At 43.0% G+C, this 70,485-nt stretch overlaps 2 protein-coding genes and 1 long non-coding RNA gene across 5 annotated transcripts in view; 2 read left to right on the forward strand and 1 right to left on the reverse strand.

The window, feature by feature from the left end:
- The window catches only part of LOC128907365 (uncharacterized), a 9,873-nt gene extending 5,430 nt beyond the window's left edge, over nucleotides 1-4,443 (reverse strand). Inside the window, exon 1 of the long non-coding RNA XR_008465568.1 lies at nucleotides 3,545-4,443. This is a non-coding gene — a long non-coding RNA (uncharacterized LOC128907365). The remainder of the gene's footprint in view (nucleotides 1-3,544) is intronic.
- Nucleotides 4,444-18,000: 13,557 nt separating this feature from the next.
- IFNGR1 (interferon gamma receptor 1) lies at nucleotides 18,001-48,392 on the forward strand. 2 transcript variants are annotated; one of them, XR_008465348.1, is made up of 8 exons: nucleotides 18,001-18,222; nucleotides 29,435-29,549; nucleotides 30,734-30,906; nucleotides 32,312-32,472; nucleotides 33,199-33,376; nucleotides 34,244-34,362; nucleotides 40,721-42,111; nucleotides 44,108-44,183. XR_008465348.1 is itself a non-coding variant. In XM_054194897.1 (7 exons), exons 1-7 carry the CDS (start codon nucleotides 18,138-18,140, stop codon nucleotides 44,603-44,605), a joined length of 1,329 nt encoding a protein of 442 aa, XP_054050872.1. In that variant the 5' UTR covers nucleotides 18,009-18,137; the 3' UTR covers nucleotides 44,606-48,392. The 2 variants fall into 2 exon arrangements, 1 of the variants encoding a protein (XP_054050872.1); XM_054194897.1 differs by lacking the exon at nucleotides 40,721-42,111 and having other exon boundaries at nucleotides 18,009-18,222; nucleotides 44,108-48,392.
- Nucleotides 48,393-52,040: 3,648 nt separating this feature from the next.
- On the forward strand, nucleotides 52,041-60,284 carry IL22RA2 (interleukin 22 receptor subunit alpha 2). Of its 2 annotated transcripts, XM_054197375.1 has the most exons (7): nucleotides 52,041-54,127; nucleotides 54,430-54,636; nucleotides 55,581-55,731; nucleotides 56,546-56,724; nucleotides 57,959-58,128; nucleotides 58,570-58,748; nucleotides 59,826-60,284. In XM_054197375.1, the coding sequence occupies exons 2-6, from the start codon at nucleotides 54,540-54,542 to the stop codon at nucleotides 58,723-58,725; spliced, it is 753 nt and encodes a 250-aa protein (XP_054053350.1). In that variant the 5' UTR covers nucleotides 52,041-54,127; nucleotides 54,430-54,539; the 3' UTR covers nucleotides 58,726-58,748; nucleotides 59,826-60,284. The 2 variants fall into 2 exon arrangements, with proteins under 2 accessions (XP_054053350.1, XP_054053351.1); XM_054197376.1 differs by lacking the exon at nucleotides 52,041-54,127 and having other exon boundaries at nucleotides 54,179-54,636.
- The last annotated feature ends 10,201 nt before the right edge of the window (nucleotides 60,285-70,485 follow it).

Raw genomic sequence — 70,485 nt, forward strand, 5'->3', positions numbered from 1 at the left:
TGGCAGTTGAAACATTCTGTACCATGTAGCACTCTTGCACAACATGCACATTCTGCATTCTCTTACCAGCCACAGTTGGTAATTTTTGCAGATTTTTATGTACTCTTGTACCATTGAATATCCAAAGAGACCATCGTAATCACCTGGTCCACCTTTGTGCACAGTGTAAGCACTTACTAATTTCTGCGTTACACTTCTTTGTTTCTGCATTAATCTGAGAACTTCTGTTAAGCTACGGCATATTTTCTAGAAAGATGATTGCTCTTGATTTATATCAAGTGCCAAAGATCCTATCAGTTCCCTGCATAATTTGTTCTGATGAGACATATTGCTAAAAATATATAGAGATACCTTTTCTGCATTGCATCTGTTTACAACATTTCCCCTAGGCTGAAGTTCTATGTTGTATCAGAAATCTCTTCCACGCCTAGGGAGTCCCCAATTTGCCTTCTGTCAGGTAAACTGTACTAATTGACTTGGTTTAGTTTCTTTTTACCATGAGAATTTCCAGATCTCAAATTATTCTTTTCTGGACGCTCTGTCCAGAGCAATCCAGGCACCATAAATAGTCACGACATTGAAGTACCTACCCCAATTATTTTATCTATGGTTATAACATAGTATCCCTTCTACACTTGTCTGATTTTCTTCTGCTTATGCATTCCAGAGTTATATTAGCTTTCTGACATACAGCTTCCTATTGAGAGCTCCCAAGAAGTAGCACCCTAAGTAAAACCAAATGTCCATCCGGTCCTTATGCCCACAGTGGCACCTAGGTTAGGGTATATGGATGCTCAGAACAGGGCACGCGCACTCATTTAGATACAGGGCACATAGAGAGAGATCCTCTCCTTGATAACGTAACCTAGTATCTAGCGAAGAACCTCACCAGCAAACTCAACAAAGCTCTCCACATCAATCCATTTCTGGCACCATGTGATGCTAAACAGGTAGAAGGTGCGACATCAGTGCTTTTTTCCCCTCCACAAACAACCTGATATACACATTGCCAACTGTAGTTGATTTGAAGGAAAAGCAAGGAAATATTTAATATTGTTACTTTAAACAGCATGCTGGACATCTTCCTCACAAACGTGCTGCCCTTCTGAAGTCAGGGTTTGACAGAGGAAGTCTAGTTTCAATAATTTTTTTCTTAAATTTGAAAACTTTTTTTTTTGGGGGGGGGCTATAAAATAAAGGTAAAAAGGTATTTGGATACAATTTTGCTGGAAGTAGTAGAAAGACCTCAATTAAATAAAAATCATAGAATTACAGAATCTTCATGGTTCGAAAGGATCTTTGAGATCATCTAGTCAAACCATACACACACAAAAAAAAACCCAGACAAACCCCTACAATCTCTGCCACTAGAGCATGCCCTGAAGTGCCAAATCCAGACATTTCTTAAATACCTTCAGGGATGGTGACTCAACCACTTCCCCGGGCAGGCTGTTCCAGTGCCTGACCACTCTTTCAGTAAAGTAATTCTTCCTAATATCTAATCTAAACTTCCCCTGCCGCAGCTTCAGACCATTTCCTCTGGTCCTGTCATTATTCACCTGGGAGAAGAGGCCAACCCCCACCTCTCTCCAACCTCCTTTCAGGTAGTTGTAGAGGGCAATGAGGTCTCCCCTCAGCCTCCTCTTCTCCAAGCTAAACATGCCCAGCTCCCTCAGCCTCTCCTCATACGATCCTCACCACAAGCGTATGCCCCAAACAATAAGTTCAATGATAACACTTCTAGATCTTCCTAAGTGCATCCAGCTGATGGCCTCAGTCTGTTCCCATACGAAGTTTCATTTTGACTTTGGATGGAATAGATGTAACTAAATTTAAAGGGAAGCTAGCAAGGCAAAAAGTCAGACCCGCAAAGCTCATTTTGATCTGTGAGTGCTCACTGACGGGATGGAAGACCTATGAATTTACCCCCTGACTGTTTACTGCTCTCCTATAGAATTATCTTTCTGTATGTTAATAATATTCTGACTTACAAAAAACAGAAAGCAAGTGATATGAAATAAAAGTAAACTAGGCTTGCTGTAATCTCAGCAAAACAGACATTTACTTTCAGAAGACCATATAGATGGTATTCCAGTCTCTGTTTTGAGAATAGAAACTATTTCTTGAGAATGTTTATATGCCATTAAAGTAATGACACTATACTCGGTCAACTTAAATGTGATGTAAAGCCCTTTGTGTTAGATTTTGCAGCCCTTCAGTGCTTAAGTTGCAAATTTTAAAATGTTAAAAATGCACATTAGTGAAGTAGCTCATCCATTTCTCTCTGCATGTGTGCTTTTAATGCAAACTTCAAGGGCATCTAGCTGTAGACAGGAATGTAACTCAGTGTTTCTTCACTGCCTTTCTGTCGTGGTTTAACCCCAACCAGCAACTAAACACCACACAGCCGCTCGCTCACACCCCGCTCAGCAGGATGGAGGCGGGAGGGAGAAGAGAATTGGAAGGGTAAAAGTGAGAAAACTTCTAAGTTGAGATAAGAACAGTTTAATAATTGAAATATAACTCTAATTATACAAATCCAAACATAGCCCCATACTAGATACTATGAAGAAAATTATCTCTACCCCAGCCAAAACCAGCATATTTTCCACCCCTTATTCCATACTATTTATGTCATGCTGAGGTCCCACACTATCCAATACATCCTCATTAACTGCCACCCCTCTTCCCATCCTTTGATACAATACATAGATATCATTCCTCTAGTCTATGGACCAGCCCTGTGAAATGTCTGGGCAAGTGTCCACAAAATGTCCAATGAGTTCATTTAGTCCATGACTTTGAGCTTTATCTGTTATGATAGTCACTGAGGACAGGAGAGATGGTGTGTTGCGTGAAGTTATTGGGCACCAAAGCCAGCTCAGGTCAGGTCACTGCTGCACTTGCACTGCTTCTTGTAAAGCTTGTCCTCCATTGGTTCAGGTTGTTCCTGCTACAGTAATTCCTGTAACATGTAACTCAAATCATGGGCCACAACAATTTAAAGGTATATCCATTACAATCACCACCCTTGGTCCCTTTTTGCCAGGTTATAGGGTTTAACATCGCAATGAACTCCTCCCCTTGTCCCTGGTCTGACTAGCAGCAAGGGGTTCCTGCTATAGTACTTCCTATAACATGCAACTCAAATCCAGGGTTACAACAATTTAAAGGTATTTGCATTACAGTTACATTACAATTACATATTTCCATTACAGTCTCCACACTGGTCCCTTTGGACTGAACCATAGGGTTTAACATTGCAATGATCTTGCCCTTGCCCCTTGTCCCTGCTCCAGCTTGGACTTATCCACAGACTGCAGTACCAGCTCCAAATGGAGCCTTATCTATGAGCCGTAGTCTCTCCAGGGATATACCTTCTGTGACATGGACTTATCCACAGCCACGGTAGCTTTGAGGTGCACCTGTTCCAGTGTGGCCTTATCCATGGGCCACAATGCCTTCAGAGATATACCTGCTCCAGCATGGCCTTACCCACATCTGCAGCCCCTTCAGAAGTAAACCTGCTCCAATATGGCCTTACCCGTGGTTGCAGTTTTTCCAGGGATGTACCTGCTCTGTCACGGGCTTATCCATGGCCACACACTTCGAGGTGCTCCAGCATGACTTCATGCACAGCCACTGATGCTTTAAGGTGTACCTGTTGCAGCATGGAATTATCCACAGCCACAGATGCTGTGAGGTGTTCCTTCTCCAGCATGGACTTATCCTTGGATCACAATCCGTTCAGAGGTTAACCTGCTGTGTCACAGACATAAGCATGGCCACAGACACTTTGAGATGTACCTGCTCTGGTGTGGGCTTATCCATGACCACAGATGCTTCAGGGTGTCCTGCTCCTGAATGGACTCATCGACAGGTCACAGTCCCTTTGACTTGAGTTCACACTGGAGTTCCAGCCTGTTCAGGACGGAAACAGCAGCGATGCCCTGCCCATCTACCAGCCCAGGCACATTGCCATTGCTGTTATCAAAACGTTCCCAGGCACCACAGAGTAAAACGATAAGCAGTACAGCAGTACAGCAAGTGGCAAAAGCGAAAAGAAGCCACTAACAGGCACCAGACTCTAATACACAGTAAGGCAAGCAAGCCCCATGGCAAGCGCAGAAGCCTGCCCATTAATAGCTAAACCGCAGTAATAGCTATAAATTTGATCTAGCACATTCCAATCAAATCTGTCATTATCTCAAACCCTCTGAGCCCCAGGTTGGGCACACTTTCAAACACAGAAGTGTTTTCTTCCATAGTTACTGTATGACATATATGGTAACAATAGCACCTACTAGTTTCTCTCATTAGAAAGAGGGAAAACTGAGGAAGTGCTAGAAGGTGTCACTTGTAAAAAGTCCTTTGACGTCCAGCAGCAGGACCAGAAACAGATCCCTGGCTCCTAAGTCTTAGGCCAGTGCGTTTCTTTTTTCCCCTCTTTTTGCTACCTCCTTTACTCTCTAAATCAAGCTATTTGTTTTCCACTCAGACATAACTATCATTGCTTCAACTCTAGAACTCCAGCTTTTAATAGTCCCTCAATCCCACATGACGTATCGTTTCTAATAACAAATAGCTCTCCAGTTCAACCTGACAGATGCCTCTGGGGGCACAGGATGATAATGGAGAAAAACACGTAATGATGCACTCAGCCCACAGTCACTCTCAGCAGCAGCAGATTTCACAACAGGGCTTATGAGTTCTTCTTAGGAATAAAGGGAATAGACTGCTGTAACACTCATAGTCTTCCATGGTAATGCAGAAGGACGGGGGCTTAATTCGCAGGGTCAGAGCGCTGAGAAGGGAGACGGTTTCCATTTCCCTGTGCACTTGTATGTTCTCACACCTTGCAAGTGGCCGATTAGCAGAAGGATCTTGAAAAATGGTTGTGGCAGCAAAGCAGCCCCAGAGAAAGACTCACGGGTGGGGGAAAGATGCTTCAGATGTAGAGTTTCACACACCAGCTATGTCTCCCCAGCCCTGACATTCATCAGCACAGGTACATCTAAACAACTACAAGAGGAAATTAAAACCTAACATGCTCCAGATGTCAGCAGCTGAGTCCCTTGGATGTGAGGATATAAAAATGGGAGTACTGTGTTCATCATGATTGTTGAGTTAGCTGCTCCGGTCTCGCTCCTGAAGGCCTTCCCAAGTGTCCCTTCAGAGGAGTCAGGCCGCAGGCAACTTCCGCAGGCTTACTGTAGCCACTAATGAATTACAACAGAGAGGTTTAAATTCCCCTTTCCCTTCTCACAAGACACACCATGCTGAAGGAATGGGCTTTAGGAGCAGAAGGGGAAAAACCTGGGGACTGGATGTGGCAGAAGCTGCTGTGCAGGTGGTAGCTATGGAGGAGCTGGAGGGAAGCTGGAGGAGGGGTTGCAGAGCAGTGCTGTGCAGATGAGCTGCCTGTACCACAACGAGGAGGAGGAGATCAAGTCAGATGAAATAATAGTTAAGCAGCAAAAGCCCTTGTAATCTTTGATAAATCTGTGCCTGTCCTGGGACGTGATCCCAAAGCCTCTGACTTTGAAGGTCCCAGTCACCAGCCACCCCTTCACTTTGCAGTCAGACTCACCTAGGGATTTCCACACAAACCTTTGACACAGCTGTTCAGAGGGACCTGCTATCCATTTCTCCAGATTAAGGCACTATTTATTCTTTCATCTAAAGTTACAAAGCATGCAAGACTGAAGCATGAAACCAACAAACAGATCTACAGGTCTTTTCACTTAAATTTTCTTACCCCACTGACATTCCTCATCTCTGGGGGAAAAAACCAAAACACAAATAAACACAAAAAAACAACGCACGAATCAACCAACCAAAACCCCCTTTAATGCCTGCAACATTTTTTCTCTTTTCAAAGGTCATACCAGCAAGTTAGCTTTTTCACTGACACATTTGTGTAGCTCTTGAAATACCATAAAAATATGTATTCTGCATTCTTGCCACTAGAAGGGCGAAGTGTATTAGGCAATACACTACCAGCTGTTTTTTATCTTAATTCTTCTGAAACTGCGCACCTGAGGCTGGCTTGGGCATTATTGTGTTAGTACTCTTTGTTTGTTCTGAAGTGGCCTCTTTGCAGCTTCCTCTGATTTAATTCTATTCGTCCTGAAGATCGTACACAAGCCTGACAGACACCGATTTGAAAATTAGCAGGAAATCTGACTCATTTGTCAAGCTTGTAAGGAAAAAAAAGACCTTTTGCCCAGACATCACAACAGCCATGCAGAGACATACACAAAAATGCAGAGGCCCCTTCTTCCCAGCCGCCCAGTTCTGTTTATCCCACAAGATACAGTCATGTATCAAAGCCTTTTTTATGGTCAGGTTGTGAGGAGCATTTTCGTTGCAAACCAGCTCACTCAGTCATGTGTTCACACAGAAAAAGAAGAGCAGTTACTATGCTTATATTCATTTTCCTCTGCAAATACATGCTGGTCTGTATGCTGTTTTTAATCACTAAATTCTACCTGCTTGCATCCTTTTTCCAAAAACAGCAACTGTCAAGACCATGGCTCTTAGGCCATTAATCACAACCACTGATTTAAATACAGGAGCAATTTAATCATCTACTTGGTGATAGATGATTAAATCTAGTCATCTACTTTTTATGATCTGAAACATAAGAGTGGCTAACATTTGGTTTTCAGCAGAAAGCTTAATATCTTGACTCCATTTTGCCAGCCAAGTCACTGATCTTTCAGAATAGCAGCAAACTGCATAAGCAAGTGCTTGTCTATCGTTTCCATCTTCTGACGAAAACATACCCACTTCCTCTTTGGTCAAAATCAGTCAAAGACTTGGCAATGAACACAGTCCTCTGGGACTACATTCCTGCCTTTATAAACTAAGTCATTATTTCTGGCTCCCTTTCAGACCCACTCCACATTTCTGTAACCTACAGCTTTATTCATGTTTTATCAGGCAAAGGCAATCTCCTCCCAGCCACAGCAGGCACAACACAAATGCCTCATGTTCCCCTCTTCAAAACTCTGGTGTATATATAGCATTGGCAGTATATCGAGGCTGGGCTTGCAGCACATGGTGAAACATCTCAGCACACGGCAGGCTGCCAAAAACAAATATCAGAATAGACAGACGCATTTTTGGCCTTCACCCAGAAGCTAAAAAAGTTCACAGAAAAGTACAGGAGCCATTTTGTGGCCAAAAATTGCTGATAAACTTCAGCCTTGGCCCAACGTATCTGCACTGACAAAGAAAACTCTTTGAAAGGGAGTCTTTTCTGGGGCACTTGTATGTCATGGTTTAACATCTGAGTGGGTTTTCATCACATATCTTAACATTCATTAAATTTTGCATTAGGAGAAAAAGGAAGAAAATTTAAAAGAGCATTTTTTTTTCTTCTTGCTATATTATTGGTGTTTTGGCACCAATACAAAAATAAAGACTTAATCCTTGATCTATAAAGTAAAAGCACATTCACATTTATTTTATATTAACAAGGTCCACTGTGTATGAAGGGCTATGTCAGGTCTTCATTGTTTATCTCATCTCTGCTGTTATTTACTGAACATACCTTTATTCCTTTTGATTGTAACTTGTGGAAACTTACAATGCTTCTGGTTTCCTTTATGAGACCGAGTCATGGTTTCTTTTCTACCAGAACCTGAACATTGCAAGAATCAAACAAGAAGAAATATCTTTTCTAACATCTTCATGCTTTTGCCAAAGCAGTGTTCTTCTTAAAATGTTCCCGTTCTTGGTTTCATTCCTTAATAATTCTCTCTTCTGTTCATAGTTTGTTTTTTTTTTTTTCTACTTTTCCTTCCTGCTCTCCACGTGCTTCCGAGTAGTGTTTCTGTAGGGATACCTGCCCATAGCCACGTGTCCCTTGCTACCACATTCACAAATCTCAGCTTCTGACTTGCAGAATGGCCTGTGTTTGAGCAGTAGCTCCTGCTGTTTCAGCTATAAGTGCACACGCCCCCTGTGCAGGACTGCAGCCGTGTCCACCAGCTGCAGTGAAGTTTCGCAGTCTCGGTAATTGAAACACCTTCTCTCTCGGTTGGACCCATCTCCCACTGAAGCACAAAAGCGTGACATTCTGTACGGCCCAAAAAGGTGAAGGGAAAAGAAATAATGACAGATTGCAAATAGCACAAATAGCACAATGTAGAGAGGCTATAACCCCCCAAAAAAGCATTCAAGCGCAGAGATCCTGCCACACCTAGCCTTTCATTATACGTTTTCCTGAGAAACACTTCTGTCATTGACCAAAGGGCTCCAATCCAGACAGAAACAGAGCATCTATGCAGAAGGATTTGTGGGGTGGCACTTCCCATCCCCCGTTCCCCACGCTGAAGCTGCATCTGGGCAGGGGGAGAGGTAGCCTGGCTGTGAAGGCCAGTGATGAGGCTCCTTCAGGAAAAGAGGAGTCCTGGGCTCTGGTTCTTACTGGTAGCCGTGTTATGCTTATTATCCAGTTATTTGCAGAGCAGGTGGCAGTATGGCACCTGTTGTAGTTGTAGCAAGTCAGCCACCCCTTTTGGCCAGCAATGATCAATGTGTCTCTTAAATATCTGGAAACAGCATATCCCCAAGCGTGCCCTTCAAAGTTTCTTGTTCCCCACTCTGTTTGCTACAAATTGCAGAGCCTGCCCTAACATTGTCAACCTCCTTCGGCAGACCAAAATGCACCCGTGCAAAGGTAGCTGTGTGCCTATATACTCCGATTTATTGCCAGTCCCATCTGGGTACCTCCATTTGTATATGGTATCTCAGAAAAGCAAAATTCTCCACAGATCAGACACACTTATGCCTCTTCTTTTTCTTATTTCAGATTAATTTCTGGTTCCTATTAAAGCCTCGTCCCAGACTGGATAAGCCATATACTTTTCTGAGGTTAAATTCTCCTGGATCTTTCCAGCTGACAGCTTGAAACTTCCTCTTCGTTTTCACCACTATTTATCTGCACCACGGAGTTGAGCTGAACGAACCTCACAGAGGAATCAGAGGAATTCTCTCTGTGTTAACAAACTTGTGTATTAATTAAGCGTGGGGAAACTGGCCCACCTTTGCTGGGAAACAGGGTGTTCACAGGCAAGAGTTCATGAGAAACTGACCAAATTTTCTGTTGGACGGTCTTAACTACTGTCTTTGGCTGGCCCAATTTCCTGTAAATACAGGTGGCACCTGTGGTGGATTTTCATTCTCTGATCTTTTTCTCCACTCCCTCTCTAAGTCCTTGCTACAGCAAGCAGCCACCAACCCAAGCTGTTAAAAAGATGCAAGGACCTTGCCTTTCCTGTGTAAGCTCAGCACATGTGGAATTATCCTTAAGAACGGCTCAAAGTTATGACACAAAGAATACGTTTCTAGCACATATTTGGAATATAAGACAATCGATGGAGGGGGGGGAAAAAAAGCAAACTGGGACATTGTTCCCTTTCACCCAGCTGAACCTGAAGCTTTTCTATGACAGTACTTGATTCCTCAGGCCACACTGGTTTTCTTTCAGTTTGTACTCAAAAGATAGTAATTGTGAAGATCATTCCAAAATAAAAACAACAAAGTTTAGTTTGGAAATGGAAAGTATTACTTTCTGTCTCCTGGAGATCTGCCAATGTATACTCTGATCCTTGTGTAAGGGTAAGTGGGAGGAAAGTGTCTGCTCCTTTAAGGGCATCTGGTCAAGGACCTTCTTCAATGAAGGAAAGGGATAATATGAGAAGGATACAAAACATACAGGACACAAACCTGACCGACAAATGGTAAGGGAGGCAGTGACGAGGACCAAACCTGGTCAGTCACACTAATTGATGAGGGCGTGTTAGAGTGTGGGAAGGTTTATTCCAGCAAGGTTATCTAATCGGGGACCTTGTCGGTTGGGAAACTAAGAGGAAAAGGGGAGAACCAGAAATAAACAGACAGAGACACAGACCTGGCAAAACAATGACAAAAAACCCAACCACACTAATTGATGGGCTATCCAGAATCTACCGGCACCACTTCCAGGAAGATCAGCCCGGACTTTGCAACGGCTAGGACTGCAAGCCAGGGGAGACCTGGCCAGGGAGGGCTGTGGGAATGGTCAGAGCTGCACAAACCCCTGGGGGACGCCCAGGGGAAGGGGCGCAGGGAGGAAAAAAGAAGGTAGGCAAAAAATGGTATGAAGGGGGCTGGTTGGATGTAAAATGAGTCCGGTCAGTGCGTCTGTCTGTCTGAGCCCTGTGCATGGTCACAACAGTCTATCCTTTACAGGGGTGAGGGAGGCGAGGTAGGGGCTCTGCCACGATGGCTGCAGGAGGGATGTGGGTCACAGCCTGGGTGCCTGCTGCCGGCTGCTGGGGGAGAGGGTCTGTGTCTCCCCCACGCCCGGTGTGGGGGGTGTGCATCTGTGCTCACAGCAAACTTTAAGCTGGACCAGCCAGCGAGTAAGGGGGCATCAGGTGTGGGGTATTAGGCAGGCAGGGGGCCAGTGCTGCTATGCCTGGAGTGACTTGGGACCATGGGGTGTCTCAAGGATGAGCGTGTGGGCATGTGGGTGTTTGCAGTGAGCCTCAAGCTGGACCAGCCGGCGAGTCGGAGGGGACCTGTGGGGGAAATAATGGGATCTGGGATGCAGGCAGGGGTGCCAAGCGGGCAGAGGGGTCGTGCTGGCGCTCTGGGAATCCATGAATGCACATGTGCTTATGAACACAGAGTGTGTGATGTGTGTGCCTGCACTAGTCACCTTCCGCCTTTGTCAGCCCCAGAGGGGGACACTTTGCTGTCCGTATTTTATGTGAGCCCTAGCTGTGGGTGCTTTTGAAGCCAAGGTATCATCTGGAGGAGGCGATCACTCTCTTAACATCCCTTAACACCTTGCATCCCTTCCAGACAGCAGGAGGAACTAGCGATTTGTGCATCTGACTTGCAATTTTTCTGTGTTCATCTTCCCTTTTTATTCATCGGATGGTTATAGAGAGAGTAGAAAATAACTACCCTAATTAAGATCATCAGGCCAAGAATAATTGCTTTTCTACAATCATCTGTTCTGTATGCTTGTGGATCTGCAAGTGTTTTTACGGATGTACACACCCATATACTGAATACTCGTACTGAAACAAAGCTCAAAGGTCCACTTCTTATCTAAGATGTCTGAAGAACTTTTTTTTTATTCTTCCTGTTTGACTTCCATAAAAAATAAATGCTTTGGATGAGAACAGAGAGCTGCACGTGATTTTCTGATGTAATTGTAGGTAGTTTTGTCTCCAACACACGAACAATGTAGGTTCAAAGATTTGCCCAAACAACAGCATTCTCTTTTGCTTTGGGAACAGAATGGTTAGGGAACCAAATTGTGAAATAGTCCATGTGTGTGGTCAGCTGCTCTTCAACATGGTTTTCAAGATCATTCTATTTGCACTGAAATGCAGACATAGTGGTTTTGCCTATCACAGCCAGGTTTTCTTAAATATGCAGCACACACACGGCCCTCTGTGATCTCTATCTCCCACTGCCTTTCCTGCAAAACTGATTATTTACAATTAAACATCAGTAGTTCAGAGAAAAGGCACTAAAAAAACTATACCTGTATAATCTGGACAAACCGTACCTGTATGTTCCTGACAGTTTTACACTTTTAAGTGAAATGTTTTTATCTGATTTTATCTTTACACATCATTTCAGAGATCCTCCCTGTTTCCTGGTTTAGGGGTGATTTTGAACTCCTTGGCTGTATATGGCCCTCCTCCCAGTAAAAGAAAATCACCAATGTTTCATGCTGCTTTTCAGGGAAAACATAAAGAACTGTAGAAAAGTTCAGGAAAACAGAATCACACAAACTACTAATTGGTTGGTTAGCTGCCTGTTTGTTGCATATCATTATACTATACTTACGTTCTACAGTGTGCTATGTAAGTTCGTTACACACCAGTCTCATGTACTATGAAAGTGAATTAATTTAGTCTTACAAAATCTAAAACATTCTTGACATTTTTGTTTTCAACAACTGATTTCTTAGACTGAAGTTGATACAGTGGATGTATGCATTAATTTATTAATCTTATTATGGTCAGTATTGTGGCAGATCTTTGAACTGCCTAGTCTGTGTGTGGCTCTGCCGGGCATTTTGTTTCGATATGATTACAAATGAAACCCATGGCCAGCAGAAATCAGAAAGATTCCTTATGAAATCGAGTGGAGTTTTTTCTCCTTTCACCAGGTTTTATTCTGCTTTTGGCAGTACTATTTCAAAGTTCTGACACAAGGTTTTTTCTCTATGGGGGTATGGTTTGATTTTTGTCCTACAAAATCTTAAAAAAAAGGTTGAGAGGATATAAATAATATACTTCACAAGAAAAATACACTCTAAAATAAAATATTCTCAGTAGCTAATATTTTCATACATTCTTTAGTTCACTAGTAATCCAGATAGATTACCAGAGTACTGTTCACTGCTATAGCAGGTAGTCTTGTTAAGTAATTTCTTTCTTAAATGATCATATCCTTTATTAAAACTAACCACATTTTTATTCACATTAATCTCACCAGGAAACTGTTCCAAGCTCTAACCTTGTGAAAATTAGAAACCACCTTCTAGTTTTCAGCCTTAATTCAGACAGGAACTTTTTCTACTTTGTGATTTTGTGTAAATTTCACCTTTTGGTTTAGATACCTGAGACTGCTTGAATCGTGAATCGTGCTTGAACCCGTTTATAGAGAGAAGAAGTTGCCCTTTCAGCCTTTTCTTTTACCAGACTAGACAAGACAAGCATTTTTAGCCTCTTCTCAGAAGAGAGGATATGTGCTTTCAACTGTTGATCAGAGTAGCTCCTTTCAGCACCTGTTACTGGCTGTATTTGTCCCCTTGGGACAGTGGTGAGCAGCCCAGTGCAGTGCTGCAGAAGGCATCTATCTGTTTCCTCAAATGATGGAATTGATATTTCCCTGTCTCTGCTGAATTCAACATACTTCCAACTGATAACTGACCAAAAAAAAAAGTGATACCATTGCCCACAGTCTTCTTAATTAGCACACAGCTCAATAACAGCAAGTTTCCGAACACAATAAATTATTGTATAGAATAAAGACCAAGTGTTTGTTCTGGATTCAGGTCATGTGCCAGTTTCCTGACCCACCACTAATTTATCAAATGTGCTGTAGTTCTTTTTTAACAGCAGAAGCCTAAAACCAACAAATTATATCTAACAAAGGGTTAAGGTAAAAAAGCATTGTTGCTACATTTGGAAAGATGCTGCAAATGTTAAATATTCTTCCTTTTTTTCTCATAAAATATCTTATTTTGTATTACACGTATTGTTGAAAGTATCTGTGTCCATCCTCAGACCTCCTCATTATTTATAATTCCATTCTGCTTTTGAATAGTCCCCGCATAGAGTTACAAGAAACAACACTTAATTTGGATTGCATTGATTAATGCTTATCCTGACTATACATGATGGTTCTGCTATGAATTTTTAATCACTAGGCATCATGCAGAATTTCAGTATCTCCTATTGTGATACTTTGTTCATGCCATTAAAATGCTTTTTAGAAATTCATAACATTCAACAAAACAGGCAATTTCCATTCTTTAGTTTGTCCCCAGTAGTCTGTCAAACAAGTGTGGTCTGTGTAAGATTGATTTGCATAATAGAATAATTATATGTCTTTAAAGGCACTATATGCAGTATCTCTAAAACATAGCTAATGTTTGGCAATTATTTTACATGGCATGTTCCCCATCAGACAGAGACATTGGATTACTGAAGGCAGCCGAAGGACCCAACATTTTTTCTTCTGAGATTAATGTGCTGCTTCTGATTAATGTGCTAGCCTGTTTTATGAGGCGGAACTCTTTATCAGAAGACATTTTTGCACCCAGATTAATGGCACTGTTTTCCAGAAAGTTATAGAGGATACAATCTCTCTGGTCTACAATTGAACTTTTACGAGGTCTAAGCCAGATGTTAACATACAGAAGTTCACAAAGGCATTGCACAGAGCTTTTGTCTGCACCATGATTTTGTTTATCGTGCTTTTCTTTCCCGTGCTCAGGGAAGGAAACACTTAGATATCCCTTCCTTACCTCTTAACCAAAAGAGTAGACTAATCTCATTTCTGTAACAGTGCTATTTTTGCCAAGCAAAATGGTTAGCCTTTTACTCAGACCTGTATCTGGGGATGTGACCAGCAACTACACTAACACACAGTAAGGGGTTGCACTATAACTTCATGTATAATGCACAGAAGACTACAGTATTAGGAGAAAAAAACACACAAACCAAACAGAAAAAAAACCCCACAAAACAAACCACCCATGTCCCAAATGCAGTAATTGTCTCTAGCTTTTTCTTTTCTTAAGGGTTTCAGAATGTTCAAATATATTTAAGAAAGTAAGAAGCTCCTGGTTTTCCTTCTTTTACCTCATTCAAAGCTCCAACTAAACTTAGGCCCTCTCCTTTTACTGATGAAGGTTAATGACTCTCCGTCCCAAACCATCAGGGACCTCTCCGAGCCTGAAAGCGGACGAGCTGTCATGCAGAAGCTGGTCTGCATTACTGTCCATTACGCTAGCTTTATCTCAGGATGCATATCAAGTCACACATGCATTAGACAAACACAAGTAACAGAGCATGAGAGGTCATCTGCCAACATGGCAGCTACAGCAGGTGTCACACTGAAAACACTGCAGCTTTTTAGAGACTTGATCATAATCTCACAATCCCATCTTCTTCATCTATCCTTGCTACCACTCTGTTTTCTTTTACCTTACGATTCAGGCAGGTACCTTCCTCAGGCTCAAATAAACCTGTTGTCTTTGATTTGGTGGTCAGCTTCTAAGCAGTGTTTACTGCTGCTGCTGCTCTACTGGAGAGGTCACCACCCGAGTCAGCTGCTGCTAGACCAGTAACAGCATTTGGTGATACCATGATTTCCATGGGGCATTTTTATCTATTTCCTTCAGGTTTCAGTGCAAGAGTAATTACAGGATACACAGCATGCACATTCAAAAGAGTTTCAGTCCTAGGATATAGGTAATTTCCTGGGTAGTGGACCATTTACTTTCATTTTGGGAACAAGTGATAGAAGTCTCTGATAAGAGCACAGCTTAGACTGCTTCAGGTCTCCTTGCGTCAGTTCTCTGATACCTGGAACCGTGGATTTGGAAAGAATGGCTAACTGAGGAGAATCAAAATGGGCAAAAATTTGAAATGACTTCTAGAGAGTTAGGAGCGACACTCCTGAAAGACCAAAATGTATTTTTAACCTAAGTCTGTATGAGAAGATCACTGAACTTCCTGACAGATTCAAGGGAGGTATAGAAGCTAAATGATCACTAATGAGCACTGTTTTTAATTTTTGGGGGCAGTGGTGAACACAGCTGGTGCTTTTAATCGCTGGGGGAAAGCTCTGTTTAGAGATAACTTCTTTGTGTCTGTGATTTCTCTTTATAATAGCATTTGAAGAAAAGGTGGCACTACCTTTGAAACATGCCTTTCCTAAGAGTGTTCTTACACAGCCTCATACAGGCTCCAAACTCCTTCCCGCACTGATACTGTATCTACCTTAGTTTCTTGGTCAGTATTTCAAAGCCAAAACTCTGAAGGTCTGGAACATAGACTGGTTTGTGAGAAAGCATGTAGGAAACTGCAGTGACTGCCATGATGAATCAGAGGAGTAGGCATTTCAGCCAAGTTGAAGATCCTGTACCTATTTCTGCAAGGACAGCAAAACCCCAAGGAGTGCTACTGCACATGCACATGAACTCTGGCATAAGAACTCTGTGACACAAGGAACTGACAGCTAAAAAACAAACAAGCAAACAAACAAGCAAGCAAAAGGCTGCGGAAACTTGTCCCACAATGTGAGAAGTTGTTTATCTTGTCAAGAGCTTTCTCACAGAGAGGCATGTGACCACCACTTGGGCTGAGCATGAAAGTGAGTGCAAAGGAGGAAGTCACAAAATAGTTCACATGACAATGGCCAATTTTTTTGTTTTCTTTTACGACGTGTAACAATTCAAGACAAGGAAAAATTTTAGTAAGTTTTGGTAGGGAGGGACTCTGCTGGCTGCACAGTGAGAGCAGCCCCTGCCAGAAGCTGTCTACACGGGTTCTGGTGGCACACGCAGAAGGTGTGCCGGGGACAGCTCTCATAACTGAAATTACATTTCATTAATTTCTCTGTAGAGAGCTGACTTAACTTTTATTCTTTGTTTTCACCTTTCATAATCTTCCGTCAACTCTGTACAGTATTGTCATAAAAAACCTCTTACCTTCCTAAGCTCTGCTGATGTCACATCTACCTAAGGCACACTGTCAGCCCTTGATATGACTGTCAGAATATCTAACCTCTATCCAGGGCTGGTGATTCCTTGTTTTTGCTTACTTTTGTGTAAAATACCATTTCAACCTTAGAATCATAGAATCATGTAGGTTGGAAAAGACCCTTAAGATCATGAAATCCAAATGTTAACATAATACTGCCAAGTTCACCACTAAACTATGTCCCTCAGCACCACATCTGCACGTCTTTTAAATACCTGCAGGGATGGTCACTCAACCACTTCCCTGGGCAGCCTGTTCCAGTGCTTGACAACCCTTTTGGTGAAGAAATTTTCCCTAATATCCAATCTAAACCTCCCCTGGTGCAACTTGAGGCCGTTTCCTCTCATCCTACCATTATGTGCTAGAAAAAGCATTATATGTTAAAAAATATTATGAAAGCATGCCACCATTCAGGAAGTTAAAATCCACATGCCAGTGAGCAGCCAATATTTCAATCAAGACAGTTATGTACTTGTTGGTTGTGAGGCTCATGACTGCGCTCTCATGAAGCACAAAGGTCAGCCTCTGAATGTAGTGTTGCTACATAACGTAAGCATTGCTTCACGATCCATTTTCGTCAGCCTTAGTGCAGCTGGGAGGAGATGTTGGCTCTCTAACCCATGCTGACACTACACCCCACAGCACCACCTCATCATCTGTGGGGACACCATTTCTGAGACCATACCAGTGGGGTGTTTTCTTCAGCATCCAGCGCTGGCTTGCAATCTCCCCTCTCCTCGCTCACTCATTCCCTCCTGTGCAGCAGATCATGCTGTCTCCTCGGTTTTGCAAATGCAAATGGCAGGTAGCAAGAAAAGCAATTCCTCCACACCATTCTCCAGGAAGCGGGACCAAGTTTGGGACAGGAAATAAAGGCAAGGGAGCAGTTTAAATTACTTTTCCAAGCGAGGCAAGACAAAGGGGAAGCATAATGTCTCTGGCAAGTAGCTCTGTTTCTTCCTTTCTGTCTCTTTGAAAGCCTGGGAAGAAGCGTGGGTGTGCAGCATCCCTCAAGCTGCCTCCACTTTAGGTCTGGAAAAACAGTTATTTGCAGAATCTCTGACACGAGCTTAAAAGGCTGCTATATCCTCCTTACAGCTGGGGAGGTTTCTTCTGGATCTTTCTCATCTGGCGCATGGTGGCCTCAAGGTTGAATGGTTAAGGTGCAGAATTATCTGGCATTGGGACTCTGGGTGGGAGACGTTGGAGCAGGAGGGCAGAAAAAGCTGCCGTCTCCATTGTGCTTGGCAGCACTTCATGATATTTTTTTTTTTACAGTGCGTATACATTCAGGTTACCTGCAAGAAAGAATAAAATCAATCTCTCAGTATAAATTAGGAGCCCTCTACATGTGTGAATTCAAAGTACTGTTTCTGAAATACTCCACAAGATGAACGCTTTGCGTTTTTTAAGAAATGAGGGGAGAGCAGAAGGCCCAAAACGTCAAGGAGGAGGACGATGCTTTTTCAGCGGCTGGGGCTGGCAGGCTATCACTCCGTATCGGCACTTAAAACAAAAACAGAACACAAAATTAACAGAGCCAGGGGATCGCGCAGGCGAACATCCCCACGGCCACCGCCCGGCCCCTCAGGCCTCCGCTCCCCCCCCCGCCCCGGCCGCCCGGCAGTGACCCGCCGGGCTTCCTCCCGACCCGACACCGCCCGCCCGTCCGTCCTCCCTGCCGGGGGCGGGACCCGCCAGCTCCTTCCCGGCCGTGGCCGCCGAGAGCGCAGCGCGCAGGCGCCGGAGCTGAGGCGAGGCGAGGCGAGCGGAGCGGAGCGCGGTGGGGGAGTACGAGCCGGGGCGGTTCCACCTCCCCCCCCCCAACCGCCGCCGGGCGCCATGCAGGTGCTTCGGGCCCTCCTGACCTTTGCCGTGGTGGCAGCCGGCCGGAGCGAGGCCTCCCGCGGGGAGCAGCCGCCCGCAGGTAACGGGACGGGGGGATGGGACGGGACGGGACGGGCAGGGTGGGCGGGCGGGCAGGCTTGAGGGGGGGGCGGCGGGCCCGGAACTGTCGGAGGCTCCTGGAGCCGTTCGTGACCGGGAGCCGCCGTGGGGCCCCCGGCGCCGCGTCCTTGCCGCCGCCCTCCCCGCCGGGAGATGGAGGGGAAGCGGCGGGTCCCACTTTGCCGGCTGGGGAGCGAGAAGCGGCCGGCCGGCGGGCAGAGAACCGCGTCCCGCTTTGTTCAGCCTCCCCCCGTCCGCCGGGGGCTGTGCGGGGCTGCCCCGCCGGGGCGAGCCGGTGCCGGCAGAGCTGCCTCTCGGCTCTCGGAGTCAAGCCTTGCCCTGGAAGCGACTTACTGACATGCAAATCAGTTCTGGTGACACAGCGCCGTCGGCGCGTGTGGGAGCGTCTCTCTGCTGACGGGTGATTGTTACGGGTGTAACCCCTGATGTTACCGCACCTGTAATTAATGGTGACCGTCCTTTACGGTAAGGTGGCTATATCAGCCACAGAATCATGGAATCGTGTAGGTTGGAAGAGACCTTTAAGATCAAGTCTAACCGTTAACCCCGTGCTGCCAAGTTACCACTGAACCATGTCCCTCAGCATCACATCTACATGTCTTTTGAATATCTCCGGGGATGGCGACTCTGCCGCTTCACTGGGCAGCCTGTTCCAATGCTTGATAACCCTTTCAGTGAAGAAATTTTTCCTAATATCCAATCTAAACCTCGGGCGTTTGTGCATTTTGTCACGTAAAGCGAGATCAGGGGTGGGCCTAGAACAGGCCTGCCTCACTGTGCCTTATAAATGTGTTTGTCAGAAAAAGCAGAGAAACTGGGAATTTCACAGCAAAGAAGGAGAGCGCGCGACCAGGCAGTCCAAACAAGGCACCGGGATCATGACCTTGACCAAGGTGTGGGGGCACCTTTCAGCCGAGCGCTGGTGGGGAGGAGGGGTGGCCTGCCGGCAAAGAACAGAGTTTTGGCTCTGTTTGGGCAGAGTCATTGCAAGTAAATCATGAAAGAAGTACTCAAGTTTGGTTTACAAGTTTCACTTCAGACTGGAACAGCTTATTGAAACCTGAGGCTGCTGTCTAATTGCTCGGGTCAAAAGAGAATGTGTGTTTTGTTTTTAACAATATTGTGAGCTTGATGAAAGGGCTTGAAATAGGAAGTATGTCCACACATTACGTAAATGTAGCAGTACTCTCCTGGGCTTTGCCCACAAAGCAAGATCCATTTACCTAAAATGCTGCTTGCAGTTGGTGACAGAAACACTGTTTATGTCTCCAGGCTCCTTGGATTCTGCAGCTGCATAGTGCGGTTTCAGTGGGACTTCATGCAGTTTAGATCCATCCCCAGGTGGAATGACTGAACTCAGTTGCCCTTGGGGATGGGCCACACCACTTGGAAGTTTGGAAGACTGTTTAGGTTTACCTGGTGTGGACTAGGAACAGTAAAAATGGTAATCTGCGTGCTGACTTGTCCCTTGGTAGTTTACAACTGGAGTGTCCAGTTTGTTTGACTTGGTGGGTCAGGGAAGCTCCTTTTTTTTTACATTTTAGCTGTAAGGAGGATTGGTATGTTAAATACTGTCTTTCAAGGTTTGACTTCACCCCTTCTAAGGGCATGCTTTTATTGCTAATAAAATATGCTACTTTTACATTGTATTTAGCAATTTTAAGGTAAAAATACAATACCGGTAAATCACTTGTTGTAAAAAAAACCTGCTGTAATTCAGCCAAGACCAGCAGAACAGTTAGCTCCGTGTAAGACTACAGTGCAGTGGTGTAGCTGATGTGCCAAGCTGCCTAGAAGCAAAAAGCTCATTTCTCTGCATGTGAGTGCAGCAAACCCTCAGGTGAAAGGAGCGGAATATACTTCTGAGTTAGGTCTCTGGAGACATTCAGAACCTGCCTGGATGCGTTCCTGTGCAACCTGCTCTAGGTGACCCTGCTCTGACAGGGGGGTTGGACTAGATGATCCCCAGAGGTCCCTTCCAACCCTTACAAGTCTGTGATTCTGTGCTTTGAAAACAAAAGCAGAGCTTTCCTGGTGACTTGCACTCGGGTTGGCCGCAGCCTCTATAACCGTACCCTTCAGAGGCTTCATCATTTAAGCAAAACCCTAGATTTTTAGTGAACAAAAACATGATGAAGGGAATTCTAATAGATATTGATGTGTATTAGCTGAATGAAAATGCTGGTTGTATCTGTAGTGACAGACTAATACCATGTCCTTACTTCATTATTACATTGGTGGAAGCAGACGTGCTGGCTTACAGTGGAAGGATGAAAGTAGAAGGGGAATTCTGAAGCATGTTTATAATGCTTTCCTTTGCAATGATACATTGATTATTTTTTTTTCTTAAGTCTTAGTAGGGTTTTCAGCATGCCAGTGTACATACCTCAAGGCCCACTGTGTAATGAGGAAATACCTGATCATCTTCGCTAGTAGGACACAGTTTTCCTTAGAAGAGCCAGACAACCGAACAACAGTTGTCTGGATAGCTGAACACCCCCTATGTTTCCTGCAGCTGGGTGTGTATCGTGTCTGCATAGGTGGGCCTGTGACTCATCAAACGAACTGGGCACTTGCTGATGGGAACTCTCAGTCTGTGTTTAAGTATCCTGGAAGAGGAGCTCCCTAGTCAAGATTATCGTAGTAGAAGATTTGGAGGCACTGACAGTAGTTCATGTGCTTCTTGCACATTGAAAGCCAGATTTCCAAGGAGATGTGTGTACTTCATTTTTGCAGCTGACTTTCTGTTGTGTGTGATGATCTTGGTAGTCTTGATTTGTTCTTTTGTGGTTCAGATTATTGGCAGTCATAGCAGTTGTCTGTCCAGCTGCAAAGAAAAATGAATTGCTGATGATAGAAAGTGTTGTATTTAGATATCGTCTATTATAATGACTTCTCAGCTATAACAAAAGGGAAGAATGGTCATAAAATAGATAACACAATATTTAGTTTCTGTTGTTACAGCAGTTCTTAAAATGTCTATCTTGTCCAACTTACTGTATTTTTCTGAAGATGATGATCTAGGTCTGCCACTCCTTATTACAGCGTACCACCTTGTGGAGATTTTTATCATAAATGATTTTAAAAGCTCCATGGAACAATGTCAAAACTGTGAGCCCTAAGAAAGTAAAAACCTGTTGTAAATAGAAGCTGTAAAAATGCACTAAATACTGTGTATAGTGTTTATTCCTGATTCCTGTGAAATAATTTAAGTTCATTTCACTAAATATTTAAAAAATTAATGGTTTTAAATTTTACCCCTGGTTTATGTACTTCCTTCATTTGTAAATTGAGTGCAGTTTCCTTTTTGAATGTAGGATCTTTTGAGAACTTCTGGTAGAACATTCTGCATGGAGTTGCTGTTACATGCACTAATTTAAGCTTGTTTTTAATAACTTTGTTAAGGAAGTACCATCGAGCTATAGGAGCAGCATTACAAGAAACATGCATGTCCTGGGTTTCTTTTGGAGGGATGAATGAAAGCAGCTAAAGGCAAGCACATGCAAACCCTTCCACGTACGCTATGTGGCTGCTGTCACTTAGAAGAAGGCCGGGCGGTTAGCAGGAACAAACTTCTTAAGCACCTTGCTGCTTGGTGTTTGCCGGTTTGTCGAGCTCCCTGCTGAAGCCAGCCTCCCCTCCAGCAGTCTGGCAAGAGCAGGAACTGGGCTGTTTGTCTTTATTGCCTGGCCTGCCAGGAGCGCAGGGTAGAGACGGATGGATTCTAAGCTGGGTGTGCTGCCCCGAAGGGGAATGCGGCAGTGGACGGAGCCCTCTCTCTGGCAGTCACTTCCCATTTCTCCCCGTGGCACATGCTCGGTGCTCTTGAAGCCTGTGCTGAATGCCGACCCCTTCCTGCTGAAATTCTGTCCTGCAGTTCCTCTAGCTCTCTTCTAGCTCCCAGGTGCCTGTACACTGCTTTAATACAGGCTGATTTTGTTTGATTCAGAACAGATTGAAGTAAGGCTCTAAATGATTAAAAAGGACCATTCTAGAAGGAAATGCAGCTTTTCAGGACCAGATTAAATTCTTTTTATGTGCTATTTTTCACCCTTAGCACAGACTTATTACTCTCTGCATCCATTTTTCAGGGTATTGGCTGCCTTTTTGCCGCCTTTATTTTTTTTCTTTTTTCTTTGTTTTTCCATTCTGCAGAGTCCTGCGGAAGCATTCTCAAGTAGTGCAGATTTATCTGATCTTTTTTTCCCGTGTCTCCCAGTGGTGGTGAAAGCTAAGGAGCATCACTTTTTTACGTTTGTGAAGTCACCAAAGCTGCTACCCTTCCTGGGTGCAGTTAAAGTGGATACATGAGCTCAGAGGGAGCACAGGGCTGGTGTAAGGAAGGCACACCATTTTCCCAGTCAGGGTCCCAGAAGGGACTGATCTATTAGCATTGTATCTGTCTGTCTTTTAACAGGCTAAATGACGAGTTACGCACTTGGCATGAATCCACAGCAAAGTTCAAACTGTCGTCCCTCTTGGCCTATTGAAATGGCTTAAAACTGTTTTCCTATGATGTGTCACGTAGGGATTATAAGGATTTGTTTGTTTTTCATGGAAATCCAGAAAAGCAGTAGACTTTTAAAAGATGTTTTTACTTGGTTGGGTTTTTTTTTTCACAGTTTGCCTTTTTAAGCTTTCAACCTGTATTTCAGTGCCTAAATGATGTTTAATAGGCACATGCAAATTGAGTGAACTCTGTGGTTCTTTAAGCCATTGGTGCCTCAGATAGCTGTGCCATAGAGTCTGCATTGTGGACTCATCAGGCCCTGTTTTGTTATAGTATTGCACTTCCAGTTAAATTGCGCTTCCGTGAACAGTCTCTGTGTGTACAGTAATGCTTTGTGGCCTCTGCCAGAATGAGAGAAGGAACTGTGGTGTTGCACAAGATATAAACATCAGTATGCAGGCTGTCTCATTTTTATGTCTCTGAAATGTCCCGTTCTCCAGTTCATTGATTTAAGTTTTGCTGTTGGACAACGCATTGCTGAGGCTCAATGAACAGGCAGGGCATCAACATATATTAAAAAAACAACCAAGTCCTTCTGTATATGCTTTAAAAATAGATTTTATTGAATATATAGCTGCTCCAAGCTTGTGTTTCACAAGTGCTTTCCATAGGTAGTATTGTTCAGGAGCATTTACATAGTGAACAACATAGTCTAATTTCAACCAGTATACAAATCTTTCTCAGTTTGCGTGTGTCTGACCCTGCTGAGATTGTGGAAGATGTGCAGTGGGGTGTTTTTGACCTGGGGAAGTGAATGTACAAAACAAGACAAGTTAGACTTGTCTTGTAGGTACAAGCAAGCATTTTCTGGTTTGATGGATGCTTTTGAAGCAGAACTGTATCATACATTGTGTGCAACTAGTGGATTATTTCTGTGAGTTATCTTCCTTACTCTTAGAAGATGCAACTAGGTGCAGTTGTTCTGTTACTTTGAAAAAAACACCCTTATTTCTTATCAGCCTGAAACCAAGCAGCAGATATTTGCAGTAAAAAAAAGTGTCTTTTGGTGACATTTGGTTTTTAATTTCCTCCCACGTGTATTTCCTTCCTGTCTGCTATGCAAGTTTGCTGGAGATGTGAATGTTTCCAAAGCTTAAATACATTTGTTAAGGTAATTGCACATTGAGAACATATTTGATTATAGATATACATACACACCACACTAGTCGCACCTGCTGTGGTCTTAGCCACCAGTATGGGAGCTATAGTTGGTCTGGATTGTTTGTATTTGACCAAATAACTCAGAAATGTGAATATTTATGTATGTTGGTTACAAACCCGTGCAGGCATGAGTCTGCTGAGATAAACTGTGCAGTTGCATTACCATGTCTGTTCTCTATTAAATGCTTAACTTCTAGGTCCCCTGTGGTCATGCTTGTGTTTGCTTTTACCCCTACCTTACTCCTACCTTTGCTTTCCAACATTCCAGTTCTTTATCCTCAAAATCATTAGCATGCTTAATTTCCTCTGGCACTCTTAAAAAAAGTTAAACCTGACTGGCCTACCTTTGTCTTTTATTCCTTTATTCTGTGGACGTAGAACTGCTGTCTAAAGTTCCTCTTATGTTGTTCCACAACACACATACACAGTTCAATTCCTGTGGAAAAAATTGTTCTTGCTGATATCTCTGTTGCCTTTCTGGCAGCCAGGATTGCAGCCTGACAAGGCAGGGTGAACGGAGCAAACTGCAGATGGAAATCACTGCATTTGAACTGGAGGCGAACTAGAACTTGATAAAGTCCTGTATCGTACATCACGACATGATTTGCTGATCAATTTTCTTCTCACTTTTTCCACGCTTAGTTTCTCACTGTTAGAATTTGCACCTTGAGTGTTGCTGCATTTATGTTTATTATAAATTAGAAGGTTTATGTTTAAAATTGCAGCACTAGCCACTATCATCTTCCTCCAGTTGTGCCTGCTGAACAATGCAGAACAGGGTATAACATGTTTAAAAAATGAATGCTTCATTATGGGTTAAGTAAAACAGCATTCACATACAGTATTACGGCATTTTAACTGGCAAGATGCAGAACTAACATCTGTGAAGATCAGATGTTAGCACTTTGAAAATCTGCAATTTTCTCTGCGGTCTGTAGTCTTGATGCTGGAATGAATTGAGGCTGGGGTGTCTCAAGGCTCTGTCTCTGCGCTGTCTGGAGGAGAAACCATTAGAAGTCAGATAGACAGCCTGAGTCAAGGGGCTGCGAGCTGGACAATTAAGACCATTTGATTGATTGGGGAGGGGCATGCAGGGGACATAACAAACCTGAAAAAAAGGGACTAGAATTGTCTGACCAAGGCATTAAAAGTAAACTTTCCATGGGTGATTGCAAGCTAATCTATTTTCCGTGCCCGTTTTGAGGACCTTTGGTCTGAACTGTTGCAATGCTGAGCACTCGCTTCTGCATCTTAAGCTGCTGTCACTTGCGCTAAGTTTCTGTGTATTATTACTAAATGACCGGAAGAGTGAGGTCCTTGGTCACTGTCCTGGTTCCGGCGGGGATAGGGTTAATTTTTCCTGGTATCCCATGCCATGTGAGCCATGCCCACCCTCAGCTGCCGGGGGAGGGGGTGGGAAGTCGCCGCTGGGAGCGGGCGGGGGCGTCCCGGGTCCGGTCGGGGAGCGGCGGTTCTGTAATCGTGTTTGTATATGCCTCTGTCCGTGTTAGTGTTGTTGTTTGCCTGTTCCCTTTGCTGTTCTGTTAAACTGCCTTTGTCTCAACCCAAGAGTCTTGCCTTTTCTTCTGATTCTTCCTGTATCAGGAAGGCCCGAGCGAGCGGCACGTGGTTCTTTGTTGCCGTCTGAGGCCAAACCACGACAGTCACTCAAATTGATTAGGCAAGGTTTGAAGGTAGATCTAGTCTTCCATTAAAACAATCAGTGTAATTAGAGAAGGGAGATGATCTTTCAGGCTTTCTTTGGCTTTAAAGTAGAACCAGCAAACCTCAAAAATAAACACAAGCTGAGAACAATTTACGTTTTACTTTAGTACATATCAGTTAGACCACTTGAGAGACAAGATGTCTGGTGACAAGAATAAGGGAAGTGGTAGAAGGAGTAAAACATGTCATCCCTTAGAAAAAGAGAGGGAGATAATTCTTGGCCTGTGAAACATGGGGAGGTTAATGGGGTGAGAAGAGGTGTGCTATAAACCTATTTCTTTACTGACTTTTTTTTGTAAGTAGAGTTATGACTTTTAGCTTCTCAGCTCATGCTGAAAGGTGTCCTTTAGGTCTGTCTTGAGGATATGGAGTGAAAGATCAGAGAGGGGGATAGTCTTCGACTAACTTGATCACTGAAAGCGAAGTTGTTAAAAGTGAGGACGAAAAGGATGAGCTGATGGTATGTGTAAACTCGTTCCTCTAAGTGATCAAGGCAAACTTGTAGTGCAGTCAGAGATCTTGACGTGTTTGGTGGTGACGTTCCTCATGGCTGGTAAAGTGGTTTATATGGGGGTATAGTTTGTGAGGACAGTTGTCTTTTTGTAAGGAAAGCTTGTTTCCTGCTAGTTCCTTTGTAGTCTCAGAGCTGGAGCACGTTAAAAGTCATCTCTGGATGGAAGAGTGAAGTATTAGGTTGAGTAGTCTTTCATGGAGCTATGGAGGATTGACTAGAACTAAAAAGAATCTACTTAGTGGGTCGCTCAGCATTCACAGCTACTTCAGAGCATTACATTCCCATGCCACTCTTCTCCCAATTTATACTTGTGCCCAGCATTATTCCATCCCAGGTGCAGAATCCAGCATTTGGACTTGTTAAATTTCATCCCATTAATCATTGCCCAGTGTTCCAGTCTATTTAGATCCCTCTGCAAGGTCTTCAGAGAGTCAACGGCACGTCACGGTTTAGTATCATTGGCAAATTTGCTAATGGTGCATTCAACTCCTGCATCCAGATCATTGGTAAAAATACTGAACAGAACAGACCCTGGAACTGAGCCCTGAGGAACACCGCTGGTGACCGGTTGCCACCCAGGTGCACCCCCATTCACTACAACCCTTGGAGCCCTGCCATTCAGGCAGTTCTTCACCCAGAGCACCAGGTACTTGCTGCCTTCACAGTTGGACAATTTTTCCTGAAGAGTGGTGTGAGGGACAGTATCAAAAGCCTTACTAAAATTCAGAAAAACTACATCCATCACCTTCCCTTCATCCACTCGGTGGGTGACCATATCGTAGAAGGATATTAAATTAAACAGGACTTTCCCTTTGTGAACCCATGTTGACTGTGCCTGATGATTGTATTGTTCTTTAAATGTCTTTCAGTAGCACCCAGTATGGTCTTCTCCCTAATTTTTTCAGGTACTGAGGTTAGACTAACAGGTCTGTAGTTTCCTGGGTCTTCCCTCATGGCTGCCTTGGAAACTGGAATAGTCTTGGCTAGCTTCCAGTCAGCAGGGACCTCCCCAGACCTTTGTTAGGTGATCAAGAGAGGTCCTACTGTAACACCTGCTATCTCCTTCAGAAGTGCTCTGGCGTGAATCCCATCAGACCCCATGAACTTGTGAACATTCAGCTGATACAGCTGTCCCCTTACAATTTCAGTGTCCATAAATAGTAGGTCACTGATCTGGCACTTGGGGTCCACTTGGGGCCTGGGACAGACCAGGTGTACCAAGGTCTATCAGTATTAGGCAAAAAAACTCCATTGAATGCCACTGCTTTTTCTTCATCCCGATTAGTCAGGTGACTGTCTTCAACAAGTACTGGTCCAATGTTTTCCTTAGCCCTCCACTTGCTATTAACATATTTTAAAAAGCTGCTCTTGTTATCTGAAATGGCACTGTCTAGTTTCAACTTTAGTTCAGCTTTGGCCTTTTGTGTCTTCTCCCTGCAAACCATGACTCTATAATCTTCCTGTGAAGCCTGACCTTGCTTCCAGATACCATACAATTTCTCTTACCTCCTGAGCTCCACAAGGAGTTCCCTGTTCAGCCACACTGGTATGTGGTGCTTACTTAACTTAACGCCACCATGGGATTGCCTGCTCCTGTGCTTCTTAAAAGCTGGCCAGCGTTCATGGGTCCCCAAGCCCTTACAAGCAGATTCCCAGGGGACACTGCTAAGTAGCTCTCTGAGTAGCTTAAAGTTTGTGTTCTTGAAATCCAGGATAGCAACCCTATCTGTGTCCAAAATAAAACAAAAATGTGGAGATGGAAGGAAGAATGAGGGAGGAGAAAGCAGAGTGGTATATAATTGCATAATTAAAAGCCATGAAGCTTCTAGTGGCTGTTCAAATATGTTCTGGGATTTCATTTTCCACTCTTTTGTTAAGCATAGTTTTATTTGTATAATAGTACATAAAAGTAAAACTTTGTAAGACTACACCATGCCTTAAAACTATTTGAAGTAACATTTGTGTGCTTTGACACCTCTTCGGTCAACTTGTCACCTTTTTTTCTTGTGGTTGAGAATGTGATGATTGTGTTCTTTTTCCAATAACTGAAATACCACTTTTGTACATATTAAACGTAACTAAACCACAGCACCGTTTGCAGAGTGATGTATGTTACGTGTGTCAAGTCTTCGTGGTTAATAGTGTATCTCAGCCAGTGTTACTTTCTGCAGAGTGTTATCTTTGTGGTCTTGTTCTCAAGATGTGAAAATTGTTTCCTTTCCCTCAATGTATCACAGATTGAAGTTGCAGCACTTGCTTTGTGAACAAGCAGTAGTCTAGAGCAGGTCAAATATGGGTTCTGTCACAAAAATTATATTAATAGAATATTAAGGATCCAAACCAGTCATTGAGAAGCTGAGTAGCAGCAATTAAAATCAAATTGGTTGAGTGTCCTTTTTCTTCTCTTGAATGCCATGTGACAGCCCTTCAATAGTTATAGGATCATGTAACTTTCCTTCCCCTGCAGCTGCTCACCCAATATTACTGTCACCGTCAGTGCTTAGGATAGAAGCTTGCTGTATGAGGAAACTATCGATGCTGCTTTTTGTTTTTGCATTGCTTACTACGCTACCTCTGATATTGTTTATTAAATGTCCTTTGAATGCTTTCCTGTATATAAAACTACATTACAGCTTCGGTGTTTGAATTCCTTACAAATTTTAGTAATTTATTATTATCATCACAGCTTTCTAAAAATACTGCTGGAGTGGTAAAATGGGATTGTCAGAAATTCATGTGTAATCCAGGCTTTTCCAAGCAGGCCTGTTTTCTTTTGCAAGGCTGAGTCAGGAGACAGTAGGATTCAGTAGGACTCACCTGGAGCACAGACCCTAATACTGCAGGTTTGGTATCCTTCCAGCCCCCCTTCGGTTTCTGAAGAGCAAGAGAAATCTACAGGAGCTGGACTAATCTCCTCTAACTTTAGTAAATTCATACTATCTGTCTTGCTGCTATATCTGTATAATACCAACATAGGGATATAATCATCACAGCTTATGAACCTGATATGGGCATGGGTTAGTAAACAGGAAGAAAGCTGTCTCTATAGGAGAGAAGAATAACAGAACAGCTTGCAGGGCTCCTGTGTCCATACTGGTGACAAACTAGTCCATTTGGAGGGCAGTATTTATGATTTTTATGTCTGTTTTTTCCTGTCATTTCTAGCGTGTTGTCTTTTCCTGATAACCTAGAAATATATTTGGCTGTTCTTAAGTTTGACTAAGTCTGTTTATCAAAATGCAGTTGTTCTATTTCTTCTAGTGCCTTCACCAACACGGATCCAAGTAACATCGGAAAATTTCAAAACTACCTTGCATTGGCAGTATCCATCTACGTCTGAAACTCCTCACTTTATTGTGGAAATCAAACCTTACAAGTAAGTTCTTATTCTTTTGTCATTTCCTGTACCTGATATTCTTAGAAGCATATAAAAGCAGTCAGTCCATGCTAAATGCTTTGTTTCTACGTGGTGAAGTCATGTAGGGTGAAAGTTGCCTAAGTGTAAATTAAGGCAAAACTTGTCAAATAACAGGATGGTTAAGGTTGTCAGGGACCTCTGGAGGTCATCTGGTCCAACCCCCCTGCTCAAGTAGGTTCACCTAGAGCTGGTTGCCCAGGATCATGTCCAGATGGCTTTTGAATATCTCCAGGGATGGAGACTCCACAGCCTCCCTGGGCAACACGTGGCAGTGCTTGATCACCCTCACAGATGTTTTGTCACAGGCAGTTGTGGTGGGTTGACCCTGTCTGGATGCCAGGTGCCCACCAAAGCCACTCTATCACTCCCCTCAGCTGGAAAGGGCAATAGTGGTTGTGGTCAGTTCATCACACGTTGTTTCTGCTGCTCCTTCTTCCTCAGTGGAAGGACCCCTCACACTCTTCAGCTCCTCACACATGCTCCAGCATGGAGTCCCTTCCACGGGGTGAAGTCTTCCAGGAGCAAACTGCTCCAGCGTGGGTCCCCCATGGGTCACAAGTCCTGCCAGCAAACCTGCTCCAGCATGGGCTCCTCTGTCCACTGGGCCACACGTCCTGCCAGGATTCCGCTCCATTGCGGGCTTCCTATAGGGTCACAGCCTCCTTCCGGCATCCACCTGCCCCAGTGTAGGATCCTCCACAGGCTGCAGGTGGATATCTGCTCCACCGTAGACCTCCATGGGCTGCAGGAGAATCTCTGTTCTGGTGCCTAGAGCACTGCCTCCTGCTCCTTCTTCACTGAACTTGGTGTCTGCAGAGTTGTTTCTTTCGTATTCTTACTCTTCTCTCTGGCTGCAATTACACAGGTTTTGGGTTTTTTTTTTCCCCCTTCTTAAATATGTTATTACAGAGGTGCTACCGCTGTCACTGAGTGGCTCAGCCTTGGCCAGTGGTGCGTCTGTCTTGGAACTGGCTGGCATTGGCGCTGTCAGACATAAGGAAGCTTCTAGCATCTTCTCACAGAAGCCACCCCTATAGCTCCTCCTGCTACCAAAACCTTGCCACACAAGCCCAGTACAGCAGTGTATTGTACAATATTGTGCAATTGAAATTGTAATAACTATTACTTGATCTGTTTTACAGTCTGGGTTCCTATAAGATCGTCTCAACTTGTGTGAACATTTCGGCTCATTTTTGTGATGTCTCAAGGGAAATAGATGATCCTTTTGCCTCTCACTGGCTTCGAGTTAAAGCTGTTGTTGGGTCACAACAGTCTGACTATGTTGAGACAGATGAGTTTATTTTGCAAAAGTGTGGTAAGTTCTATCATAAACTAAACCTTGTAGTTTTTTCCCAAAATTTAAAAAGTTAGTAATTATCCTTTTTGCAGTAGTATTGTGTTTCATTTGGGAATATTATAAAGTCAGGACTCCAAGATGAAATGAAGCATGATGGTTGTTCAGTAGGAATGTCTGTAGTTCTGCCTCAGTAGGGACTTGTTAGCCCTGTCACTGTGGTACCTGAACATTTTTTTCAAAACTTTTAAAGGCAAGTTTAAAACGCTGATGGTGCACTCTGCGCATCCTTTCCATATTCTTGCCTGGTGTCTTAGACATCAGTTTAAGGTAGGAGACTGCCACTGGAAGCTGTGGACCTTATACTTCCACCTACTGACAGCTTTGGGTGTCTAGATACTGTGTAGAAGCTATGGAAGTCTGCTGCAGCTGGATAACTGACAGTTACTTGTTCTTTGTATAAATCCTTTGGGCTCTCAGGAGAAATCAGTTTTTCACATCAATGTTGTAAAAGGAAATTGTGTGTCTAGACTCCAGGCCAGCCCTGAGCATTGCGTGGGCAGTGCAAAGCAGGCACAACAGAGTGAGGAAAGACCGAGACACTTCCTCTTGTACTTGCTCCAGTCTCAACATATAGCTTTCAGGCAGGACATTGCCCATGAGATTCTCCCTGACTTGGGCTATGCTTTAGATAGAGCTGGATTTCTGCATTGCTCGAGCTGAAGAAGTGGAGTCCCTCTTTGTTTTCCACTATGATTCCCTCCCCACCCAATACGCCCATGAGTTGTAATCAGTGGCTGGTTTCTAGTGTTTGACAAAGGGACAGAAGCCATGGTAATGATGCTGAGTTTGACAGTTTGCAGAAGATTGGCATTCATGTATGGAGGAGGGAGACAAAATCATTGTCCCATTGAACAAGAAACTTGTATGTTCAGTCAGATCATTCGATGCCATTGCCATGGGAAATCAGGCTTCCAAAGTACTGTTGCTCAAGATACGATTTATTTTGATTTTTCAGATAGCCTTTGTTTCAGTACAGTATCGTTTTTATCTGAGTGCAATTTATGGTGGGATCTAGTCAGCAGTATTTTGTGTTCTGTTCTTCTTCACATATATATGTTTAATTGCTTTGTTAGTTTTTTCTTTTGTCAGTGAACTGAATTTTTATAGCTTATGTATAGGAAAGTTGGATTGCTTAACAGTGAAATTCTGCACGGACAATCTCTGTCTCCATTTTAGAAGCATATTCATGAATGTATCCAAATGCCTCTGTCACTTCTAAGTCTCGCAGCTGTGCAATATTAACACCAGTGAAATAAACGTGTCATTCTTCTCAAATCTCCGATGAACTTTGGAAAGCTAACAATTGAGAGCATATGTTATGTTAAAAGCTTTGGCCTAATTGCAAAGGTGCGATATGTTGCAGGAAAAATAGGACCACCAAAACTAAATCTCTCAAGTCACAGTGATAAAATCATGGTTGATGTTTACCATCCTGCATTCCCATCTGTGGAGCTTCTTCCTTGGATGGAAGAAACTTACTTACAGCTCAAGTACATGGTGACTTTTTGGGATAAGAAAAATCAGGTAAGTTCCAAAGTGAAAACTTCAAATTAAAAATTCTTGTTTACCTTAAACGCATAAACAAGGGGTTCACTCCTGTGACACGCAGAGCCAACAGATAGCAAGAAAATAGTTGAACATAACATAGGACTACTGAAGCCCTAAAATGTCAAGTGCGTCACAGTGAGATACGTGACTGGAAGGTCTGGGTTTTAGTTGTCCAAATGGATGTTTATAACAAAAATGAGATTACTGCATTAGCTGTAAACAAGATAGAGTTACATGATAACCGTGCTATTGTTTCTAAATACGTGCTGAAACTTTACTTGTACCCCTTTTACTTGTCTAGATAGACCTTTCATTTAAGAAGGTTACATTTCAAGATATTGATACCACTTTATTTAACAACCATGGAAGGTGAACTTGAGGAAAATAATAGTAGGTGTGTTTATTTACAGTTACTTTTTCATATGCCTCCATGTACAAGTTTTGTAAGTGAACTAGGAATGCAAATATAGTCTATGAGCAGCACAAACTTTAGCTGCAAGCACCATGGTCTGATCAAGTATAACATCGTAAGGTAGCTCATAAGCTGATAGCTGAAGTTCGCATCACATTTGCAAGGCATATAGATGATGTAGGAGCCACATCTAATAGTATTTTAACATTTTTGGAAGTGTTGGAAGGTACTGTAACATTTATGTTGTTGTATTGAGTCAAATGATATAATGTGACTTTCTTTTTTTGCAGAGTAAGGAAGTGTTCCCTGGAGATAACTGTACGATGTATAAATGTAGCCTCAACATCCCAATTACTGCTCCAGGTTCCACTTACTGTGTTTCAGCAAAGGGAAGTTTCTATGACGATCTGATGTTTGGCGCCCCATCAGAAGAAAACTGCATTTATGTTCCTCTCAAGCAGACATTGAGTAAGAGGATTCTAAAACTTTAATAAGAACATACTGACTCTGACGAGAGATCTCTTCTAGCTAAGTATTCAAGTTCTGATATAGCCATGGGAGGACTTGGATGTCTATGGGAGAATACAAAAAAAAGGGAAAGCATAGTCATTCTTTTGCAAATGCACTTTCACAGTTCTAAAGACCTTTAAAGACCATGTATTATTTTCAAGTAATCCTGACTCTTTTGGGGTGCTTTTCATGCTTCATTGGTATTAAATTAAAGAGAACAAAGGCAGCTAGTGACCCGACTTTATATCTCTGATGACCTCTTACAAACTTCTTAATGTTACTTCATTATAGCCCAAAACTTCATTAGAGAAAAGAGAGAAAATAGCTAGAAGCAGTTGTGTGTGTTCTTTTGTGCACAAGTGCAGTGGTATGATTGAGGGGGAGGACATTAAGGAGAGTCAGACTAGTGGAATCTTACAAGTAATGGTTGACAATTCTATGTTTTGGAAGATTTTAATTTTATTATACATAGACTATGTGTAATTATTCTGTCAGTTCATATGCTATCTCATAGAAAACATACAAATCATTTCATCCCCGTCTGTCATCTCTAAGGAACAAAAAAATCAGTTATACAATTCCTTACCTCTATAAAAACATCATTGTGTTTATGTAAGTTGAAAATCTTCTATATTCTAATTTTTATTTACTTGATACAATGCTTTATAAATTAAGTTTTCTTGAGTGAAAAAAGGTGATAAACTGACAAATTCACACATTACAGCTAAGTATTCTGAGCTCTTACAGTTTTTGGAGTTATTCTAAATGATATAGCAGTGGTTTATTTTTCCAAACTTCCTAACAGATTTTGCTCTAACTTTTTAGGCACACAATATATCTTCATTCCGTGTGTTGTTGTTATTCTGAGCCTGAGTATAATGTTGACAGTATGTTGTGGCTGCAAGAAACTAAGGAAGAAGAACATAAAGCTGCCTAAGTCTTTGGTAAGTTCAGGCTTCTTATCTGTGTCAGATTTTTAATATCCAACTAGGTGACTTTTATAACTATAACATCTTTATGCCTGTCTCTTTTTAAAATTTTTTTATGTTTTACCATGGTCTCATAGATGTTTAGGTTTTATACCAGTCTAATATTCTGACAGCCTCGGCAAACAGACGCCTTGTATTTGTTTTAGGACTAGACTTCAGTGTCTTTTTAACTGAAGTAGCAGTAGTTGGTCTAGTTTGAAAGCTTAGTTCTTAAAAACTCAATGTGTGTGTCCAGAGACAGATTTGTATTCATTCTAGTAGCAGAGACACAGAATCACTGAGGTTAGAAGAGACTTTTTGAGATCATCTAGTCCAACCCTTTTTGCTCAAATGAGGTCAGCGTTAGCAGGTTGCTCAGGACTTTATCCAGTTGGGTTTTGAATGCCTCCAAGGAAGGAGATTCCACAACTAGTCTGGGCAACTTTTTCCAGTGTTTAATCACCCTCACACTAAAAATTATTTTCTTAGATTCAGATAAAATTCCAAATGTTTCAGTTTGTGCCCATTTCCTTTTGTCCTGTCACTGGGCACCTCTAAGATTCCATCATTACATGGTAATACTGTGATACTGCTAAGGGCTACAATGTTCTTAAAGCGATGTGCAGAGTAAGGGGAGGGGTGGAGTAATAGTGCTGTAGGAGAAGGAAGAACAGCTAGAGGAAATTTGTTCTCACACTGAGCAGTCATGGGGAAGAGGGGTCATCAGCTGCTGCATCTTAGAAAGCTCTCTGTAGCCATCCTTAGGAGGAAACGGAGTGGATGTTCCTTAAACAGCATCAGCGCTCCTTGCTTCCACATCAGACAAGAGGCAGAGTATCTGACAAGTATTGTTATAATGTCCTCCTGGTGTCTCATTAGTCACAGCAACTGATCGATCAGTAGCAGTTGAAACAGCTTTCAAGAACTGCTATGTGAGGCAGTGGTAAATGGGAATCATATCAAGAGTGTATCCTCTCAGCAGATGCAGGAAGTGTCATAAGACTTCTCGAGAGGAGAAGCAATGATCTTCAATTTCATGTTCTTCAAAACCCTTAGAAGTGACTCCTTCATAGTGCAGGGGTAGCTCAATGCCTAAGATCCCCCTGGAGCCTTCTCTTTTTTCAATAGAATATTAGGAGGTGAGATTGCTCTGATTAAGCATAGATATCCAAGCCAGCGATGCTAGCTAGGTCCCTTTGTAGTAAGCAGTAATCTAATCCATCAATTTGTGCAGCACAAGATGATTAATCTCATTCTAAAATAATATGCACTTCTGGTCAGACAAAACATTCTCTAAAATGCCTATTTCTTTCCATGGAAAGTGATGGAGCCGTGACACTAGTTCAGAGATAGCCATTCACACTGTAAACTTTAAAAAAATCATGAGAGAAACCTGTCTGACGGAATTTGCAGCTAGACTCCAATATCAAAACACAGAAGCCAATAGAAAAAGTGAGACTGCAGATTTTTTTTTCATCTTCACACCAGTATGTAACTGTCTGAATACCTAACATGTCCTACATACGCACAGTAATTTTTGTGAAGATTGTTCATTATAGAAAAAGTCAGCTCATCCAGAATGACAGTGCTATGCTCAATGGATCCATAGTTATTCTGGCTTCCCAGTACTACTGTGGTATTGCATCTAAGGGATCAGGAAAAAGAATATCACACAAATAGGTTGTGTGCTCCTTAACTCCTGTGAGCTTCCTGATGCATCCTCCAAGATCACACTTTACCTCACCTTGAAGAAACTCATTTGTGTGCCCATATTCTCAATTTACAGGGCTGTATGTTATCTTGTGATTCTTAACTTCCAGCGTACCACAGTCTGGTTCACATTCTGCATCATACTTTGTTGCTAAGGAGCTGAATGAAACCTGTAACTATTTATAAATATTGTTACCTGTGTGGTCAAGCACTAAGACAAGTTCCCCAGGGAAGTGGTTATGACCTCGAACCTGTCAGTGTTCAAGAAGCATTTGGACCATGCTCTTAGATGTATGGTTTAACTTCTAGGTTGCCCGGGGTCAGGAGTTGGACTCCGTGGTCCTCGTGGATCCCTTGCAACTCAGGATACTCTTTGATTCTGTTGATTTCCATTGAAGTCTCTAGTGAAAGATATAAATTGCAAAGCTCACAAGCTTAGCTTCAGTACAGGTGATATGAATAATCATAGAGTTGTTTAGGTTGGAAAAGACTGTTAAGATCATCAAGTCCAACCAACACCTAGCACTGCCAAGTCCACCACTAAACCATTCCCCTAAGCCCCACACATTTACACATCACAAATATCTCCAATAATGTGTGAATGTAAAATGAATAATTAATAACACGATTAATTATTGATTATTTTTATAATTACTCAGTTTAAGTAATTAATAAACAATGTAAATGATATGTATGATAGCTTCGTATTATTAAACTTGCCCCTGTAGACTTCTTGGAGCTAAGAGCCTGTCATTGACCTTTGAATGTGTGATAAATACTTCTTTCTGTACTGGTTATGACCATTGTGCTTCACCTGAGCTTGTTTGGAAATGAATCATCTAGGGAGATTTTCCACCTGTTAAAAGGCTGGGCGAGGTGTCCTACCTTTGCACTGCTGCCTTCCGGTGATCTGCTTCCTGTCAGCTTTAGGTAGATGCTAAAACATCATTTGAGTGACTTTCAGCAAGTTGGAATTCTCCAACAGAAGGAAAAATAAGAAAGAGTAACCATCAAGCAGCTGTCTTTGCTGAGAGTCTCATGTACCCAAAGAAAAGGAAAAAAAAATCTATTGCCATTTAGATCTCAAGAGCTTTTATATTGTCTTTTCTATGCTGTTTGTGACTCCCAAAAATAACATCAGTCATGTACAGGTCCTACTTCCACAGTGCAACTTGCTGTACAACTAACAAAGGATTACCTTTATTAGAGAAAATGTTCATTTACATGTTTTAAACATCATTAGTCATAGTAGGATCCTACCAGGAATATGCATCTAGTGAAACGGGACAGATTCCTTCACAAGACTTCATCATGCTAGTCTTCTGCTGGATCACAGGAATCTGATGTTTCAGCAGTCCACCTGTAGTTAGAGCCGTTCATTTTCTTTAATTTCTCTCATTAAAAGTATTTCAAGAGGCTGTCTCCTTCCACCCACCGTCTTTAGTCTTTCCAATTTGTCCTGTGTGTGATTTATCCTGTACTACAGTTTTGTTGTAAGATTTGTGATAAGGGCTTATCCACTTTAAAAGGAGCCTGGCCTTAATTTACTAATACTCTGGGCATCTCTGTCTGCTTTCACTTCACTGTCTCTTTTTTTTTTCAGTGCCTCTTATCTTTAAATGCTGGCAAATATTTTAGTGGATAGAAAACACCCACTCTGTGAGAGAAAGATTCATTGAAAAGCATCAATTTTGATTTGTAGCTCAAACTTAAGTCAACTTTTCTGCTGTCTGCTGGTGCTTTTTCTGAGTCTGACAGCAGTGACAAGGCTTTGTTCTCTCACTATATTTGTAGAACACTTAACGGATATTCACAAAACACTTAAGAATTTTCTTTGTGACTCTGGCTTTTTTTGGTTATACAACATATATTTTTGATTCAGAGGAATTGTAATTGTTCCCGTAAATTTTGACTGGTATTTGCCACAAATAATTGTCATCTTATAAGAGAGAAGCTGCTTCATTAGCTTTAGTGAAGATGGTTTGTTTTTTTTTTTCCTGTGATCATCTGTAGAGCAGTTAAGCAGTCTTCCCTTTATACATTTACACAGCATTAATTTGTTGTGGAACCGTGCAAAGGCCATGCAGATTTTTTTCAAGGTCCTAATAAGATTTGAAATGGACTTCTCAAACTCTTCTCCAGAAAATGTGCACCTGAAAATTACTGGGAATTCATAGGTGGACAAGCCCTTAGAAAAGAAAGTTAAGAAAGGAAGCGTTGATTACCTTAACTGTTATGGATTCCTTGAGATATGTTATTTATATGTATCCTTGAGCCTGGTTTCCACCGGTGTATCTCCCTAGTCTATTGAGGTAGTGAAAGACCTGAAAGCTCAGGTGCTATCATTGGAGACAGGAAGATATTTGAGCACCTGTACATGCCAGGAAATACTGCTGACATCCAGCTTAAGCTCACAGGCAGTCAGTTTGCTAGTATTAGATAATATACACAAAAGGAAAATATTAACTTACAGTAAATACTTTTCATCAAATAGCAACCATATCTTAATTACCCTTGTTACTTGAGATGCTTTGAATAGCATTATAGTTAGTGTAGCAAGCTGTGGTTCTTCTCTTTGAAGCTAGAAGTAACCGCGTGAATTGCTAAATTGTCTTGTAGTCATGACTCAGTGACTCTTAAAGAACCTTTGGTACCAGGAAACCCACAAGAATTTTTTCTTCTGATGGCTTCCTTCTTTCGTGGATGGGAATAGGAGTGTCTTTGCACCATCTTGCCACAAGAAAAACGTCTTTTCCTTTTTGAAGAAAGAAAGTCTTGGATGTAATTGTATAGAGAGTACTTGTTTAATCCTTGGGGTCTATCTCTAAGTGTTGCCAGCTGGCACTGTGAAATGCAGCATCTGTGTATAGTACAAAGTGTTCCCTTAACACATTTTAACACTATGATTTTTAGAGCCATGTGAAAATCCTAAAACGACAGAAATGAGATCTTGTTGGGTTTTGGTTTTAACTTTAGTGTAGGATGTACTAGCACAGGGAGAGATGGGAAGTTGTAAATGCAGCCATAGTCATAGTATAGCATTTTGTTTTAATTCACATTCCTCAAGTATTCCATCTTACACAGACATTTTTATTCTCCTGTCACTTAATGTGTGACTGTTGGAATCAGATTTTTGCTACCCCGAAAAATCTACAGATGCTGGTTCCTTCAAGGTCAGTGTTGGTGTATAGCTTAAGTATCCAGTATCTTTTCATGTATCTGTATAAATGGGTTTTCAAAAGGTATGTTAATCCTACCAGCTATTTGTAACATTTTCACTATCTACGCATTATTGATTGTATTCTGGTTTCTGCAACTATCTTTTAAGCATTTCCTCATTATGAACAGGTGATTTTTATAGATACTTATGGAAAGTACTCTGAATATTCTTCATATCATATTCTGACTGTTTCCACATAACAAAAAATGAACATCTAGAGAGAATGATGGCTGAATGGCAGCTAGGTTGTAGTGTGGTGTATTCTTAGTGTCAGGAGCCACCTTAATGCTCTTTTTACTACTTTTCCAGGGACAGCCCTTGATTCCCAAGGGGATCATCTTGCCTTAGTGGTGCTAACACAGCTGTTTGTAAAACTCACTTATATTACAAATTAACTCTCTCCAGGGAGTGTTTGTTTGCTTTGTGGTGGTGTTTGTTGTTGGGGTTTTTTTGTTTGGTTTTTATTTTTAAAATCCAGTAGTTTCATTGTTCCAGCATAAACCACATTACCATCAACATATATCAGGACAACTGAGGGGAATGATATGAAGCTGAAGTGAGAGATGAAGGCAAGTTTTTCATAGTCAGCACACTCTGAAGGTATGAATGTAAAGATACAGCTTTACATCCTTCTGGTCAAGGAAGATTCTTGAAAGGCACAGTCAGATTTGATCATCTGGTTTTGGTGGCGCTCTCGGTTCTTACACTAATACGGACTGGGAGGTTCTTTTTGCCTATTTGTAGCTCTTCTTAGACAGCATTCTTTTTCTCCTCCTACCTACATCCCTTTCTTCCAAATTTGCCTCAACCTGTATTTTCAGTCAGATTATTTTCTTACAAACTATCTCAGAAAACAGTGATTGTGTACATGTTGTTCTGAGGTGTGCTGGCTACACTGCAGCACAGTTGTCATACAGAGACGAGCCAGGGGCTCCTGAAGTAATAGGATCCAAGAGGAATACACCAGTGAAATACCACAAAGGGATTAAGGGGTGTTTCTCTAAGAGGGTGACACAGCCAACAGCCCAGCTGAAGTGCCTCTACACCAATGCAGACAGCATTGGCAACAAACAGGAGGAGTTGGAAGCCACTGTGCTGCTAGAAAGCTACAACCTAGTTGCCATTACTGAAACCTGGTTAGACAAATTCCATGACTGGAGCGCAGCTATCAATGACTTCAGGCTCTGCAGAAGGGACAGGTGAGGTCGGAGGGGCGTAAGCATTGCTCTCTACTTAGAGAAATGGATAGAGTGTGAAGAGCTGTCTCTGAAGAATAGCCGCGAACAGGTTGAAAGCATATGGGTAGGAACCAGAGACCGAAGCAACAAAGGGAACCTTGTGGCTGGTGACTGCTACAGGCCTCATGATCAAGGGGAGCCTATTGACAAAACCTTCTTATTCCAGCTAGAGGAGGCATCGCGCTTGCAGGCTCTCGTCCTCCTGGGGAACTTCAACTACCCTGACTTCTCCTGGAAAAATAGCATGGTGAGCTGTAGGCAATCCAGGACACTCGTGGAGTGCATGGAGGGTAACAACTTAAGCCAGGTAATAGACAACCCTATCAGAGGAGCTGTGATACTGGACCTAATGGTCACCAATGTAAGTGAGCTAATTGGTGACATCAACATTGGGGGCAGCCTGGGCTGCAGTGATCATGCACTGGTGGAGTTTGCAGTCCTGAAGGATATGGGTCAGGCAAAGAGTAAAGTCAGGACCCTGAATTTTAGGAAAGCAAACTTCCAGCTGTTCAAGGAGTCAGTCAAAAGGACCCCGTGGGAAACTGCCCTCTGGGGCAAGAGAGCAGAACAGAGTTGACAGATCTTTAAGGATGCTTTCCACAGAGCACAAGAGCTCTCTATCCCCAGGTGTAAGAAATCGGGAAAGGAGGGCAAGAGACTGGCATGTCTGAGTCAAGACCTGCTGGTCAAACAAAAGGGCAAGAAAGCAATGCACAGGCAGTGGAAGCAGGGACAGGTATTCTGGGAAAAGTATTGGGACACTACCCAGTTGTATAGAGATGGCATAGGAATGCCAAGACACAGCTGGAGCTGAACTCGGCAAGGGATGCAAAGGATAATAAGAAGGGCTTCTACAGGTATGTCACCCAGAAAAGGAAGGTCAAAGAAAGTGTACACCTCCCTCGCCAATGAGCACGACTGGCAAACTGGTAATAATGGACAAGGAGAAGGCTGTTACTCAACAATTTTTTTGCCTCAGTCTTCACTGGCAACCTCTCTTCCTTTGCCTCTCGAGTGGATGGACCACAAGGCAGGGACGGGGTGAGCAAAGTCCCTCCCACTGTAAGAGAAGATCAGGTTCATGACCACCTGAGGAACCTGAACATACAGAAGTCTATGGGATCTGACAAGATGCATCCCAGAGTCCTGATGGAATTGGCTGCTGTAGTTGCCAAGCCACTCTCCTTGATATTTGAAAAGTTGCAGCAGTCAGGTGAAGCCCCTGGTGACTGGAAAAAGGGAAACATTGCACCCATTTAAAAAAAGATAGAAAGGAGGACCCTGGGAACTGCTGCCCTGTCAGCCTCACCTCTGTGCCTGGGAAAGGCCATGGAACAGATCCTCCTAGAAGCTATGCTAAGGCACATAGAGGACAGGGAGGTGATTCAAGATAGCCAGTATGGCTTTACTAAGGGCAAGTCCTGCCTGACCAACCTAGTGGCCTTCTGTGATGGAGTGACTACATCAGTGGACAAGGGAAGAGCTATGGATGTGTCATCTGGACTTCTGTAAGGCCTTTGACGTGGTCCCCCACAACATCCTTTCTCAGTTGAAGAGGTATGGATTTTATGGGTGCGCTGTTTGTTGGATGAGGAATTGGTTGGATGGTTGCATCCAGAGGACAGTGGTCAATGGCTCAGTGTCCAGATGGAGATCGGTGACAATTGGTGCTCCTCAGGGGTCCGTATTAGGACCAGTACTGTTTAATATCTTCATCAATGACATAGACAGTGGGATCAAGTGCACCCCAGCAAGTTTGTGGATGATGCCAAGCTGAGTGGTGTGGTTGACACACATGAGGGATGGCATGTCATCCAAAGGGACCTGGATAAGCTCGAGAAGTGCGCCTGTGTGAACCTCATGAGCTTCAACAAGGCCAAGTGCAGGGCCCTGCACCTGGGTTGGGGCAACCCCCAGTATCAATACAGGCTGGGGGATGAAGGGATTGAGAGTCACCGTGCCGAGAAAGACTTGGGGGTACTGGTGGATGAAAAGCTGTACATGAGCTGACACTGGGCGTTTGCAGCCCAGGCAGCCAACCATATCCTGGGCTGCATCAAAGGAAGCGTGGCCAGCATGTTGAAGGAAGTGATTCTACCACTCTGCTCTGGTGAGACCCTACCTGGAGTGCTGCATCCTGCTCTGGAGTCCATGGCACAGGAAAGACATGGACCTGTTGGAGCAGGTCCAGAGGAGGGCCACGAAAAGGATCAGAGGGCTGGAGCACCTCTCTTGTGAGGACAGGCTGAGAGAGTTTGGGTTGTTCAGACTGGAAAAGAAAAGGCTCTGGGGAGACCTTATTGTGGTCTTTCAGTACTTAAAGAGGGCTATGGGAAAGATGGGGACAAACTTTTTATCAGGGCCTGTTGTGATAGGACAAGGGGTAATGGCTTTAAACTAAAAGAGGGAAGATTTAGACTAGATATAAGAAGGAAACTTTTACGCTGAGGATGGTGAAACCCTGGCACAGGTTGCCCAGAGAGGTGGTAGATGCCCCATCCTTGAAAACATTCAAGGTCAGGTTGGACGGGGCTCTGAGCAGCCTGATCTAATTGCAGATGTCCCTGCTCATTGCAGGAGTGTTGGACTAGATGATCTTTAAAGGTCCTTTTCAACCCAAACTTTCTATGATCCTATGATTTTATTGAGAAATTGGCCTATCTGTAGTACTTGATAGTCTGCAATACACATATATAATGAATTACAAAATTCGGAAAAGGACACTATAAATTGAGTAACCTTTTCTCTCTATGCTTTCTGTTAGCTTTAGAGAACACCATCATGCAGATGGAAATTTACCCTACTTTGTTTTTCATATCTATTCTTGAAAACACCTTCTAAAAAAACAAATCAGAAGAATCTAAACAGCCTGCAGACATGTCATAATCCTTTAAAAAAATCTGGAGCCTGGCCATCGAAGGAATTTATATGTTCTTCCTGTGGAGGGGTTTAAAAGTAAAATATTGACGTTTGTTGCAACATTGAGGGAGTGCTTAGTGGCACAGGTGAAATAACTAGGAAGACTTCAGCATAGATGTGACTACTGGGTATGCATAAACATTCTCGTATCATTTTAAAGATCTCTTTCCCAAGTTCACTTCTCTCCCAGTTGGGACAGTTGCCACAAAATATTACAGGCATTGCAAGTTCTGCTCATTAGCTATAAAGTATGAAAGATTTCCCCAGATGGTTGAAGAGTATTACAGCTTTTTCTTCCTTTCCTGTTCTCCTCCATGTTGCAAACTTCAAATGACTTAAAATACAGTGGGTGACGTGAAATGGATTATTTGGTCCTTGCAAATGTGTTTGCACATAGAAAGCATTTTTAAGATCTTGCATAATGGTATTAAACAGTTGAAGTCACAGATATAGGCTAGTGACCTTGCCAAATTGTAAATTTACTAACTTCTGTTGGGATTGGTTATAATGACATTAAAATTGTGTTATGAACTTGTATCTTTTTATGTTTTAACCTCTAAACTTTGACAGAAGATAAAGCAAATAATTTAGTAGATTATGTAGAACTAAAAGTGATGTTTTTTTTCCATTTAAGGTCAGTGTGATAAGAAACCTGAACACAGACAGCATTCTAGAATCAAAATCGGAGCCAAAATACGTATCTGTAATAAGCTTTGTGCCAGGCCAGTCAGCATCGCCAGTGAATAATGATGAAGTAACCTCACTGGAGGTGGAGCCACAAGAAGAAGCTGTTAGTTGTGAGAATTCCAGTGAAGGAGCGTCTTCTGTTCCTCTCCCAGAGGCACCAGCCAAAGCAGAAGAGGTGTCTGTGCAGGAAAGCACAGAAGAGGTGTCTTCTGATGATGAACAGAATCGCAAAGTAAAGGACAGTTATTTCATTTCTGACCACAGCCAAATGGATATATGCATTAATTCTTCAGGTCCAGAGGTTTCTGACACAGAAATACAACAAACAGTCATTCCAAGCAGCAGCCTCAAGTTTTCTGGCTATGACAAGCCTCATGTTCCATTAGATATGTTGATAGATGTTGGTGAAGAACAGCCTGTGATTGCTTACAGACCAACTGACTAACAAGGATAGCTGAAGTGTTTAAGCAGAACTCAGGAAGAACGGCATTACTGAAGACTTTGGAAAGCCTGGGTTATATTATGAACATCTACAAGTTGTACTTGTTCTGATCCAACCAGAGTAACCAGTACACAACTTAGTACAGTGGGATCCTGAAATGGGACTGAAAGTAGTGCTGAGAACAGCATAAAAAGTGGGGGGAAATTTCATAATAACTACTTTTAGACGTGTTTGTGTATATGACATAAATCACAATTTCCTATTTGAAATAGCCCTCTGCTTTTTTAACAGTAGTCTATGGAGAACAGACTTCATGAAGGAGTTTAAAACAGCAGCTATGTCATTATTCCCTTCTATGTCAAATCTTTTTCAAAATTAATTTGATGAACATTATGCTTACGAAGTCCTTCACTTGGTTACAGTAGAGACGTGCAAGAAATATTTGAGAGTTTTTGCCTTTATTGGAGGTGTTCTCCTGCTTGGTTTTTTTTCCTTCTTTAAGAGTATTTTTGTATTAAATGAAATGCTACTATTTCTTTCAGGTAAGAATATGCCTATAACCTTTTCCTGTATATCTTAAGAATTTGGTTTCATGGCCAAAACACGGTTATTTATAGTCTTCTCTGCAACTAGAAGTATGTACTTACTTTATACATTTCAGTGAGTATGTGATAGACTTTTTCCTTTGTAACATAAGTCTTGTGACTAAAGAAGCTGTTTCTAAAAGTGCTGTTATTTGTGTATAGCTGCATACATTTGGATCACCTGGATACATTGTGTAACCATGTCACATTCTGGATAATTCCTGTATTAGCATGCTGGCTGATCATCATTGGAAGAAAAGTGTATATTGGGTGGTTGCACAAATTCTTCAGAAAATGTTTTCAAAATTCAAAAGCCTGTTTTCCTCCAGAGCATTTTTATGCTAATTCTTAGAACGGTGTGATTTTTTTATTTTTTTTTAATAGAACTACACATGTTATCTCCCTCTAAAAATACATCTCAAGACAATAGAAAAGTAGTGTGGTAAGTTGTGGTTCGGAACTTACTGTCACCTGACAGGCCTCTGAATTTTGTAGCATGAGATTGTAGTTTTGAAAACCAAAGGGTAAGGATTTTATTTTTTTTATATTTAAAAACTTCTGAGTCTAGTGCCTGCAATCCAGTTATTTCCCTTTAGCCAAGTCTTCATCGGTATTTCCTGTTTGTGGGAAATGCTTACAATAATTCTTAATGAAGCTTAGTTCAGGGAAAAAAAGTATGTTTTACAGACACAAGGTGGTGCATTTATACAAAATTGTGTCTTTGTTTTAAAAGACATTTTTTGTAGGATTATCAGAAATGTTTGCATGTTATAGAAGGTGATTTAAAGGAAAAGCAATATCATAGTACTTCTGTCCTTACATTTCTCAGTGGCATGAGTATTCCTAAGATAAAGTTTGTTTATACAGCAGTTTCTGGACTGCTTCCATTCCTGCAGATATCAGACATTAACCACAGCGGTACATACTCAATTGCCAATGATTTAAACACAATAGCTATTTTTCTATTCTCTACTCATGGGAAGATAACAGATCTGTTAGCAGGGTTTTGATAACTTTAGGAAAAGCCAAATCAAACAGGTGAATTTTGTAGTTATGGTGTCCTAGCCCAACTAGAAGGATTTCAGTATGCATTAGCTGGCTTTGATTCAAGTCTGCATTATGTTCAAATGTAGGGAGACCCCCTGGTAACTTCTTCAATGTCACGTTCTGGGTTGAGTTCCTAGAAGGCAATGCTGGTGACTAACTGCTTAGCATCCACTGGTGTGTAGATATCAGCTTTGCAGAAGTGCAGAAAATAACTCTCTTGGCGGGGGGGTAGTTACATAGCATGGAAAGACACTGTTACTCTGTAAGCTGAAAATCAGGCGCAGGAGTCTGAGTGCTTTGTGCTATACAGCATACCTAGATATAGATATATATGTGCACACAACTGACCTCTTCTTGTAACTATTGCGGAGTTAAATGTGTTAGGGTTTTTTTTTGTGAAAAATTCAGAAGTGTAATTACAAAAGCTACTGAATTATCACCCTCCTTGCAGGTATGTCCTCTGTGCGCTGTGTACTTAACAAGTATCCAGTACCATGGGGATAGTTTAGGTGTTTAAATTGGTCAGGCCAACTTGCAGGTTTTATAACTGTGAAGTAAAGAAGTTTAAAGGTGTGCAAAGCACCAGTTTCTCTTAGTAGCTGTGACTAGCTGAAAACATGAGACCACATTGAGACAAGAATGTGTTCCCTGGGTCATTAAGCTCTGTTTTCCCCAGTCTTGATTCTAGCAGTTGCTAGTGGTGGTGTTAGGAGAGAGCCTAAAAACGGCAAGTTCATGATGACATTTCTGCTAGGATACAGTTCAGCAGCCTGCAGTGTGAGGACTTCTTGGGACAGGGAACGTGGAAATGCCTTACCAGCTACGGCTAATTAGCCTTGCTTTTGCACTACTCTAATACCAAATATCTGAGCCACGTGGTTGGGGAGGTGTCAGGTAGTATTTATCCATGCATTTTCACTTAACTATTAAATTAGTTTAAATTAATAAATTTTTATTCTTGTGATGAAGAAGTAGTTTGTTCAAGCTTCTGGATATTCATGCGTAGCACCTTGACACAGGATATCAGTGCCTAACATTTACATGTTCAACATCATTTCATATTCGTGCCTTTTACAGATGTATCAGGTATCCAATATGACATACACAGAAGGTTTCACTACTTCGAGCTGTTTCAGGTGACTTTACTTTGTCACCACCACTCACATTCCTCCCTTCCTGTCTCCTAAAAGGTGATTTGGGAGATGATGGAATACGAGACTCCAAAACATTGTATCCTGTGTATGAGAAATTGCATCACAAAACTTTTCTGACAACTTTTCTAAGTTCTTTAGTTCTTGATTTTGGATGGACATTGTAACTTTTTATTATCAGATCAGCAATTAAGAATGAAGTTTTGTGGTAATACTGCACGCTGGCACAGAAGCATCGGATGTTCTGCTTTTATGTTTTTTCCACATAAATCAATAATGTAGTTTAAAAAACTAACTCTTGTCAAATCTACTGCCATCTGTTGAAATAAGACATCTTGTAGCGTCCTAGTTGCTTAGAACAGATGTGCGTATTTGTATGTAGTCCTTCACTAGTTAAGATTGCAGGAAGAGAAACTTGCATGAGAAGAGCTGTTTTTCTCGAGGCTAGAAATAACCAGTTGCTCTGAAGTGGTGCCATGTAAACAGTTTAGTATTAATAAAGAAGAGTTGTTGTACTTGATTCAATTAATAGTTTCAGCATGTCTAAAAACAAACAACCCCACAAAACAACAAACACAAAGCAACTTTCATCTTATAAAATAAGTGAGCTGCATAGATTTCTTTAGTGTGGTTTTAAAAAAACCAGTCCTTTAACTATGAAGCCCTTGGTTATTAATACAATTTCTATATTCTCCAAATGGATGTGATCATTGGGCTAGGTTGGACCTCCAGGGGTCTACGGTTCATCTTCTCCCCAGAACTGCATCACTCCTCCTGCGTGTTTGACTAAAGACTCCACAACCCCATCAGGCAATTTATTCTAAGAGTTCTTTACCCCTAGAAAGTATTTTATAATGCGAGTCCTCCTGGCTTTAGAAACGTAATTATCCATAATGGGCCTGCTGAACATACTTTGGTTCTTGTCTGAAATTTGTAACTAAATGACTTGTAAATACTGTAAATTCTAAATGTTTTTACGTTGAATTAAAAAAAATCTCAAAGACAAAAGTGTGTGCTCACCTTTTTCTTCTTATTTGGTGGCAAAGAAGTCTTACGTTCTACCGTGCAGCCACAGGTTAAAAGAAGAAATGCAGTAGACGCAGAGCAAATGATGATCAGGCAGACCAGGCGGTGCTGCCCGCCAGGTCGTTGTGTGTTCTGCAGAGTTAATCCTCCAGTTGCCAAATATTTGCAACACGTGTGCTTTTTCCTGTGCTGACACCTCTTGAGGAGCACAGCCTCTGAAAGGTTGCTTATGCAAATTATGCTCCTTCAAAAATACCCTTCCACAAAGAGTACGTGGGATCCTTTCAGATTGAAAATACAGAGTGAAAAGAAAAAATCTAATACACGGTGTTTTCATTCTAGGTGTGACTGTTCTCTGTTACGTTTTGGGGTTTTGAGTGTTTTGGGGTGGGTTTGTTTGGTTTTTTTAAGTTAATAATCGTTGATTGTAGGAAGGCTGGAGGATGTGCGGTCCCATCCCAGAAGGTAGGAACCGTTGTGTGCTTTTTGCGACCACATTCATTAGAGCTGAGGCCTGTGACAACAACAGCCACAATTGCAACCTGCTGCAAATGTGGTTAAAAGTGAAATAAATTTGAACAGGTAAGGGCAGGCTGCAAAAGCTTGCCTGAATGGCTAGAGGGCGGTGTCAGCACCTTTGCCGTTCCTCAGTCCCACCTTCCACCTGGGTTCGTCCCAGGAATCCGGCTGGCCTTATATCAGGCATTAGTACAGTACCTGTTCCTCACGCACACACCCCCCCAGTCTGAATAGAAACTGGAACTTTCTGTGGATTTGGGTCACTAATTACTGAGCGATTTTATCGACTGCTTCAGGGTATGCAGCAAAACCAGCAATTTTATTTGAGAGGTGCCAAATTTAATTTCCTGTAAGAAAATATGCAACAAAGCTTTTTGGCAAGTAAGTATCGCAGGGTGATCTAAATTTTCTGGTTAAATGGTGACATTGCAGTAAGCTTGAAACTCGCACATTTGAGAAGTGTGAAAACCAGCTGCGCTGAGCGTGGAGGAGTCTGTCCTGAAAAGCTCAGCGCGCCAAGTCCTGAATGCCAGGAGATTGTATCCACACAAGATCTGAGATGTTGTACTTAAAAAAAAAAAGGACAAACAAACAACAAAAACTTGTAAAATGACAGTATGTTTACAAATTCAGTAGTAATTTGGAGATGGCGGTGGTGAAGATTGTTGTCAGAAGAGAGTCCTATTCTAGAGTTCCCACTCCTTGGGTAATAGATGGTACTGAGAATTCGAAAGACAACGACAGAACCGGAAAGTGTGATGCTTACAAACTTCTACTTGCAGAAGAGGTGAGTGAAAGGCAGTTTCGTTTTCTTTTTTCTTTTCTTCTTTTTCTTTTTTTCATTTTCTTTTTTTCTTTTCTTCTTTTTCTTTTTTTCCCTTGGCCAGGAAAAGCTCTGGAGCTTGCACCTTTCCCAGTTTTATTGCCCAAAGCAGCTACCCAGAACCATTCTCTCCTCCTGCAGCAGCCCGAGCCTTGATGACAGCCGCGGAAGCAGGCATCCCAGTTCCTTCCGCCTCTTCCCACAGCCTCTCGCCCTTCTCGTGCTACCTCCTGATGAGTCAGCCCGGGGCTGTCTGTGGTCTGCACAGGCCCGCCGTGATCAGGCACGCAGACTTCCAGCCACCGCCTACAAAAAAATGAACGCGTAGGTCGTCGCCCTCCCCACGCGGGTAATATTTCAGGCGTTGCCTCCGCTGCTTCTGGTGGCGGAGAGAGCGAGCGTCGGCACTTTGCTTTGAGCCTTCCTTTCTTTACTTTAGTAGGTGGACCAAGAAAGCATGAGCAATGTTTGGGTTTTGTACCTTTCCAGGCTTATCTGGGGTTTCTGCTGGCTAAGTGGTCACCTGGCACCTTTCCTATGCCATTAAGAATTACCTAAGCAAAACCAACAAATTACGGAGTATTTATTCCACGTGTCTCTGAGCTGGTGGGTTTTTGTCTGTAGATGGTTTGGTGAGGGACCCGCAACCTAAAGAAAAACGTGTCTTTTCTCAAGCTGAAACAAGCTACAGCACTCCTTAGGGATAGAAAAAAAAATAATCATATGTCTCTGCAAATTAGAAAAACTGACAATTTTAAAGAAACTTGTCATTTAAATAAAAGGCTTTGAGCTAATTTGGGGGTTGTTGTTACCTACAGTTCCCAATGAACATTAGTGTTGGTTACTAAATTTCTGGTGCAACTCAAGTGTCTTGCACATCGTTAAATGAATATTGTATGTGCAAATAATGACTTTCGACACAGCGAGCCTTCAGCAGATCATCTTTTTTACATTCAGATGTCTCACTGTCAAGGTGCAGCTACAGCATCAGGAATTTCAAACCATAATCTTTAAAATGTTGACCCAAGCCCTATAACAGTGAGAGCTGAACAGTTTGTACCTGTGGGCGGGCAGCAGTGAAGGCACGCACTGCGCAGTGAAAGTCAGCCTGGCTTCCTCCGAAACTTCTCTGTAAGAACCAGTGTGATGCAATGCCTCTTCCCTGAAGGGCAGGGAAAAAAAATATCCAAAAAGTCCCTCCTGCCTTACTGTGGGGTTTTTCTTCTTTTTTCTTTCTTCTTTTTTTTTTTTTTTTTTTTTTTTTTTTGGTGTGTGCGTGTGTAGTGATTCATTTTCCCAGTCCCTGCTGAGCAGGTGAATGGTCATCCAGCCACACGTGACATGCCAGAAGAGGCTGAGAGAGCTGGGGCCCTCCAGCTGGGAGAGGAGATGGCCAGGGAGGGGATCTAATGGCAGTTGCCAACCATATAAACATTCGCAAGAAAAGGCAGACTTTTCTCTGAGGCTTCCAATGAAAAGACAAAAAAGCAGCTGTCAGAAGTCGCAGCGGGGGAATCCCACTTAGATATATGGGAGGAAAACTCACACTGGAAATGGTTAAGCGTGGGATAACACTGCCATTAGCCCTGCTGCGAGCATTAGGCTGGACTGCACGGCATCCAGAGCCCCTTCCAAGACAGGTTCTTCTGTGAGTCCATGCTGGTTGCTTAGAAGGGGAAGAGACTGAAAACTACAGCTCCAATTGAGAATGGTCTTTGGGTCCAGAATAATCTGAACCACTCTTCTGTTATTGTCAGTTTGTGTGAAATGAGAGAGGCTTGTCTGGCCTCCGCCAGGTACTAGAACTATTCTCTGTGTGCTTCGGGAGTTTCTCCCCTTCCTTCATCTTGCCACACCCTCATCCAGGTGTTTAAGCAAAACCCAACCCCACATCCACTGCAAATATCAGATGCTCGCATCCGAAAAGCCAAAGGGGGTGCTGCAGGACCCTTCTTCTCCTCTTATGAATGGGAAACGACTCCTTCAAGGGAAAAAGAAAGAAAAAAACGAAACCAATGAGGTGGTTCTATCGGATTGGATGAGTCAAGCCGCTGCCAGCAAGAATGTACTTGACTTTTACCTCTGTGTAGCAATATTCAGTCCTTAAGAGAAAGAAATTTGTTCACCCAGCATTCAGACAGGTTTTTATTCTGGGAAGAGAAGAAGTTCTCATGCCCACGGTTCTATGTTGTTTCACAGCAACAGCAGCACTACAGTTTTACAAAGGTTTGGATCAAAAAGACACTTCAGTGGAAGCTAGGATGAATTAGTAGTGTAACTACTTATGTGGACTCTGCTGGGGAAAGTGACACATTTTTGTTTTCCATTTCTTCATAAAATACTGTTCAGGGTATTCTTAAACAATAATGTTTTTTAAAAGTTCTCATTCACATTTTAAATAGCATTGCAGTGCACGTCATCCTGTAGTGCTCCTCAATTGTTTACTTTTTAAAATGTACTACACATCTATTCTATGAGACTCAAGACGTGTCTGTATGTGTGTGTCTGTATATGTGTGTGTGCAGCTGGTACTTGTTTGACTGTTTTTATCACAGAAATCACTGAAGAGGCACGACTGAAGTTGATGAGTAGCACAACGTTACGGATGCTAATCGTCTGGGGATTACCAGCAGCCGTTTCGGTACTCACAAAAAATGGGGTGAAGAGTTACGGATTACTTCAGACCGCCAAGCCCAGTCGCAGATAAAGCGCTATCCGAGTGCAGCGCGCAGGAAACCCCAAGTTTTTCTGCGGAATAAGCGTTCCTTTCCCTGTTTCACCACACGGCAGAGAGCCTTTTTTGAGCGAAACCCACTGGCGCCGGGCGGGCTGGCTCTCGGCTCTGCCTTGGTAGGAGGAACCGCCATCACAAGCCATTTTGGCAAAGCTCCACGCTTCAGCTCCTGGCAATGGGCTGTAACGCGGGGTATGGGAAGGTGTGTTGGTACAATTCAAGTAAGCAAATACACAACCTGTGACAAGTGTGATTAAACTTTGATGACAATTCAGGCCGGTGATTGCTTTAGAAAAGTTCCCCCTTCCCGCACTTGAGCTTTTATAATATGATGAAATACTAATTGCATTTGGTGTGGGGAACTACTTAAAGGTCATTGGATGTTGAAAATGTGTTTGGGAAATGGATAGATAAAAAATTCCCAGACAATAACAGCAGGGTGGCCTTTCTGCCTTCTGCCTCCATTCTGTTTTTTTTTTCTTTTCTGCATTTCTTCTCAGTTCTTTAATTCCCGTGATTGGGTTAACCAGATAGTTATTCAAAGCTGTGCATCTAGAGTTTTCATACATCTGCTGCAGATTCGGTGCTTTGCTAATGAGGTAGAGCTCATCAGCTGAACTGAGGGTCTGAGCCCATGAACATGACTGAGGCCAGCTTCTTGATTACAAGTTGTCTGATCTGCCAAGTATAACCAAAGGCCTTTAAACAAAAAAAACCTTAATTTGAACCGGAGCCTGAACTTTTTTGACCTAACAGGTGTTTTGCTTACACCTTTTCCCAAAGCAAAGATGATTATCGGGCAAATCTTTGTTTCTGCAGACAGGCAGTCTTCACACCAAGTATTTTTTCAGTGGGCGACATGACGCAGCGCTGCGTCATACAGAATTCGGCTTTTCTATTCTTGCTTGTCGAGGTGGGCTTGCAAAAGGAGAAGACATCCTGACTTTTGCCCAGGAGTGCACGTGGATGTCAGCGCCAGGGAGCTTTCGGGGTGGTGGAAGAGCAAGGGGCAAGGCTGGGAGGAGGAGCAGCAGACTCCCAGCCGCCTCCAGCGGCACCACGTTTGCTGCCAGCAACTGACTTGGCTGAGCTTTCCATATGTCCCAGGAGCATGAAACCTGGCTCCCACCAGGCAGGCACACACACGGCATTAAAGCATTCACAAACACAAGGCGAGATCCCTTCCGCCGGGGAGCCCCGGCATCCCCAGCCCTGTGGTCAGGCTGGCAGGATGCTTGCAGGGATGCGTGTATCCCAAAAGGCAGGATTTGGAGGACAAATGGCAATATTTGTGCAGGCAGCCTTGCGGCACACCCGCACCGGTCGGGACGTATGACTCCTGGCAGTCTGAAAGTCCAACGCAGAGTGGCACTTTGTCCCAATGGGCTGGGCTCACCTCCCCGGTGCCTGCCCAGAGGCCGCCAGTGCCACGGCTGCCCTGCGGCATCCCAGCATCTCTTTCTCCAGCAGCCGGCGCGCTGTGGATGCGCTGCCCCGGAGCACGGCCGGCGGCGGTGTCACGGCCCCTCGTTCCTCCGATGCTACAGGCCTAGATGACGCCCCGCCGCAAACATCCCTGCAAACTCCCTCTGCTCGCGTTCGACCCAAAGACAGGCCACCAAAACAGATGACATGCCACGGGTAGGTCTTTTACGTGTTTGCAGAAAATTTTCTTGTGTTCTTCAGCTGTGAGTGATTAGTGAGATGAAAAACAAACAAACAAATAAATAAATAACTTACTTAGCATGGCAAGCAACAGCTTGTGTGACAAATTTATGGGATAAAGCAATATTGCCAGACATCACTTGGGAATAAAAGCCTAAAAAAAAAAGGACCTTTTTTCACACTGGTTTGCTTCATAATTAGTTCCAAACTTCAGAGTGACCACAGCTGCCAAGAACAATTGCTTATGTTTAATTTAGAGTAACTCATATGTCTTTCAGATAAATTAAACCAAAGCCAAACCGGGGATTTTGGAAACCGCTGAAAATAAGGGGAACTCTGGAGTGTTTAATAATTACTTCCTCATAAGACATGCCCAAGAGGAAGAGAGATGCTCTTCAGTCATGGAGCTGCTCTCGTAAGCATGAGGGGGATCACGCTTTCCTCCCTCTGCTTACTGGTGCACCTGCTTCAGGATGAGACAGCCAGTAAGTAAAGACTTTCTGCTCTTTCTTTTCCTATGGGGGGAGGGGGCGCTGGGGCTGTTTTGAGTCTCTGGATGAGTCAAGAAATCTCTGAATCTTTTGGTGGGTTTCAAAAGTCCTGTCGTTTCCAAATTAGTCTGTAATCTTGTCTTTGAAGTTTCTGAAATGCAGCTAAAAGAAGCATGCTGCCCATTAAATTTATTCATAGCTGTGTTATCAGTTTCAGTTCAACTAATACAAGTCTTACCTGATTCTGTGATAAGCCAGGGGTAAAGCTGCAGTAATAGTGAGTCACCTGGGTCACAAAACTCAGAAAATTGTTAGGATTTGAATGCTTCAGAGAGGTTGTTAACTGATTCTGTCATCTGTAACCACTGCAGTTTGAAAACAGATTATCTTGAAAATTGTCAGGCAGCTTTATCCAGAAGTTCCGATTGGAAAAGGAGGGAATCTCGGGTTATATTTTATTAGGCAAGAGCTGATAAACACGGTTGTGGCAACTGTTAAAACAGCTATAATCCCTGCAGGTTAAAGTTGAGATGTGGAGGAAAGAGCACTCAAGTTTAAATACTGATGTGGCTGCTTACTGCAGGCTCTGTGAACTGATCCGAAGGGATTGTTTTCTGGGATGTCCATCAGGCATCTTTCACCACAGTAAACTCACTAAGGAAAAATGAAAGAAAAAAAAACAAACAACAAAACAAAACCCAAAACCAAACCACATAAAAGTGTTCCTTTCATAATACTAAGCGTGTTTGTTCTGTAACTACTAGATCTGGGAAGTTTTGAACATGAGATCCAGAAAATTTAATTTCCCTGCAGTCTGCTAGTCATAAAAACAAATGAGCTGTAGCAATACCGCCCCCCCTCCCCCTCCCTCCCGATTTAAGTACAGAGGAGCATGTCTGTGACAAACACGTTATGTTATCAGTCCTTATTATTTGCAGCGATTTTAGTTTTGGAAAACCCAGACCTGCAAGCTTCGATTAAGCCACAGAAGGTAGAGTTCCGTTCGTTAAACTTCAACAGCACTTTGCATTGGCAGCCTGGGAGAGCCAGAGAGGCGAGAGACACGGTTTACTTTGTGCAGTATAAAGTGTAAGTACCGGGGGAACTCCAGGCTCCCGCTGGGCTGGGGCCCATCCCTGCATGTGAAAGGGATTTCTCGGCTGACAGGGGATGTTGTCACCACGTCTGGGCAACTGCCACGTCCTGCTCGGCTGCCAGCTCTGGGTTGTTTCTGCACTTCTCAATAGCCCATAAGGGGCAGCTGAGGCAGCCGGAGGCAGGCAGGGAACAAGCACCTCCAGCAAGACCTTCTGCACCCTCACTGCACCGTAGAGTTGCACAAAAATGTAGTTTGCCGGGGACTTCTGGAGGCCACCGGGTCCAACCGCCTGCCTGAAGCAGGTCTAGCTAGGTCAGGTGCTTCTGCAATAGGGCATTGAAGGTGATTCAGTGGCCCACTTTGCCCACAGCAGTGCTGCAGGGTGCTTCACGCAGCAAGCTTGAGGCAGCGCTAGGGGCTGGTCCTCGGAGGAGGTATGCTCCTGTCCCTGGTGAGCACCTGAAATCACCTTTAGGAAATTATTTGGTGGAAAACAGAGTTCTGCCCATCATTAAATGCGCTGGCTAAGCCAAAGCCTCTCCTGAGGGGCAAGTGTGCAGCGGCTTCCTACAGGGCTGGTGACCCATGTTTCTTTCACTTTGGGTTTCTTTCAGAAAAGACAGAAACCCGTAGCTCCCAAACGCCCATGAAATCAATCTTCCCCACCATCAAGTTGAAGAAGACAGTTAATTTCCATGGCAAAACGCCTGTCAGTACCGCTGAGTTAAAAAGGAAGGTTAAAAATCTGTAGAGAACCGGTTGGCGATAGCCAAAGCTTACATCCTTCCTCCTCTTTCTCCATAGGTATGGGCAGAGCACATGGCAAAACAAAGATGACTGCTGGGGGATTCGAAACCACGTCTGTGACCTAACAAATGAGACCTCTGACATTCAAGAGCCTTATTATGGCAGAGTGAAAGCCGCGTCAGCTGGCGTCTATTCCGACTGGAGCCTCAGCTGCAGATTCACTCCCTGGCGAGAAAGTAGGTACAAACATATGGGTCTGTCTGAGAAAGAAATTGGATTTTCTGTGGTGTGGAATACATCATTTTCGCTCACAATTTGCAAACATGAGTAATCCTTTTCTAGCTACAAAGCTGTACCAAAAGAAGTTGCGAGTCAATAGCTCTCATGCAAAGGGTTGTGATAAAATACTTTTCCCCACACTTGGTTGCCAACCAATTATGGATAAGTAGCCGCTTATCTCTTTAGAGGATCAGAAATGATCGGCTCCCTTTAAGGACCCCAAAGCATGGAACTATAAAAATTATTTTCAGCCGGTTTTGGTGCTGCTGGAAGGACTGGGCACAAGGTGGAAAAGAAGGAAACATCCTCTGCTTGAGGGGAACAGGGAGAAGAGAACTGAGAGCCGTGTGGCCACCAATCTTCTCACATTTATGTGTTTTCCTGACTGCAATGTAATTAGATGGGACATAAGCAAAACTTTTAGTTAGTAGAGTCATTATAATGCCATAGTATGTCAGAAATTGTAGGACTGTCAAAACACTGAACGGTACCAGTGTACCTACCAGCAAATTCCCCGTAAATTAACCAGTTTTCCCTCACCGGTCAATGCAAAATTGAATTGTGAGCGTCAGTGCAGGTCACTTCACAGCCCTGAGGTGCAAACTACCTTGAGCCTCTTGTACAGAAGAAACCAGAAGCTTTGACATAAAGCAGCACCTTGCAGCAGCAGCAGCAGCCCGTCTTGCCCTGTGCCACCTCATCCTCCTGAAGAGACACACGGGGCAGCTGCTGCCTAGTTTGGACCCATAGCTGGGTTTAACCAAGCGGACTGCAAAAAATTTTGAAAGTAAGGATTGAAGCTGCATCCTTGACGTGACTGAAAAGGGTTCAAATAGCTGTTTTATGCAGTCCAAGCACACAGATAAACACGGGAAAAGAAAAGAAAATCAGGGCAAAGAATCCAAAGCATTTTGCTTGACCAGCCTGCAGTCAGCAACGTGCAGCTCTGAGAGATATCGAAGAGTTTGGCTCAAAAATAGATTTACAAACATGGGGAACGGCACTCCCAAAATGTCCCGAGCAATAACCACCAAGAAGTAAGGATTTACAAAGTGGCACTTCAACAGTAAATACAGCATAATATAATGTTAGTAACAAGAACAATAAATCATTGAAAGAATTCAAACTGTGGTCTGTGAAACATTATTAACAAACTGTGATTTTTTTCATGGCTTTGATGTTTTTCCTTAGCTATGATAGGACCTCCGACGGTAACTGTGGTTCATAACGACACATCCATAATACTAAAGCTCCAGGCTCCACGTTCTCCTTATAAAAGGAAGAGAGGCAGCAAGATACCAATGACAAATTATTATGATCTGCTATATCAAGTCTTCATAATTAACAACTTGCTAGACGAGGTAAGTGCATATTCAAGTATAAATCCTTTACTATTGAAAAGCCAGGAAAGTATGGGCACATCATTCTTGTTTTACAGTTGAAATAGTCTTCTGGGATTGTGGTGGCATCGACGACTGCGTAAGTATTTGAAAACAAAGTAGGCTTGTTTTTCAGGAATTGAATTTGATTGAATCAAGTTGCAATTCCTGCCCTTATTCTTTCCCATCAACTTAGTATTTTATACTCTAAGGCCTAGATTAAAAAAAAAAAACAAACCAGACTGGGACAGGAGCGGAATTTCAGGGGGAATTTTCTTTAAAAATCATAAATAAATTATTAATGTTATTGACTTCGTGCAAGTCCACGTGCTGCTCTGTGTCCTCCAGCCTTATCAAACTTGAGTCACAGCCACACTTGCTAGGGCAATGTGCTTGACTGGCTGTTTTTACTCCATTCTGAAGCAACACAGAGTCCTGGTGTACGAAGGAAAAGACAAGGTTATTAAAATAGAAGATTTGAGGCCTGGGGTCAGCTACTGCATTGTGGCTAAAACGTATGTGCCGATGCTGGACCGCAGCAGCGCCTACAGCAGCAGGCAATGCACCGTGCTGCAGTGACAGGGCTGGCACCTCCCCAACAGGTAAGTCACCAGCTCAAACTGGAGATGACTCTGGAAGTCAAGAGCTATCCCCTCACCAAAGGCAGATACTCTCCAAAAGGAGAAAAAAAAAAGGTGTGGCATAAAACCAGCCATCCCATACGACAATATTAGCCAGAGGTCTTACATCATCTCAGCTAGTTTCACACCAGCTGAGAATGATACAGCCAAGGAGATTAGAGGAAGAGTATGGATAATTATTTACATGCTGGCATGGTCCTCAGAAACACCTCCCTCTTCCCTTTCTTTAAACAGTTATACATAGTATTGCTTTCAGCAGTTTTTATTGCTGTCAAGAAATAATTAACTAGGCAGATGAGCGACCTCCAACTTTACTAACATGCAATTCTGCTGCAAGCTCTGCAGTTCTGTTCAGGGATTTATCTGATGTATTGAATTCAAATGGGCCTGTCCTCTTTTCATGGCCGTTATTCAGGTGTAATGTGAAATCAGTTATCAAATTTCGTGGGTTTCCATAGGCCAAAATGCAAGAGTTACCTCAATTACCTGGTCTGAAAAATCTGTTTTGTTTACTTACGTCAATCACTAGCCGATCTTCACATATCATATGCCTAGCAGAGAGATTTACTATCGATCCTGCCTTGCAGGTGCCAAGGCACGGAGTGTTTAAAGACCTAAGCCAAAGCTGACTTCAGTGTCGTTAGCCTTAGCAAGCTCAGATTTAGGTCCTTTCTAGGGGTAACGGGAAAACTGGAAAAGCATCAAAGTTTGAACTTGTGCTTCTGTTCTTAGCTTGGTGCTCTAACTGTAAAAGATTTTCTTTCTTCTGCTTCATAATATGATGCGTTGGTCTCTCTTGAGAATTGGTCAGTGGGTTTAGGCTAAGGATTGAGATGGTTTCTTGGTGATTTTCCTGCATTTTTGCTTGCTTTCCCAGTACTGTAAAAAGCTGGAAGCTCAGGTTAGAGCTAGACTGCTGAACAACCTGCAGAGGTACAGGAGGGATGCAGGCAAATGGCATGAGTTGCATTTTCAGCTAAATTGAATACCGTCTGCCTTAAACGTGCACTCTGGTGGCAATTCTCTTTCTCTTCCCAGTTACAGGAATAGTGGTGGAAGATGCCTCCCATCACAGATTCAGCTGTAAATCGACATATGTGGTTTACACCTGGAATGCATACTTGGATGCTTTTTAAATGAAACTTTGCTGCATTCAATTATCAGATTCATCATAATCATTTTAGGCTACGAAGGCCAAGGATACTTTGTATGTCCTATATTACAATTTAAAATGGTATATATTTGCATTTAGAAAGCAAATAGTCATGTACTGTAATACAAAAGAAAGCAAAAAGCTCTTGTGAAAATACCCTTATGATTGTTTCTAGGGGACTTCTATTTTAAGCCTTGGAATTAAAATATAATTTATAAAATAGGTGTTTCAGATATTTTATTTCTTCTACAACAAAGGTTGCAACAGAAGATGAAAAAAGCATCCTCTCTTTAAAATAAGAACTGTATAGCGTGCATACTCCACACTCCCAATGCCTTCATAGTGCCCTCAACATAACGTTTCTGATAGTGAAACCAGTATATGATTAGGCAGGAGCTCGTTTAAACTGAAACGGAAAAGATGCTGGCTTTCAGTCAATGACAGACAGTTAAATGGAAAAGATCTCTATTTCAACCATTTCACAGTAAATGACTAATGGATGCTGGCCATCCCCTGGGGTTTCTAATGATTTTACTCCTACAAGTCTTCATCTCATCAGTGAAAAGATTTCCCGGGCAAGGTCTGAGTATATATACACTAAGGCACCCCGAAATGGAGAGGTAGAGTGGCTTTTCTACATCTGCAAGTTCTGTAACTAATCAGAATCTTAATACTTAACTGCATTCTGTTATTGCATATTAAACAAGAGGAGGTAAGAGTGGGCCAGACACAGGAGGGCAAAGAAAGCCCTGCGGAAAATGGAGCTCCCTGCTACATGATCACTATCCACTTTTCCCTTAATTCACATACACAAAGGCGGATCGGTTCAGTTTAAATAACAGACCTTGAGTTCACTTAAGCCACATAGAAACATAGAATCACAGAATCATTTAGGTTGGAAAAGACCCTTGGGATCATCGAGTCCAACCATCATCTCCACTCTACAAAGTTCTCTCTTACACCATTTCCCTTAACACCACATCTAAACGAGTCTTAAACACATCCAGGGATGGTGACTCCACCACCTCCCTGGGCAGCCTATTCCAGTGTCTGACCACTCTTTCTGTGAAGAATTTTTTCTTAATGTCCAGCCTAAACCTACCCTGCTGCAGCTGGAACCCATTCCCTCTTGTTCTATCGCTAATTACCTGTGAGAAGAGACCAGCACCAACCTCGCTACAGTGTCCTTTCAAGTAGTTGTAGAGAGCGATGAGGTCTCCCCTCAGCCTCCTCTTCCTCAAACTAAACAGTCCCAGCTCCTTCAATCGCTCCTCATAGGATTTATTCTCCAGGCCCTTCACCGGCTTCGTTGCCCTCCTCTGCACTCGCTCCAGCACCTCGACATCTCTCTTGTATTGAGGTGCCCAAAACTGGACACAATACTCAAGGTGTGGCCTCACCGGTGCTGAGTACAGGGGGACAATCACCTCCCTCCTTCTGCTGGTCACACTATTTCTAATACAAGCCAGGATGGCATTGGCTTTCTTGGCCACCTGGGCACGCTGCTGGCTCATGTTCAGCCGCTTGTCAATTAGAACCCCCTGGTCCTTTTCTGCCAGGCAGCTCTCCAGCCACACTTCGCCAAGCCTGTAGCGATGCATGGGGTTGTTGTGGCCCAAGTGCAGCACCTGGCACTTGGCACATCCAAAGCACTTTTCATGGTCTGTCGCTAACACCTCACCTGGAGGCAGCACCGCTCAGAGCTGCACCAGGATGCTGGCAGTAGGCACCTGGGAGGAGGCTGTGTTTAAGTAAGTGAACGCTGGTCACTCTGGCATTCATCAAAATGAAGAAGCGCATTACATATTAAATATTTCCACTGTCTGACTCTAACACGTGATATATTTGAATGACTAGATTTGCAGGCATCCAGCTGCATCCACGTCTACTCCATAAAACCAGGTTTCCTTCACCATGTTTCCCTTTTTCCTCCTCTTCCATTTCTTCCAATTATTTTACCCCACCTGTATCACACAGTTTCTTAATTTAGGTAAGTTTCTTTGGGAAACGGAACTTATTAACTCTCTGTATAGTACCTAGCACCTTGAGAAGTCTAAGATCCATCATTGCCCCACCACCCCTCTTGCACTGGGCAGAACCACAATGAAACCATTCAGGCAAACTATTAAGAAATAGTCTGTCTTATATTTCAGCAGTGGTGACTTCATCCACTCGTGGGTTGTTACAGCCTGAAAACAGTATCTACAGTAATTTGAGTTCTTCTCAAATTCACTTCTTTCCTTAAGGCAACTTATGTTGCTGCTGTTACACAAAGGTAAAGCTTTATTAAGGTAACATCTACTAACCCTGGTCAGGGAACAGACTCTGACAATGCTGGATGCTGTACCTATGTCAGATGCAGAGGATGAAACTGTTTAGGGCTCTCAGATCTTAAAGAAGACATTTGAAAAAAGAAGCAGCAGAGCCATAAGGGTGCCTGCAGCGTTCAGACCTGACTAGAAATACAGCAGCTGCCATGCTATGGGTCTACGGAAATGTTGGAAACCTGAAAGTTTTTCAATTTGCTAAAATTATACAAAATGTGCAGCACCTATACTGGGAAAAACAATAAAAGGTCTGAAGAAGTCTTGCGCTGTTATGTTTGCTAACCAGATTTCACTTCCTCAGCAACAACGCGGGTTTCCAGAAAGCAGCGCAAGAGTTGCAGGAACGACTCATTTCCATTCTGACGGCACCGGGATTTATTGTTGCCAACCCCATGATATTCTGCAAAAGCCAATTTTCTCTTTCCATTTGAAATGCAAATTTCCTTTCAGCTCTGCTCTGACATGTAATTGTACTGGGGAAGGGTCTGGTAAAATGACTGGTGCTGTGAGTTTTCTCTGCAGCCAGCGGTAGTGGCCTGTTCCCAAGACATGCTCCACTGGGCTCGCAGGATGGGGATCCTGCAAGGAGAGGTACTTTGCTCTAGCATGTACCAGCTGGGTGATCTGCACCCACGGCTTCTGGATAAGCATTGATAATGCTGTAGTTTTTAAAAACAGCTTCATTGTGCCTTACTCTGTATTGCTGCAATGCTGTTTACGTCTCCGTGAGAGGGGAACGGAGGAAGAACTCTTCCAGGCTCTAAACTACAGCTGGGGTTTTCTTGCAGTTTAGAAATACCTGGAAAAGTGAGCTCTGGCCCTCCTTACCCTTCCTCCTTCTGGACACAAAGAGAACATCTGCTGTGGGGCCACCTCTCCAGAGCTTCCTGGGGTGGCACGTGGCTCCAGGGCGGTTAGGGCACGTGCACACCACTCAGCGCAGGACACCCTCACATCACCAGCCTGACTCCTTCTGACCAGAAGTTTGCAAGGCCCAGCTGAAAACACCCTTTTCTTGGGTTTTTTTAGTCACTTACAGAGCAGGCATTTTCTAACAACATGCCAAACGGCAGCTTCTGTTTCAGGAAAGAGAGAAATAAATGCTGGCTCCAAGGGCTATGGCACTGGGAGGGGAAGACTAAGCAGTGCCACAAGAGTAGGACTGTGCAGCCCATTCTGTCAGCCCACTCCTGAGGTGTCACCAGGGGATGTCTGCAGTCATGGGCACAGCCTGTCGCAATGGCCTCATCTGGCCAAGTCCTTGTGTCACGACTGAGGGTCCTGACGATGAGAAACAGATATTATGCCTTTTAGAGTTTGCAACTATTGATCTTCGTGGGAAGCGGAGCCCATCCTACAAGGGCCTACCCTTCTTTCTTTCATGACTGTGGGAAAGCAACGGAAGTTTGGCGAGGAGAATTGTAAACACGCTCAAGGGACCTGCACCTGGGGTGCTGGAAAGCACATGTATCACACTAATTGTTATTCAGTCTCAGGTGCTTGCAAGGAAAACACTTGCACTTAGATAACGTAAGTCTGTGATGGGCTCAGGGATACCTTATCTAGCCACTTGAGAATCCTGGCCTGTTGTGGAAGAAGATCAAAGCACAGTGAGGAAGCTATGCCTGTTTGAACCTTATAAATACCAACAAGAACAGGGAATCCATGCGCGCACTCCTACTAACAAGGACTCTTCCGCTGCCAAGGAGTCTTGCTAACAAGAACTCTCCCTTGTGCCGCGGTGCCCGCATCCCTGCTTGTGTGCCTCTGCCCGGGGGTTGCTTCAGTGATTCCCCAGTCTGTGAGGTATTGAGATTAAATTTGTACTTTGCCTTTCATCCGTGGTTTGTGGTTGCTCCTGCGTCCTGCCAGGATGGCTCACACAATGACCATGGCTGAACATTATCTTACCTTATCTTATCTGTCGAATGGAGTAAGAGCTTATCTCCCACTGTAAATGCCTTTAACTTCCCATTCCACTGGCACTCAGAATAGCAGTATCCAGCTACCAGAAATTCAAGAACAGGGCTCCGGAAAAGCTGATAGAGCAACAGCAATGGACCAGATGCTTCAGCCTTATAAATTAGGAGAAGATTATGCATAGCCAGCTGTACCATATAAATGCCTGGGTTTATGTGATGCCATGATCCTCGGTGTTTATCATATGGTCTAGCATCTGGCCAGTCCTGTTCATACCTCCCATATATCTGCTCTAATCAGATGTGGACTTGGGGTTTATTTGCTTGCATGACTTGATCTCAGCTAAGAACGGCTGTCATGGCCCCGGGGTGGGGTGCTATTGTGAAATGACATTGGCTTTTGCCACAGATCTATCAGACGTTATCAAATAGGGATATCAAACTGCAGGGAATTAATCATAAATAGGTGGGGTTTTCTGTGGATTTTCTATGTTTTCAATGTTTGCTACAATGATCAAGGATACCAATCTGTAAAATCTGTCTGACAAGAAAAAAAGAAGAAAGAAGAAAGTAAAACCCAAACTCCTGAGGTTTAATTTGCCACAAAGGACTCAAGGCACAAAACAAGGGTACTTCTGTAGAGAATTGGAGGGAAAGAAATGACACTGGTGTCCATCGTCAGGAATCTCCTTTGCAACTTGCTTTCAGAATCTTTTATAAAGTGCTTCCAAAGAGAAAAAAAACTTGAAAATATAATTCCACAAATGGTGACATCACTGGCCATTTAATTGCAAGTCTTACATGTTAAGTCCACCGAAGGCCCAGCTCAAGCAGTCATTGCTGTCATAGTTTTGGCTTACAATGGGGAAAACTGGGAAGCTCGAGCCCTGATGCTCACAAGGAAAGTTCAAAAGGGGAATTCCTGAAAAGGTTCTATCATCTGAGGTAAATACTGAAGACCCACTAAAAACTTTAATTTTTTTAATATTGTGCTTTTTTCTAAGGCAGTGGGGACCTGGTGCTGAGTTTCCTAAATACCTTCAATATCGACCAAACGCAGCCCAATAATATCACACTCTGAGGACCAGGCTCTTCAGAGATGTCCTTACTTTTAAACACTGGAACAGGATGACAATGGAGAGCCATTGTGCTAATTGCTATAACAACAATAGAGCAATTGGAAAATTGTTGTTAAATTAGTTTATTTCAGGCAATGTCATTCTGACACAGCTTTTCTGGGGGTAAGAACTCACGCAAACCATACCGATTTCCAAGAAATAGCTATAAGCTCTTGTTTTTCATTTTGTAATGGCAGACAAGTATTTTTTAACATTGCTTGTTATGGGACACTGGGTTTGTTTAACAGCTGACAAGCACTTGATTGTTACAGGACTGGGCTAAAAGCTCCTAGTTCTGGGCCGAATTCTCACTATAAATTCTTATATTGGGAAGAATAAAGCTCCTAAAAGACATCAGCAAAAAGAAAAACAATAGGCTTGTCTCCATTATATTAAACTTAAACACTTTCAAAGGGTCTGTGAAGTTACTAATCATGCCTTGAGCGGATTGAGAATCAGAGAGACAAGCCTGGGGAAGAAATTGCTGGAAAAGGCCAACTTAAGCTCTGAAGAATTAGAAAGGGTCTGCTGAGCAGCAGAGCAACTAATACGAGGAGAGAAGACAAAATAGCCACAGAGAGGGGCTGGGAACAAAAGAGCCTGCAGCATTAGAGCAGAAACGTGTATTTCAACAAGCTTACGAAATACGAGCAAAGTGATTTGGCCAGCAACACAGTACAGCTGCTGGCACAGACACTAAACAGTTTCTGCCTTGGAAAAGGACTGCTATATTTCTACGGAGCAAAATTATTTTATACATGTACATAGCTAAGAAGAAGATATAAGGGCACAACGTTTATGTGTTCTGCTCAGAGAGACCATTTCAGCTATTTCAGCAGCAATCTGAGAGGGCAAACAGCCATTACCAAGAGGATTTCAAAAGCTGGAGATAAATTTATCAGTGGAAGAAACAGCACCAATTACTGGAAAGGCTTAGTCATTGCAACTGTTCAAGAAGTAAGCATAGACACAGTGTCTATGGGACTCAGTCATCTCAGCATAGATGACTCAACGTTTAAGATACCTCTGAGTTTCCACAGCATTCACACATGATTGGCAGATACAGCAAGTGATCTATCTGCAAGAGATCCACACCTCCACGGAGTAGCAGCTGAAGTCATGAGGGGACGTCCCACAGATGTGCACTAGACATCTATGCTTGGGTGACTGAAACTCTACCCCAGTTAGTGAAATGCTACTGCAATATACTAATGGGATAATTACCAGGTATAAGCTGGACCCTGAAGTCACGTGTATATGATTTGTAGGGCTACATTAATAAAGCCGAAGAGAAAATCTGTTCATGGGGATGGAACACAGTTGAGAAAATCTTGGTGTGTACGTTGGAGTTGCAGAGTGTCTTGCATGCCTTAGCCTTTCTAATGCCAAAGGCCTTCCCTTTGCATTGAAATGATGACTTGCACATTTGAATGGTCTTGTGCAAGACCCTTGTGGAAGACTTTGAGGACCAAGAAGAATGAAACTCAGAAAACTGAATGTGAAGAGACTGCAGAAACTGAATGAGATTCTGGTTTGGTACAGCTTTATGGCACGTTCATTCTGAGTATCTTCTTGAAGCTGATTCTCTCACCTGCTGAAATATTGCTCCACTTTGATAAATACCATGAAAAAATAGACCAAAAGTACAGAATAGGATTAAATAAGTTAAAAGTTTTCAGCTGCACAAGATGTATCATAATGCCCTTCCTGAGCACACAAGGCTACCATCTCTTGCAAAGTTGCTCCTTAATGGTGTTTGCCACAAAAACATAGACTTCTAGAAATAATAGGAGACACAATGACACAAAATGTAATGTACTTGGAATTCTCAAATTTTGAAACAGAAGACGCTGGGATCAAGCCAAAGCAATGGGAAGAGCTCAGCAGGACATTCCCAAGACTAGGAAGTCTACCTGGGAGACACAGGGAGATCCATTATTGTATATATTCCAGGCATGTGCCTCCTTGCGCTGTAGGCTGTGCTACCACCTCAAAAAAGAAGCAAAGAGCCACAAACAAGTAAGAGCTGCTGCAGCTGTGCTCTCCTTTGGCGTCTGTAAACAGTAGCTGTGACACACTGGAGTAAAGCTGGCCAAAATGGCTTAGACTACAAAATATTTTTTTCCCTAATGTTTATACCTACTGTGTATTAAAGACAGCTGAAAGCACCAACTCATATTACCAGCAGCCATCTAAAGGAACACTATGTTGTTCATTTTACCACGACTGACCATTACAGCAAAAAAACCCCTGCTACTTCCAGATAAAGAAGGAGCAGTAACATTTTAGAGCTAGGCCATCAACACGATCAAAGGAAGGGGCTGTACATCATTGAACTCAAGACCTGGTGAGCTGTGGCCAGAAACATGACCTGCCAAGGTCCAATGATAGCCAGTTGTGTTGTGGGATAAAGTGGTGAAATAAGCTAAACAGGGGAGGGCAAACTGAATAGCAGAGAAGCTTCAATGATTTTCAATAACCCCCTGTGCTGCATATGAATAGGATCAATGTAAACCATTCTAGGCAAATGTTTCTAACGAAAAACTGGAATTTTACTGAAAGAAAAAAACACTTCTTAAAATATCTTTCATAAAATGATGTTTTTCAAGTGAAAAAACAATACAAGTTTCTTTTCTCTGTGTAGAGAAGCCCATGTCCTTCATTTTCCAGGCTGTTAGATTTCCAATGCCACGTCTAAATTTCCTAGAGTAGGACCGGAATGCAAATTTTCCTTGACAGCCCTGATCAATCTTTACCTAACACATCCAGTCAGAGCTTATACTCCAGGCAGTAACCTTTGGGATGGCTTTCAGTGAGGCGCTATTTCTCTGAAAGCAATAACCCTTCCTGGAAGACAGAATACGCCCATGACCCGAGGCAGGAAGCAAGAAAGAGGACGTTGCTCTGTACAGCCTTCAGTCCTACGAGGAACGCTCACATCAGAAGATGAGGCCGCTCCAATCAGCCTCTGCTTCTTGTTAATGACACCCCTGTGATTTCACTAACAGAGACTGACATATGAGCGTTACATTGACATGAAACCAAAGACTCTCCCCCACCTCGGGTCAGGCCTCTTCCCCGCTGCAGGGGCTCTGCTCCTGCTCACTTTGTGCAAGTTTCCTAAATTTCACCTCACAACACCTCATTTCCTTGCTGCGCTGGCTAGAAAAGAAGAAAACCACAGAAACAACTTCTGCTATGTAATCACAGGGGTCCAGACGGCTTACTGAGGCTTGCATGCGGCAAACTGAAAAGTGCAGAATAGGGTGTAATTCCATAAACAATCAATATTAAAATCATCTGTTTCAGGTTTGCAAGCCAAACGCCACCGCCAGTATTTCTAATGAATTTCAAAACTTGAGCAAGCTAAAGACTGAAGTGTGACAAACCAATGGTTGGGGGACCAGAAGACATTACACCCACGTTACCCAGATGGCAACCTGCAAGCAGGCACAACAGAACACAGAAACTAGCTGCTTTTATTAATGAATATACTATAATAATAATATTTCTTAAGTAGAAATGGGTTTTGAGGGACTCATCAAGGCCTTCTGCAAATTATGTCCCTACCAGCCTTGAAGCACTTCAGTTGACTGGAGAGCAATGTGGACAAGCTCACTGAGAGGAAGTCAGCCAGTCCAGTGAGTACAAGTCCTAGGGATATGGAGAACACAGAATTTCCCAGACCTATTAACAGTTTCTTAATGGTCAAGTAGAAGAAAAGAATGAGAGGTTCACTATTCCCTCTTGGCCATCTTGTGTTGGCCATCATTACTCAGGGGGCTGCATACTTAACCCTCACGAGCAATTTACTCATGTGGCAAGAACAGCTTCTAGGTAAGGACTGACTAGGTACTAGTGGTACTGGACACAATGGGTGTGGATGGGTCTGGGCTTGTATTGCAGATATTGCAGAGAGGCTGTGGAGCACAAGTAGGCACAGACTCTTTGCTTGCTCTAGGCTGTGCCAAAATCTGAACCGGCTTTCACAATCCGACGGCTAACTTCATGCCATGACACAGGCCATCTGCATTCACTTGCTTAGAGACAGCATCTTAGCCATGGTCTGCATAAAGACAGCAGATGTGAATGTTTCACTGCCATAGAAAAATCAGAATTGCTTGGTAAAGATGTTCCTAATTTCAAAATACAAGGAAAAAAAAAATCCAATCACAGTCAGGGGTATAATTTCTTTGTATTTGCTAAGGTTGTATAGCTTGCCATGCGCTGTGCCTGGAAAAGTGACTTTCAGAACTGAAGCTTTAATTAATGTTTGCACTCCCTTTATTTGTTTAAAGAAAAGCATTTCAAAAACTAAGAACGAAACAAATTCAAGTAGGTTTTTTGTTCCCGAAACAGGTCTGCTTTCATTTTCTCAGAAGATGTACATTTCTACTCAGTGTGCACAGCTATTTCTCCACAGATCAAAAAAAAACCCAAAGCTGCAAAGAACAACAGCAAAATCCCAAATCCCAAAGCAACTTTTTCTAAATAAGCTAGGAAACTAGAAAGAGAACAGTCTGGCTGAACCATACATGGAACTATACTGACATATTGTGGCAAGAAACAAGTAATGCAATGCCTTAATCGCTTCCGTGAACATGAGCTACCCTGGTACGCTCCCACTCTGGTTAAGGAACAGAGAAAAGTCTGGGGTCCTCAGTGCCAGACTGAGGACAGGGACAAGAAACCTGAGAAGATACCTAAGCAAGACCTCATGACTGGATCCTCCCAATGCTTCCAACCATGGTATCTGGAACAACTGAGTCATTTCCACGTCTTAGCATAGTGAAAAGTCCCGTTCAGTTACGGAGAGGCGGAGCAGATTGCCTCCCTGTCTTTCAACCCAGAGCTGAAAAACCTACACTCCGCACAGCTGTAGTTGTGCATAGCTGTGCATCTGGAGGCCTCCAACCTCTGAGCTTTCAGCCAGCCAGAAAGCTCTTTGTTTTCCAAATAATTGTCCCTGAATGACTCAGTTGAATAATCTTTCACATATCGTTGATGCTTTGGGAAAGAAGTTCAGGCACAAGTTGTGCCTTGAGACATGACGTTTTCAGAGGAAAAAGAGCATGCAGACAAAATAATTCCCAGAACTTTGGCAATTAATAAGCTGTCTGGACTGAACGTCCCCTTGACCATGGTGACAGGCAGTCAGGCAGGACCACCCCAGCCTGCAGA

Source organism: Rissa tridactyla, chromosome 3 (genome assembly GCF_028500815.1).
Source record: "Rissa tridactyla isolate bRisTri1 chromosome 3, bRisTri1.patW.cur.20221130, whole genome shotgun sequence".
Lineage (NCBI taxonomy): Eukaryota > Metazoa > Chordata > Aves > Charadriiformes > Laridae > Rissa > Rissa tridactyla.

Coding starts and splice junctions, on each gene's coding strand:
- IFNGR1 (XM_054194897.1), top strand. CDS start 18,138: ATGCAGGTGCTTCGGGCCCTCCTGACCTTTGCCGTGGTGGCAGCCGGC. Junction 18,223..29,434: donor CGGGGAGCAGCCGCCCGCAG/GTAACGGGACGG, acceptor TATTTCTTCTAG/TGCCTTCACCAACACGGATC. Junction 30,907..32,311: donor GTTTATTTTGCAAAAGTGTG/GTAAGTTCTATC, acceptor GATATGTTGCAG/GAAAAATAGGACCACCAAAA.
- IL22RA2 (XM_054197375.1), top strand. CDS start 54,540: ATGCTCTTCAGTCATGGAGCTGCTCTCGTAAGCATGAGGGGGATCACG. Junction 56,725..57,958: donor ATTCACTCCCTGGCGAGAAA/GTAGGTACAAAC, acceptor GTTTTTCCTTAG/CTATGATAGGACCTCCGACG. Junction 58,129..58,569: donor TTAACAACTTGCTAGACGAG/GTAAGTGCATAT, acceptor TCCATTCTGAAG/CAACACAGAGTCCTGGTGTA.